This window comes from Brachyhypopomus gauderio, chromosome 17 (assembly GCF_052324685.1).
Source record: "Brachyhypopomus gauderio isolate BG-103 chromosome 17, BGAUD_0.2, whole genome shotgun sequence".
NCBI classification, from domain to species: domain Eukaryota; kingdom Metazoa; phylum Chordata; class Actinopteri; order Gymnotiformes; family Hypopomidae; genus Brachyhypopomus; species Brachyhypopomus gauderio.
In genome coordinates, this window is record NC_135227.1 from 4,584,012 (window position 1) to 4,656,100 (window position 72,089).

Here is a 72,089-nt window from a genome sequence, read left to right on the forward strand (position 1 = left end):
TCCCACTCATTCTGACTCATCTCTGTGTTTTCATCACTAAGTCTTTACTTCAGAAAAACATATATGGCAAAAGCCATATATTATCTAATATAACTTGCAATGGTGCTGAAAATATAGTGGTAGTATTATATTATTCTTCCCCCAATAACAAACAAACAAATTTACAAGAACCTCAGATTTTAACAAGACTTTCACCTTCCTCTTGTGTTAGGTATTGTTCTACTATCTCTTATGTTAATGGGTCGGTTTTGACTTGTGACTCAAATTAGCCATTAGATACTCTAAAAACAAATTAACATGCATTTTGTTTATTACTTCTTGGTTACATTGTAGGGCTTCCTTATCCATGAAAATATTGGTTTATTTGGTTTTGAAAGTATTGTTTGTTGTGGCCTCTTGGGCCTTTCTGTTGACAGCATAAATAACAGTATACACAATCCTAACCAGATTTAACATTAATGATCTAACCTGATTTGGCCTTACATGTCTGGAAATGTCTGCTTTTCCTTGTTTTGTGAAAAAGGCTAATATAGAAGCCCCTAACTGAAGATCAAATGGAGGAAGAGCTGCTGTGGGCTGTTGGTATATAGTGTGTTTATAATTTCAGTTTTGTGTTTATAATTTCAGTTGTTTTCAAATTATAAACAACTGAAATTGGTTGAGACTGACCACAACAGAAAGATCATCATTTTAAAAAGAGCATTTTATAATATGCTAAAAAAATTAATACATTTTGTTTAAATAGAAGTTCCTGACAAAGTCAAAAAAAGTCTTGATTCAATAAACAAATTTATGCAGTACTTGTATGCATTTAAAACCTACAAATGGGTCAGTCATGCCCCTAACTAGATAAAGATTAAGTATGTACCAATTTCTCACAGTCAAAATTCAGTACTACTAGGGGCTTTGCTGGCACGTATCACTGAACCTGCTAGTGTGTTGTATTCTATTTTGTGATTTACATATGAAATAAACTGCTAAAGTGAAACAAACAGTTGTCATTCTCTGATTACACATTCATTACCTAGAATGTTTTTTTTTACATGATCTTACAAATACAATCCAGTTTGAGAGTTATCTATAGAGATACTCCAAGCGCTTCCTATATACAATATACAGTAGAGGAAATAATTATTTGATCCCACGCTGATTTTGTAAGTTTGCCATGTGGCGGGCGAGAAGTGCGAACGAAAAAGTCACCCCAAATCTCAGGAAAAAAGGATGGTTTATTGACAATGTGCACCAACTAAAGACATGTGACATGATCCAAATGAAGGATACAATAACCAGCAGTCAACTGGTAAAAAGACAAGACATATATAGATGGACAAATGACCCTCAGAGCTGGCCTGATAATAGGCCCCGCCCACCTGAGGGACGAACACAATGCAACAACAGGACAACTGCCATTGTGGACGGGGGTGATAAGCAGGGGGGCCCCCCATATCGTGACATGCCTACTGACAAAGAAATGAACAGTCTATAATTTTAATGGTAGGTTTATTTTTACAGTGAGAGATAGAATATCAAAAACAGAAAATCCATTAAATCACATTATAGAAAATGCATTCATTGATTTGCATTTCATTGAGTGAAATAAGTATTTGATTCCCTACCAACCATGAAGACTTCCGGCTCCCATAGACCAGTTAGATACTCCTAATTTCAATTAATCACCCGCATTGAAGATAGCCTGTCTCAACTTGTTACCTGTATAACAGAAACCTATTCACAGAATCAATCAAACTTCAACCTCTCCACCATGGACAAGACCAAAGAGTTGTCTAAGGATGTCAGGGACAAAATTGTAGACATGTTCAAGGAAGGAATAGGCTGAGATTGATGAGATTGTCGACCAGCACAAGGCTGGAATGGGCTACAAAAACATGAAGAAAATTGGTGAGAAGGGGATAACAGTTGGTGCTGTTTTTTCAAAATGAAAAAATCACAAAATTAACATCAACTGACCTCCTGGTCTGGGGCTCCATGCAAGATCTCACCTCATGATCATGATAAAGTGAGAAATCAGTCTACAACTACATGGGAGGAGCTTGTTAATGATCTCAAGGCAGCTGGGACCACAGTCACTAAGAAAACCATTGCTAACACACTATTTTAATGGATTAAAATCCTACAATGCCCACAAGGTCCCCCTGCTCAAAAAGGCACATGTTCAGGCCCGTCTGAAATTTGCCAATGAACACCTAAATGATTCAGAGAGTGCTTGGAAAAAAGTGGTAAGATAAGACCAAAATCAAGCTGTTTGATATCAACTCAACTCTGCGTGTTTGGAGGAAGTGAAACACTGACTATGATGCCAAGAACACCATCCCCACCATTATGCACCATTATGCACCATTATGCACCATTATGCACCATTATGCTTATCCCCGTTATGCGTTGGTTGTGTTAAGGGCACAGGACAAAGCCCATTAATATCATGGTGATGTGGTGGAAAATCTAACATTTTCCTTCATGCTATGCTTTATTTCTTCTTCTTCTTCAATAGTTGGCATGGATCTTTTTTAGTTTAATTAACTTGTTGTAGTATTAAGTAAATGTAACTACATGAAGTCATTAGGTTTGGGCCTCTTCTCTAATATTTGGGTTCTGCACGTATCGTTCGATGTTGTCTGAGGTCCTATGGCTGAGAAAGTCGTGGCTGTGATCTTAGTCACAGCCCTTCCAGAGGTCCAGAGCATTTGATTGTTGTTCTTCTAAAAAAATCTTCCAACAAGTGACTGTTAGAATTAATCTTTCTCAAATCTATAAATCACACCATGATTTCGTATGCATACATTACATGACACTACTTTCTTACAGAAACACGGATGTTTTTGGCAACCTTCAGATAACGTGGAATGTCTTCTTCAGTGAGTGAAGTAGCTGTGCTCCACCCACATGATCAGATGTGCAACATATGTTATGCGAGCGGGAAATGGAGCAGCGCTGCTGCGAAGCTGCAAGCACCTTCGGGGGAGAGCGCGTGAGCGTGCCCTGCACCAGTTTGAAGGCTGCAGCGCGAGCTTCGAAGCCCAGGTGTGGGCACGGGCGAGCCGCGAGGCGAGAGCTGCACCGGAACAACGGCTTCGTCTCGGGGACTGTTCTCACCACATCCGCCCCCCACCACCAGCATGTGTCTCTCCACCTCACACCTCTGTGAATACGCCAGCACCACATCCAGCTGCAGCAACCCCCCCACCCCAAAGATATCCTCCCCATAGCAACCAGTAATGTTTTACATTATAATACGTGTGTCTCTACGTAATAATAATAACAATAATTATACATACGTGCACTGTAATGTTTTTATTAATTTTTTGCAGTGTTGGAGCGTTGGATTTTTCATCCATTCATTTTTCAGTGTTAAATAATCTGATTTAACACCGCCCATCTTTTTTTGTGTTCGCATTGTGTTAATGAGCAGGCTATATGTACATGGCATATGCTCTGAGAGTATAAAAGTCATTTTGGTGGTAAATAAGTAACCTGTTGTAACAGTTCCATTAGTCATTCACTAATCATTGTGATACAAACATTACGCATCTTCTAGTTAAAATGGGTGCAACCCTTTAAACCCACCCATGTAGTTTCTAATATGACTTGGCATTGGAAAGTTCACTGGAAACACTTTCTTGACTGAACGGAATACTTTTGCATTTAAAGAAAATGCACATCTCTACTCATTGTTGTCTTCCTTTAAGTCTTAGCTCAAAACCTTTAACTTCTCTTCAGCTTTCATAATCTCTTCAGCTTTTCAGATTTCTTCTTATTATTTAGTTATTAATTTACTGTATGCTGGGCATATTCATTATTTGTTTTGTGCACTATAAAGCTCTAATAAAAATATATATGAAAAGAAGAGTTAAAATCATAACTTTATTGTTTGTCAGAATTAAACAGTTTAAGAATATGTATTGTAGGTTGTAAGAAATACAGCAAGTAATCAAACATTAACAGAAATGGAAAAATACAAAAAATCTTTAAAGATACTTTTTCACTATATACACATTTTTACTTTCAGTTAGAGCAGTACTAATACACTCAGATCGTGTGTATTTAAACTGTATATAACGCAATATTCAAATGTGGTATTTGAATATGTACCCATTTTACAGTGCTTGATATCCTTTCTTCATAGATGCTCTTGCTAAATATAATTTCACTTGGTATTAAATTGAAATGCCTCAGATCTCATTGCTCAGCGACTTTGGTTTTGTAAGCTGTAAGAAAAAATATTCATCAAACACAAATATCTTCAGTTAATTAATTTTATTCTTGCCACAATTTGTTACTTTTGACAATTAAAAATGACAAAAAACTGAATCGTAGAGCATGAATGGCTGTGTGCATAGAGTGTGTTAGACTTCATCTGGTGCAATTTTTACCTGGCATTTCCACAGCAGGACACACACAAGTCCAGCATACAGCAGACTCTTGCTTACAAACAGGAGGTAGCTAAAGCGGACTGTGACAAGCGTCTTCACTGAAATCAGAAGCAGTAAGACATCAGCTGGTCTCACATACTGTATGACTGGTAGAATACAAAAAGCATATTTTCTTCTACTTCTTCATTCTTATTACAATATAACTCTGAAAATAATAAGTCGCTTTAAACAGCATTTTTATGCCATTGTGAAGATGCCTGAAGTTTCAGCTCACCTGGAATATGGCCTAGAGGGAAAAAATGACAACAATTTAGACTAATTCAGCAAAATGTGATGTGAGCAGTTTGGATTAAGAGATTTGAAATGAATTATATGACATTTAGGTCAAGGGTTTATCTAGTCATGGCCTGGCCTTGTGCTTCTGTTCTTAAAACATTTGGCTCTGTGCTTCACAAAGCTGATGACTTAAGTTAAAATGAGCAAAACAGGGTCTCAGCCTAGTAGTGGGCCCCAAGACCCTCAGTCTGCTACCCCTGACCTAGATGTCACAGGACCTGTTGATAAATACTTTACCTTTTTGTTTACTTATGGTAGATGCATAGTTTCTATACACCGTACCGTTATAGAAACCAACAACACAGGTGTAGGTGTTGCTGGTCTCAGCCCACTCAGTTGTGTTCACCCTTAGTCTGCTGGAGATTCTGTAATCGTTTTTTCCTCGTTGGGCAGTGTGGTCTGTTGCAACTCCATTACTCCTGTCTATCCCATTAACCCACCAAGAAATATTAACATGATCGGGATAGAAGTCTGTGGCCAAACACACTAAGGTCACGGCTGGGCTGCAGAGCTCTTTAGGAGAAGGTTGCAGCACTGTGACATGAGGGGGGGTGATGCTTTTGTTGGGTTCTGAAGAGAAAACAACAGTGACAAGACCATTTTAGAATAATAAAAAAATGATGGATTATATTGAATTCAGTGAAAATAAAATAAACATTCTATTTTATATAATAAAATAATAATAATACTAATAATAATAATAATAATTTTGTACAATTTTTATTAATAATAAGACTTCCCCCATTCCCTCATTCTTTTTTTGTTCATTGTAAAATTATATATTTTTTGAACATGGGACAATGTCAGAACTCTGAGAATAGGAAAGCTCTTTCTATTGTACACTTAGACTTAGGAGTTTGGCCCTTCAATATTTTAGATTTCAGCCATCTTACAAATGCAAATGTACCTCAACAAACAACTTTCAATGTAACTCAACATCAAGAAACTTCAGCTGTTTTGTTTCGATATATGTATGTGTGTGTTATCTTTGAGTTATCTTAACCACTACATTATCCCGATCTTCACATTTTCAGCACCACCAAAATTTAAAAATATTACTAACACAATTAATTTAAATGTAAATGTAAATGTAAATGACTTAGTTTCATGTGTCCTCCATTCATAAGTATCCAATGCATAAATAACAATGCATATAATGGTTGCATGGTTCATAGAGGCATTGCACATGGAATATTTTAAAATATTCGTCTGCAAGAGAAACATCTGACACCATGCAAGCTATAAAGTGTATGCCATTTGTGTTTTCACCAATCTGTCAAAGACTGCCATAATAACTCATTACTTACCCACAACTGTGAGTTTGGTCCCTGCTCCGAATTCCAGTTTGGAATAGGATGTACACAATGATTTAACTTACAACAGAAACCCAACACCTTGTGAAAATAAGATATTTTGGGGGCTCTAATCTCATCAAGATTGCCAATGTCTTGTAGACTGGATTGACCGCAATGGCCCAAAAACAGGGCCCCTCAACACAAGTTCCTCGCTTGCCACCACACTTACCCTTTTAGACTATAGACTTTTTTTGGAATTATATTTAATTTACAGTTCTTTGTTATTATTATAATTATATAATATAACATCATGCTTTTTGTAAGCAACAACAATAATTGTGGAATTCATCCAGTTATTAAAACCAGTAACAGAGTAACTGTATTCTAGAAAGCATAACTTACAGCCATAGGCTTTTCTAATTAGATAGTTGAGCACTAGTTTTCTTACACAGACACCACAGATAGCTCACTGACAGTCACATATACTTGTATGTGCTGAAATTTACTTTTTTGAATTTGTTGAGTAAATTCTGAATTTTTTTTATAGAATGAATCAATTACAAAAAAACAATAGACAACCATCTAGAAACAATTCCTGATCCCTGAACCTTCGTTTTGTACACGCACCTCTACGTTACATTGTGATTTCATTTTGGCCACTTAATCAGTGAACTGAATAGCTGATGATGAACTGGCATAAAGCATTATAAAGCTTCATGAGGTACAGAGAACAAACATGTACAAGTATGACACAAACTTAGTGGTGCGATGGTTTGAAGTGACTTACCTAGAACTGTTAGTCTGGTCCCTGGGCCAAATGTCAGCTCAGAGAAGCTAGCACAATGATAAACAACCTGACATAAACTGAAAGAACTTAAAGCCATTGATGTCTATCAACACAACAGTCTTTGGGGCCCCTCATGTAGTTAACACTGGGAAACATACTGCTCCCCCGTTAACAACTTCCTCTCAGAGGCCCCATCAGGCATCCGCATGTTAGACAGCAGTAATTTTCAGGAAAATTTCACACCAATTCTATGTTGAGGACACTTTTTTGCTCATTCTTTTGTACAGATTAATGCTCCCATACAGAAATCACTTCCATAATCAGAGCCTATGACCTAGTCAGACTCACTACTACTCTTTGCGTAACAGGAGCAGAAAGGAGGGTTCATGAATTGTACAATAACTCTTTAAACATTATTTATCTTTATTGCATTCGCAATAAACACATACATTATACTTAAACTTTCTAAACATTGTATATATAACCACACAAGTTATGAGACTTCCTGTATGTGCTATGCATAAAGCAAATGCCAAAGTATTTGCTAACTTTGTTCAGTTATGGAGATGTACAGTAAAGAAGCGAAGCTGTTTAGCACTAAACTGTGTAATACAAAGTGATCTGTTACCAAGGACACTTAATTAAGCGCACATCTACTGGCACAGAACCCAGAATGGTGAAAATATCCATGTCATTGGTGCATCGTGTCACGTGATGAGTGGCAGATCTCACGCAGAATCACTCCTGTCTGAGCTCCTTCACTTGCACATTAAACCCTGTTGTGAAAATGTGAAATACATTCTTGACAATATAAACACAATTCATTAAACTATTTACACGGTTACACTGTTTTCTTTTTAAAGTAGTAGTGAACCCCACACTGTGTGCATTATGATACAAAGGTATGTGGCAGATAAAATGGTGGCTTCATTCTCATATACCTGTCTCTTGATGATGAACAGGATGAACAGGCCATACACAACACTCTTGCCGATGAAAGCACCATAGGCCAACATTGTTAACCTGCTTGTCTTAAGGTATTTCACTAAAATAAAGAAAGGCCAGATGGACAAAACACGTTATCCCATATTTGAGAATGCAAACTCATATATTTTATTAGAGAGATGTGTTCATTAAAGTGTGTATATTGTGAAATAGATACCCACACTCTACAATACCTGTACACGGTTTTAATGACAGATCTTACCTTTGGGGCCTGGAAAGACAGATACAAAAGTGCATATTTTTATTTTTTAGGTCAATTAAGCATTGTTGTGGTCATATTACAACAACAACAACAATAATAATAATGAAAAGCAGAAGATGCATGAGTAGACTCATACCTTGAGGTCCATTTATGGAATCTGAATGTATAGATGTCTCCTTTCCATTATAGAAGGAGACAACGCATTTGTAGTGTAAGCCATCGTGCCATTCCTGGTGAGTGATGCTGAGTCTGCTGCTGATTGTGTAGAAGGGCATTTCTCCAGTCTTGTTAGAGTAGCTGGCAGCATTATCTGTGGCCACTCCATTCATTTGTTTCATTCCATTAATTCTCCAGGACATCTGCACATGGTCAGGGTAAAAGCCAGTAGCCAAACACACCAAAGTGACTCTGGTTTTCTCACACTCTTCATTTTCGCTAGGTTTCAGTATCTTGACAGTTGGCTTTGTGATATTAACAAGAGGATCTGAAAAAATATTCAAAGGAAAACAATTGCATTTACATTTTAACTTCCCCTGTTATTGTACACAATGAAACACATTCATTAAATGGCTTTGACTGATCACACATACACACACACACACACACACACATATATATATACACACACACACACACACACACACACACACGAAAAATATACAAACTAATATGTCTTGCCCTTTAACAGCACATAAGTGTTAGCACATGAGTATTAGCACATACATTTTAGCACATGAGTATTAGCACATTAGTGTGTGCCCTGTGGATTTACCTGGTTGGATGCTACACTAGTTTCGGATATTCTACATTTTGCCCTTATTTACACCTTTTCATTTGAAAGCAACAATTCAAATGTGCCAAATACAACATAACGACATTCTGAGACTTCAAAAATCTTTCAAAGTTCTATACAAATAATGTTACTCTATACCTAAGCACTGTTATATTGATCCCCATCAATACAATTTTAAACAAAACTGGTAAAAATGACACCTATTTTGAATAATTTTGTTTAGAATATAAATATGTAATCATTTAAGATATGCCCCCCTATGTTTCATTTAAGATCATTTGATATTGTGATTAAAAGCTTCCTTCATTTTGGAAGAATAGGAATGCATTCTTTAAACTCTGTTTAGCACTAGTGAAGAGTGTAGCCCATGTGCTAAATATGTCTGTGGAGATGTTCACTCTTACAAGCACTTTAGAGGCCTTTCCCTCCAGGCCATGCATTGATCAGAAGGTACATTGCATGGTGCCTTACAGGACACATGACCTGAATAAAATGAACAATGCTGCAATTTCTTTGACCACTTGTAAAATTAATTACCTGACAAGATTTGTTCTTAGCAGTTATTTGAATTATACAAATATCATCAAATGTTTTGCTTAAAAAACAACTTATTAACAAAATGAAAGAACACAAAGGTTTTCCTCACATTTTGAAATGAGATAGATTGCAAACTTTTATGACTCTAATAAACTTAAATATTGATACTGATCTGATTACATTGTAATTACTTTTTCATGTATGATTCTTCATGTTTATGTTTATTCTTTTTGATGAATGATAAGTCGTATTTACAATCACTGTGCTAGTCACTTGCATGAAGTTTAATTTGGGTTGATCACATGATGTGCCATTGTATTCTTTCCTAACTCATTAATCTGATGTTACAGTTATGTGATGAGGTCAACTGTCTTTTTAACAGGAAATCCACAAGCAACTTTCCAAGAAACAAATTATCTTGCATTTGTTCACACCAATGTACTAATCTACTTAAACCATCCTCTAACTCCTCACAGAGCCCATAAGAAGTATTAAAACTGACATAGACTTCACTTTTTTTAATCTAGAAATTAAATTCTACTACCACCTTTATAATTGCATGAGACAAAAATTATATATTGGACATGAAAAAATATAAATCACTTTTTTATAAAGTATACAAGACTTTCAACGAATATCACTATAAAATCCATACATAGAAATAAACAATGCACTTTGTAGCAGTCCCATTATAAATAACACATTCCACAGTGAACATTCTAAATCAATTAGCATATTTGTTATTCACTCACATCTATTTACAAACAAGACACATCCATAAACCTGCCAGAACAGAGCAGTCCCTAAGATCACTGTGTGTGAACTGGAGTGATAAGTTTTTCCTTACCGAGAACAGTGAGCTTGGTCCCCTGGCCAAAGTATGCAGGCTGATTATTCACACTGTACAGCAGCAACGATAAAACTCCCCACACTTCTTATGACCAAGTACTTTCTGCTACACTAGCGTTGCCACTTCCACCATATACAAGCCATGAACCTAAAGTAAACTTTTTTTCCCTCATCATGTATGGGTTTTTACAAAAACACAGATTCGAGTTTTCCTCGTGCAAGAGACACTTACCTAAAACTGTGAGTCGAGTGCCCGGACCGAATACGGCTGGATTGCCAGAACACAGAGTGCAGGCACTCCACATAATCACCGTCAGCTCAAAAGGCCACTTTTACCCTCACAATTTCTTCTAATATCACACAACTTTTAACTATTCGTCAATGATGTATTTTCACAGTATTGCACAAAGACTAGAATCACTTTGCAAACTACCAAACTACCATTGTCGTGTTTTATAATTGCCAGACTGTTGTTAAATGCACTTTGCATGCATTGCCATAATAATGCTGGACTCTTTTCTATAAGGAATAATTCATTCTCACCTGTCACAGTGAGCTTGGTGCCATGTCCAAAATATGCAGGATTGTAGTTGTTCACACTGATATGGCGCTATAGATAAAACCTGCACTACCCTGACAATCTGCTACACATCACCAATCATACTAAATCAGGGCTTCAAATAAGGAGCAATGAAATGATTCATTTGAATGATAAATCCCTATGAGGAACATGATATTTCTTACCAAGGACTGTTAACCTGGTCCCTCCACCGAAGTAAGCCTCACGGCTCCCAGAGACACAGCACGCAAAGTCACTAATGAAATCACCTCGCTGTCATGTGCCATAGTCCAACAATTCCTGCATTTTACCTGTGATTTTGACTATTACCTGCTCATAATGGTTAAGGTATACTTATCAAACCTTTAATCTTTTACGGACAAGATCTGTTTACATAGCTTTAATTTGTAATGATTAATAATGCTTTGAAGAAAATAACAAGAATAGCTTGAACAGACATAGAACTCATATGTCATGTATTATAATTATTTAGTCAAAATCTGCTCACCTTTTACTGTGAGTTTAGTTCCACTGCCAAAGTATGCACGGTCATTAGTGTCACACTGAGACTACGCTACTGGTAAAACCTCCACTCACATCCACACAAACTCTCAAACTGCTGCACTAGTACACATAATAACCAGATTACACACTGTCAGTACTTTAGTAAAGAATTGTGTATTTTTCAGGCCTGGTAATACTGCAGTGCACAGCTTCAATACAGTCCACTACACAGTACTGACAATCCTAAAAGCCGTGCTCAGGTATACTGTACAAAGACCTTTTGAATATCTTCTTTGCACTGTAGCCTCATTTCTCACTCCAGTCATCACAGAGAGCAGTCCATTTAATTTACAAGCTATGTCTATATTAGACAATTAGACAATACATTACATGTTATTAATGCAAAGGACATGGTAGCAAACCAACTGATGCTATTAAAGTGAGCGACATTTCTTACCAAGGACTGTTAACCTGGTCCCTCCACCGAAGTAAGCCTGACCGGCTCCAGAGACACAGCACGCAAAGTCACTAATGAAATCACCTAGCTGTCATGTGCCATAGTACAACAATTCCTGCATTTTACCTGTGATTTTGACTATTACCTGCTCACCATGTTTATAGCACATGTGTCAAATTAAGAGTTTTGTATGGCCCATTAGACAACCTTTTTTACAATCTCCTAAAATGTGATTATAATTAACAAAGACTTTTAAGACTTGAGGACTGAATGGAAATGAAAGCCTTCTAAATGGCACTTTACTCACCTATTACTGTGAGTTTAGTTCCACTTCCAAAGTATGCTGGATCGTAGTTGTCACAATGACACTAAGCTACAGATAAAACCTCTACTCACATCCACGAAAACAAGAACCCTCGCAAACATGAAAAGGATATAGATTTGCACCTCACCTTTGGGCAAAATAAATGTCTCACAGCGTTTATACCACAATTTTACACAGTATAGGCCACACATGGAATTGATTTTCTTACCTATAACGGTGAGCTTGGTGCCTGCTCCAAAATATGCTTGTGAATATGAGCACAGAGCTTTAAAGCTGCATAGTAATGTCTACTTTCAGGGTTTGAGAACGTCCCCCCCTATATTTCTATGTGAGCTTTAATTTTGCTCAATTCAAACAAATATTTGCACAGATCCAAGCATTTACATAAACAAGCAACATTATCAATACACATTGGTAACCCGGGTTAGTTCAGGGCATTAAAGAACTGAGTTGATATATCTCACCTAGAACAGTCAGTTTTGTGCCTTCACCAAAGTAAGCTGGATAGGTTCCAAAGCACAGCGTGAAGACTCACCGAGAAAACAACTGGAAGTGCGTGGTCTAAACCGTACGGCAAGCCAGGTGTGTGCAATTTAATGATCTGTAAGATCTTGAAGACTCTACTGTAATGTACTCCTATCCATTGGGATTGCTACTACCTGCATACTGCCAACTATACTTTGAGAAGGGTCAGTGACCTTTCAAACAGGACAGGATTAATACTTACCAAGAACAGTCAGTTTAGTTCCGCTGCCGAAGTAAGCTTCATAATTGGCACACTGTTTGGTTCTCATATAAAAAAGTGTATCTATGCTTGAACAGCTGCATCACTTTCACTCTATAACATGGTACTGTCTAATACGGTTACTAAAGATGTTTCCTTTTTTCATCCTGCACTATTCAAATCACAAAATACACATTTTACAGTGATTTAATGTCAAGATTAAACATTTTCTTACCTAAAACTGTGAGCTTTGTTCCAGTGCCAAAATATGCTTGATAACCCTGATTCACAGTGTGAGTGTGTTAACAGATTTCTCATGTCTCTCTAACGCTAATCTTAAGAATCTCACATGACCAAATTTCTTGTGTCTTTGGCTGGACCCACACATATTTTTCTTTGGGTAGGAGAATCTCTTCATTGTTGCTATGGCTGAATGAAAATGCTCTTTAAGCCAAAAATTGTAAACAAGATGTACTTAAAGCAAAGATCCGAGATCAGCAACTCTGGCTGATTCCCAAAATACCGCAGAACTTAGATGACATATTTTCAAGACCAAAACCATTCTTACCTAAAACTGTAAGCTTTGTTCCAGAACCAAAGTATGCAGCAGTCTGAGTCACAGTACGAGTGTATGAGCAGATTTCTAACAACTCTATAATGCTAATCTTGTGATTTTGACTGAATACCTTTATTTAGAAAGGAAAGCCGCTTTACAGTTACCATTTAGACAGAAAATAGTCTAAAACCATTATCTTAATGCACACTCCACATGCATTATTTTTTTTGTCTAACCCCCCAAAAATGCTTCTCCATTTCCATAATTTTCAACAACATTAAAGCTTGTGAGATCATTCTTTCATAAACTTACCTACAACTGTTAGTTTGGTTCCAGCTCCAAAGTATGCAGGATTAGCATTATCACAGTATATGTGTGTGAACAGATTTCTCAGATATTTCTATCTCTATATATCATTAATCTGACATACAAAATGTTTGCAGATTTTTGCACATTCTACTTAGCTCTCCTCTTTTATAAGAAAAACATTCTCGGTGCTGCTACAACTGAGGCCAAATACATTTAAACAGAAATCCACTAATGATGTTCTGAACAACTTGTAATTAAAGAATGAGAAAATACATGCCAACTGAACTCAGTGATCCCAGAATATGCTCTTTATATTAATCCCAAAAACTATAAAAAATATTTTGCCAATATGGCAACACAATTATACAACCGAAGAAGTTTTCTTACCTAAAACTGTCAACTTTGTTCCAGCTCCGAAGTATGCCTGAGCAGCATTGTCACAGTATGAGTGTGTGAACAAATTTCCCAGATTTATCTAATGCTAATGTTATAAACCCGGCTAATCCCATGAACCTGGCATGTTCATTTCAAACATATGACTTGACCTGTCAGATGTGTCTCTTTGGTAAAGAACATACACTTTGGATTTAGAAATTCAAAAGCATAAACCTCAACCATGCAGAGGTCACTGGCTAGTTAACAATCAAATCTGGTCAACTTACCTAAAACGGTCAGTTTTGTTCCTCCGCCAAAATATGCTTGAGAGCCAGTGTCACATTGCTAATCAGCACTTCAAAATAATCACCATGTCCTTTTCATAATCCATCATGTGTCATCTAAACAGAAAGCTGTGCTTGTCCATAAACTGCCTATTGTAATAATCCTGGGATCCACACCATGTGTTTACATGAAGTTGACCACTGTCTCCACAACCGCCATGTAACAAGGGGTGAGATGCACCATTTAGTAAACTGAGGAAAAATATATGAATTCATACATATGAAGACAGGATAAAGGAAAAAAATATTTTCAACGAGTCTGCTATGCACAACAGTTGAAATCCCATGAAATCAGTTCAGTGTCTATGTTCTCTGCCGTGCTGTCACTAACAGTGAATGGCAGGAGGTTTTTGTACGGTGGCTATATGGAAATATATCATCGTGCCCCCCCTGTCCCCACAGTGCTAAAACATTAGACAAAAACGAAAACTCTCATTTTACCTCTCACCCATCCTCCCCCACCCTCATTTTATCTTTACTTTACATCGTACATTACACCACAGTTGTATAATTATAACAGGTGCTTTAGGTGGTAATGTAATCTCAACAGAAAGTTGCTATTTCTGTGAATAACAACACATATGGCAGGTGCATGTTTGACATGACATGACATAAGAGCCGTATGATACAGCAACCCCTCCCACATCCTCATACAGCAACGATCAAAGTGAAGAGTGGTTACAGAGTCCTCAGGATCCACCCTTACTACATCAGGAAATGGAGATACAAACGTTGTGCATTAAATATATTCATTTGCTAACAGATGAGAGAACAGCTGATTTTCTCATGATGCAGTTAATATGGCTCCCCAAAGGCCTCTGCTGAACCACAATACGTAGCATTACAAACATGAGCAGGAAATATTTCTATGCTAGAATTATGACTAACCGCAAAAGAAAGGAGAGGCTGACATTTCAGCTGACAAAAAAAAAAAAAAACACTAATACAATTGACATAAATGTAAAACACCAATAGCCTACTGCTTAATTTAAACTTCTGACTTAGGGTCTGTCCCAAAACTTAGCGAGCTGTCTACATAGTCAGCGCTTTACGTCATAGTGTGCGCGCTCCCAACACGTAGGCCGTCCAAATTCTTAAATTCCTTAAAAATGCCACCTGCTGAGATACTTTAATCTCAATCATAAAGTTATGTTAAACATTGAGAAATGTTAATTGGTTGTCGAATGGTTCCTCAGCTGGTGAGACAATCGCATTCGACAATGCAAGCACAACTTTTTCAATTGATCAGTCAAAATTTATTTATATAGCGCTTTTTACAACAGTTGTTGTCACAAAGCAAGTTTACAAGTGTCTGAGTCCAAGCCCCCAGTGAGCAAGCCAAGGGCGACAGTGGCAAGGAAAAACTCCGTAAGAGCATGAGGAAGGAACCTTGAGAGGAACCTGTCACGTTACGGCCCCTGACCCCTCCCTTTTGGGCGTGTGTTTATGTTGTCTACGTCTAGTCGTCTGCATGGATCTTCTGTGGATCTTCGTGGGTGCGATGACGTCCGAATGTGTTCATCCATCTCACCTGTGGCTCATCTCGTCATCACTCGGGGCTTACGTGGTTTGTCTATTTAATGTGCGTTCGCGCAGTGTCCTGTGCTCGTCTTTGTTTAAGTGTGACACGTCTATATGTATACATGTTCTTCATGCGCTATCTGCGCTAGTGTGTGTAAATAAAAGTGACGTTCGACAAGTAAAGGATTCTGTGTCTCGTCCTTCGACGCGCCCCAAGCGGGCATGCACAACCGAGCGGGCATGCAATGCAAAGCCCCAGCAACCCTCGACGAGATGCAGGAAGACCCGTTGTGCGCGTTCATGCTGTGTCAGGCTCGGGAGACCAAAGTGACTGCGATGGCGGACTACTTCCGCAACGCCGCGGTACAGCTGTGGAAGGAGTGACACCGCTCTCCCACCAGAGACCTCTCGCCTCTGCGGGTAGGATCCCTAGAGCTCTGCTTCACTGAGAAGACCCCCGAGAATGAGTTCGAGGGGGAGGAGTCAGAGGAAGACTCAGAAGAGGAGGAAAGCTCCCCTCCGTCCGTGTACTCGGCCCCCACCAAGGACTACTACCGAACACTATGCCACTGCAGCCCAATGAATTGGAACAGGCAACACAACAGTTTTATTCCACACTCAGCAATACCTTAGACAGTGTAGCTCCAATTAAAACAAAATTAATTAGGGAGAAAAAGCTATCACCATGGTATGACGAACACACTCGTCTTCTAAAACAGGCAGCTCGAGCAGCGGAGCGAAAATGGAAATCCACCTCACTAGAAGTGTTTAGAATCACATGGAAAGACGCCATAGTCAAATATAAACATGCCCTAATAAAAGCTAGAGCCGCATACTATTCGACACTAATAGAAAACAACAAGAATAACCCTAGATTTCTCTTCGCGACGGTATCTAAACTAACAAGAAATATCAACGACACTAGTTCTAACACAGCACTTACACACACTAGCGATGAATTTTTAAACTTTTTCAGTAATAAAATAGATAATATCCGACTACAGAGTCATAATACATTGCAGCCTAACCTCCAATCCAACCCCAGTAGTTCAGCTATTAGTAACTATGCATCCAAAAATATTACTGAGCTAAATATCTTCAATCCTATATCGCAAAAAGAGCTCACAACATTGATTAATTCGTCTAAGCCTACATCATGTATATTTGACCCAGTTCCAACCCGTCTATTTAAAGACCTACTCCCAGCCACTGCAGGGCCCTTACTTAATATGATTAACTCCTCCCTTAACCTAGGTTACATGCCCAAACAATTAAAATGCGCCGTAATTAGACCCTTGATTAAAAAAACAGAATCTCGATCCGCAGATTTTAGCCAACTATAGACCCATTTCTAATCTCCCATTTATCTCTAAAATTTTAGAAAAAGCAGTTTCCAATCAGTTAAACCACTATCTTCAATCAAATAGTATCCATGAAAAGTTCCAATCAGGATTTAGACCAAACCACAGCACTGAAACAGCTTTACTCAGGGTAGTGAATGATCTACTAATATCGGCCGATAATGGGCTCGTCTCGTTCCTTATACTGTTGGATCTTAGTGCAGCTTTTGATACTGTAGACCACAACATTTTGCTGGATAGACTAGAAAACACAGTAGGTATTAAAGGAGTCGCACTCTCCTGGTTTAGATCATATTTAACTGACCGCTTCCAATGTGTAAGTGTTAATAATAAAACCTCTAAATCTGTGCAGGTTAAATATGGTGTCCCACAAGGGACAGTCCTAGGACCACTTCTATTCACACTGTACATGTTACCCTTAGGCGAAATTATGCATAAGCATGACATCAGTTTCCATTCCTACGCAGACGACACTCAGCTATATTTATCGGCAAAACCCGATGATTTAGGCGCAAACAGTAAGATTGAGAAATGTGTAGAAGAGATAAAACATTGGATGGCATGTAACTTTCTAGCACTAAATGCCGATAAAACAGAATTGATAATAGTTGGGTCTAGGGCTGCGAGAGACAAGATACATAATGCAGCATTGAATCTACATTCTTTTACTATAACCCCCAGCGCAGAGGTAAAGAACTTGGGCGTCACAATAGACCCAGATCTCTCGTTCGATACACATATTAATAATATAACTAGGGTAGCGTTCTTTCACTTGCGCAACATTGCCAAAATTAGAAACATATTAAATATTAGTGATGCAGAAAAACTAATCCATGCATTCATATCCTCTCGTTTAGATTATTGCAACAGTCTCCTAGCTGGATGTTCTGGTAAATCGATAAACAAACTCCAGCTGGTTCAGAACGCAGCAGCACGAGTTTTAACAAAAACTAAAAAGTTTGATCACATTAGTCCCGTACTATCGTCATTACACTGGCTGCCAATTAGATTCCGTATTGACTATAAAATACTTTTATTAACATATAAAACGCTGCATGGCTTAGCTCCAGACTATCTTAGTGAACTTATTGAACAATATAACCCAGCGCGTTCACTTCGCTCGCAGGACGCAGGGTTATTAACTGTTCCTAGGATCAAAAAGATCACAGCAGGTGGAAGAGCCTTTTCTTTTAAAGCTCCACAATTGTGGAATAATCTTCCTGCCTCTATTCGGGACTCAGACACAGTCTCAATGTTTAAAACTCGATTAAAGACTCATCTGTTTAGTTTGGCCTTTGATTAATCTGTTACATATTTACTACATCTCGTATCTTTTCTCCGAGGTTCACCTGGAGAGTAACATTGCAGTCGGAGCCTACAATACCAGCATCGCTGCTCCGACACGGAATGAAAGCCTGGCGTTCATCAACAGACATTTACAGTGACAATATCATAACCCAGAACTTTCATTTTTACCTTTACTTAGTCTGATTGTGTGATTTGTGTGTGACTTGTGTATTTGTCTGTATTTTGTGTAATCTGTGTGTTAACGGGCCGCCCAATGGAGGATGGGTTCCCTTTTGAGTCTTGGTTCTCCCGAGGTTTCTTCCTATTCCCCACTATCTTAGGGAGTTTTTCCTCGCCACTGTCGCCCTTGGCTTGCTCATTAGGGTTCTGGACCCGTAGTATTGTTAACCTTTTAAATCCTGTAAGGCGCTTTGTGACAACATGTGTTGTGAAAAGCGCTATACAAATAAACTTTGATTGATTGATTGATTGACTACGGCAAGAGCGAGAAAGAAGAGGAAAGCCCTCCTCAGTCCGAGTACTCGGTCCCCACCAAGTATTATAGTGAGGGAGAGGAAGAAGAACGCCCTCCTCCGTCTAAGTATTCGGACGGCAAGCCGTACACGGAGGACGAAAACGGTGGGCCGTACACGGAGGACCAGAACAGTGAGCCATGCACGTAGGAGGAGGACTTGAGCCCGCCCCCCTCGGAGTTCTCCGGGGAAACCACAAGGGGGAAGAGAGGGCGGAAGGAGGAGGTCTCTCCCTATCCCTCTGAGGGGAGCGTTACGGACTGGTCCCGTGGCGAAACCCCGGTGGAGCCAATGATTTGGCGTTCAGGCAGTGAAGAGGAAATGGAGGAAGAGAGCACCGTTCAATGTGCACCGTCTTATGAGGATAGATGTTAGAATGCTGCCTTCTTAAACAGCTCACTACGTAATCAGCGCCTTTCTTCGACAGCTCACTAGATTTTGCTCCACTCTTAGTCTCTGTTGCTTTAGTTTGTTATCAATATCAGACATCAGTAACACCGGCTTCATTGTGATTATGTCTTCAAAAACACACATAACAGTATAATTTCTATAGTTATGAAGGTGCATTTTAAAGTTTGCTTTCAGTTTTGAATAGATTTGGGGTTGTTGGTCCAAGTGCCTGTCAGATATGTGGATGACTATGGAAGATAATGAACGCAACTCTGCACCTTTTAAATGAATATTCTTGCATTATTTTGTCTATTTTGTCTATCCAAAACAATATAGTATAGCAATATAGTAATGTCTTTTCCATAATTGCTGTTCAATGAAAATGTATTATGGTTCATATTTCACTCTGTCCTCTGCTATACTGTACTATACTGTATGATGCAGTTAAATTCCTCACTTCCACCTGCAGAGGTCAGCAAATGATTTATAATCCAGTGCACAGAGGTGTAATTACATCATATCAATCGGCCCTTTCAGCAAGCCACCTATCACCATTCTGCCCCAAGATTTCACACGGCTGTGCTAAACTACATTTCAGATTCTATATTAACTATACAGTGGTGCAAATATAACGTGAAAACATTTTGGGGGGAAGGTGGAGGTGAATCCACCAATTTGAGGTTGTTGTTCAGATGTACAGCTTAGTCGAGGCACTGTGCACTGCTGGAGGCACAAATGTACACAGCCGTGTGCTCACGCTCCAGGCTTTTAATCTGGAGTGTTGAAGACAGAAGGTCTGGACGGCTCATGGAGTATTTATGAGCACTGAACGGGGTGACGACTTGAGCCGAACCTGAGACAGCAGACATAGCCACGAGGTCCAGCTCACCGAGCGTCCTCTGCCTGTACCAGTACATGTAGTAATAGGTCTTGTCATCATGCTTGCACTCCATATTTACTACATCACCACGGTACTTCAGGAACAAAAGAGGGTCCTGACTAACAGTGATTCCAACTGAAGACTCTGCAAGAGGGAAAATGAAACCACTCATCACTGACTTTTTTTTTTTTACTGAGAATCTGCTGTTACATGTACATGACTGATGCAGTAAGTCTTACAGGAAAAACAGCATTAGGTTTTCTAAGTTTTTAACTAGTTCTTACTCAGAATGTGTATTAGTGCCAATGCCACCCATGTCAGCTCCATGCTGTGCTGAGGTAAAATGACAGCCTGTCTACCTGCCTTCTCTTTTCTAGTTTTCACATAGCAGGAAGTCACAACAGGAAGTCACATCACTGAGCATTTATATAGTTGTGACGGGTGAGGGAAGTGCAAAAAAGGAGGAAGTGATCACGCCAGTCTCAGGGAATCCAAATGGAGGGTACAATAGGCAGCAGTCAACTGGTACAAAGACAACACATATATAGACAGACAAACGACCCTCAGGTGTTGAATGCCCTAATGGGCCACACCCACCTGAGGGATGAACACAACGTCACAATGACTGGACAGACATGGAACATGGCCGCTGTTAACGAGGGTGGCCAGCAGGGGGCCTCTGTACCGTGACAATAGTATCACTGGATTTCCATTCATAAAGCTTGTTCATTCATTGGAATGTAAAGGGGCACCTGCTTATATTTATGAAAGTGTGTATTTTACAGAACTATAACAATTGTATTTATACTGTGTGTTTTTCAAACAAAGAACACAATAATCCAATAGATATATAATATATTATTATTATTGTTATTATTATTATTATTATTAATAATAAGATTATTGTAGATTTAAGGTAGATTGTTGTCTACCAATGTTTAGCCAACAGAATGTGACAGAAGTGCAAAGCCCCGCCCACTCTGTGCTGTCTACACCTGCACATCCTGTACTGCTCACCATCATTGTGCTCCCAGCACAGAATCACTGATGGATTCAGATTGGCAAATAACAATTCAGGGTCCTGAGCAATACTGACTTTGATGCTAAAAATGCTAAAACTTTGAGCTTGTAACAATATCATTGTTAAATGAGGTTCAGGGTTCACTACGGACCTATTAGAGTGTAACGCACGCACAGCGGGCAGAGCAGGCTAGTGAGTTCCCCGCCCAGATGTTAGTGAGTTCTATAATGTTTTGTACTTGTTCCAAATAAAGAGTAAGCAAAGGAATTGCATTAACAGTCCGCTTATTAAATACGTACCAGAGAGAGAGCGGAAAGAAACAGAGCTAATAAAATTCTTAACTGTTAGTATTATTGCAATTGTTTGGGTTAGTTCATGTAGGTTTAGCTTATCAAATCAAATCAAATATATTTGTATAGCGTTCTGTTCAACATGGCACTGAGCACTGAGGAAGATCCGATTCTCAGAGATGGTGGGAAAGTCTTTTTGGTGGCCATCATCGAACTTTCCACAGACAAATGACGTGGCCCCAAATCAGCCTGTCCCTCAGGGCCCTCACGCCCACCCACGCTGAATATCTAAAAAAGAAGAAAAATGAATTAAGTAAAATGAATTAAGTTAAATTCCTCTCCAAAACCTTTCACAACCCAAAACATAACTGTCAGGGTGCCCCCTCCCTGCTAACGGCTACAGACACTCAGCCAGCACTCTGGGGAGGTTCTTCTAATACAGTGGTTGGTGAATATAAATCAGTGGTATGTGCATTCATGTTCAGGCCCAGACAGCAGGCACCTCCTACTGCTTCCTGTAACGTTGAAGCCAACGCTTGCTTCAGCGTGACTCTCTGGCTGCACAGTAATACGTGACGCTGTCCTGCAGCTGCAGGTCTGAAAGGTGCAGGCTGAACGTGTTGTCATCTATGTCTAGAACGGCACTAAGGCTCCCTTTGGGCTCGTCAAACTCCTGTATAAGGAACTCCACAGGGGCGCCATAGTGGACGTGCCTGTACAGCATAGTGTAGCTGGCCACGCTAAACCCAGAGGCCATGCTGCAGTGAAGGGCAACCTTCTTCGCTGGAAAAGCAACCATGGAGGCTGGAGACTGGAGCACTTGTTGAGCTGAAGCTGTGAAGGAAACAGGGGTTAACCCAGGCTGGCAAATCAAGAGCCAATCTGGGTCTTAAAATGAAACCTGTTCTGTTCCCCCCATCTGAAGTACTCACATGTCTCCAAAAGCAGCCAGAGTAGCAGACCTGCTGAGAACATCTCCTCCCGATTTTCTTCCTCCAGCAAGTCCTTTTGAACCTGGGCTGAAACAAGTGCGGTCACCGGGTGTTATAGGCAGAGTGGCAGCGCGGTGTCTGGTGGTGCCGCCCAGCTCATTTAGTGCACATGTCCTGTGGTGCAGACGTGCTCTGTCCTGTCAGGCAACAAAACGTCTGTGGTGTATTCGGCCGTGAAGTCCACTACATGATCAGGGCATGTTCCAGCATCAGACTAGTGTACTGAGAGCACAAATGTGACTGAATCAGGTTGCCTTTCAATAGGTTACATAAATTGTTTATAGTTTCATACAGATATGCCTTTATCACAAAGCCTTTTCCTGGTATGAGTTGCAACACGTTGTACTGTGTAATGTCTGCACTGAACAGCCAAAACTGAATGGAAATTCCTTTCACTGCATGAAAGTGCAAAACAAATGTGATCAAAACAGTAAGATAATACAAATAATACATATCATAATATTATAAACAGCTGAAAATATGAGAAAAAGTGACCACACACAACTTGCTGACTCTGTGTGTACCTGTATGAGCCCAGGTAACTGCACAAGCAGCAGATTTGAATTTTAAATTAATTGTTCAGGTGTTTTCTCAGCAGTTCAGAAACCTGAAACACACCTCCCCCTGCTGGCCTGAAATACAGACTGGCCTAAAACAAAGACGTTAGAGAAATGCAAATGAAAATAATGATATACTGATTAACTGTGTTTGACTCATAGCTGAACAGAACACCCCTTAAAGTCCTTAATGTGTTGAAATGGAGCATTAGAAGCATTAGTCCATGGTATTGTGGTATATTGTGTCATCAGATAACAAACCAGAAATGTATTATAAAAACCCACATTGCCCCATTATTTTTATTTCTCTGTGCTTCCTGTTTTGGTGATGCAGCCGTGTGAATATGCAGCACTGTGTATTTTGGCAGCACAGTAATAAACAGAAGAGTCTGACTGAAGGACTCCAGAGATGGTCAGATCTCCTTCCAGTGTGGATTGTCTGTTCAACTTGAACCGTTGTTTAAATCCATCCTCATAGTTTGGCTTACTACATGCATAGCCAAAGCTGACCAGGGAAAAAGAGGTACTGCCAGTCTTTTGCTGATACCACAACACGAACGGCAAACTAGTGTCATCATGCCTGCATTTGATTGTTATTTGGTGTGTTTCATTGGCAAGGAGTGATGAGATCTGTTAAATGTTAGCACAGTCTGTCCCTGCTGAAGGAAAATGATTTTCAGAATTTCAAAATAAACAAAAATCCATAGAAATAATTTTTAAAATAACACATTAGCCTTTCAAGGACATCATATCTAGCAACCAAATAAAACACAAACACGCACACACAGGTCTTAAAGAGCACACATCCTCCTAATACATACACAACCTGAGAGACAATAACACTCTGAGAGACACTTGCAATCTGACAGACACATGAGGTTGTACACATACCCTCTGTCTTTATACCATGGGTTGCTTTGGGGTAGGGTGTTCCATACACAATAAATAACAATAAATAAGCTCCTCTATTTGTCACAATATAGTTTAAGGGGGTACATGCAACAACAGTCTTTATTTTTTTTAAATACCCTATTGAAAAATTAAATGGTTAGGGTTAGGGTTGTGGTTTATTTGACACATGTGCATCAGATATTGCTACTTGTGAAGACAAATATTAACTCTAGTTACTTTGGAGGGGTGGCATGTTGTTGTGGTGGTTAGCTGGTTAGTGCTGTTGCCTCACAGTGAGGCGGTCTGGTTTGATTCTTGGTTTGGTCTGCTCTGTGTGGAGTTTACAAGTTCTTCCTGTGCCTGTGTGGGTTTTCTCCAGTGTCCTCCCACAGTCCAAAGACGTGTGTTAGGTTGAATTGCCCATAGTTGTGAGTGTGTGCATTTGTGTTGGTCATGTGTGGGACTGGTCACCTGTCCATGGTGTACCTTGCCTTTGCCAATTATGCTGGGATCCCCCCCCAGCCCCCCTCTGAAGGTACTTCAGAGTCTTGAATCAAAATCAGATAATGTTTAACTGAAACATTAGATCCCGTGTTTCAGGGTTTTTAGTGAGCTAGTCATTTTAACCACAGCACTGTGCTTACTGGCAGCACAGTAATAGACAGCTGAGTCTGACGGTCTCGGTTCAGAGATGGTTAGAGTTCCAGATAAAATGCTGTGCCGGGTCAGAATGAACCGGTCCTCGAATCCAGTTTCAAAAATCGGTTTACCTGTGCTGTATCCAAAACCGATCAGGGTCGGATTTGCAGTAGCCCTTTCCTGGCGATACCATAACATCAAAATTAATAAGCTGTCATTATGGCTACAATTGATATTTGCCGTAGCATTTTGGTGGACTATCAGCTGTAGATCCTGTTCAAATGTTACACATTCCACCGTCTCTGTAGAACAAAAGGGTGATACTATTAAACAAACAAACATACAACCAAACAAAACAGCATATTGATTAAACACTAGGACAATATGCATAAAAATTGTGGTTATGTTTAATTATGTCATCATTAAAGAATCATACTTGAATATATGATGAAGAGAATGACTAGCACAGCAGTAAATTCATACATGTTTCTTAATAATCTGGAAGACTGAAAGAAAGAAAAGTCCCACATAATTTAGTCTATGAACAGACAGAGGAAGAGGGTGTGATATTAAGAGTGAGAGTGCAAGATAAAGAGAGTGAGAAAGAGGGAGAGAGATACAGATACAGAGAGAGAAAGGGAGAGAGAGAGCATATGTGTGTGTGACAGAGAGAGAGAGAAAAAGATAGAGTGTGTGTGTGTGTGTGTGTGAGAGAGAGAGAGAGAGAGAGAGAGAGAGAGAGAGAGAGAAAGAGAAAAGGTAATAGAATTCAAAACATCTCCCTCTGCTGGTACACAACATAAATAAGTGTATATTATTCTGTACTGGTGAGATTATTAGAAAGAGCAGGACATGAAATTATAAGCTTCCAGATTATCTGTAACATTAGTTTCTTAATCACTGTGATGGTGAGGGTGGAGTTGGAAGTTGATGCATCTTAACCGTAACAGTAAAGCTCTCTGTGTGTAACAAAGCTGGAAGGGTCCCATCGTTGAGGCGATTTAAGTATTGATAGTTTGCCTTTTTTAGATACTTTTAAAAATACTAATGAGATACTAGAGTTTATTCCATATATACACCCCATACTTATTATATCCACATTTGGTTCATTAGACCAACGGTTCCCAACCTTTTTTGTGCCACAGACCGGTTACATGTCAGACAATATTTTCATGGGCCGGCCAGCTGGGGGTAAATACGATGAAATAAAATGATACGACTGGCATAAAAACAAATATAAACCGCATAAAAATAAAACTCACCAGATGCTCCGACTGATGTAATTGGGAGACAATCCCAAAATATTTTATATTTTTCAAAATAAAACATCACTCAGACTCTAATCGTTGATAATATATATATATATATATATATATATATACACACACACACACACACACACACTACCGTTCAAAAGTTTGGGGTCACTTAGAAATGTTCTTATTTTTGAAAGAAAAGCAGTTTTTTTTTCAATTTAGCTAACATTAAATGCATCAATACACTATACATTATTAATGTGGTAAATGACTATTCTAGCTGTAAACGTCTGGTTTTTAATGCAATATCTACATAGATGTATGGAGACTAAGGATGTATATCTTCACCACTAAGGTAGATTCGATACACATCTCGATACACTGTCACCGAAACTATATAACTGCGATACTCTGAAACCCCTTGTCGATACGATGCGATACAAATCACTCCTGTTCACGATATGATGCGATTCAAAATGATTTGATAACGATATGACTTATTATATGAGGACTCGGTTTGATAAGTGATCATTTGATACAGTTAGTTGAGGTTTGAGGATGTATTGGCCTAACCCATCAGTTTTCTTAACTCAATAGCACAATTCTACTTTACTCTCTAACAATTTAAGGGATGTATGCATCTGGGGTGGGTTTCCCGAAACGTTCATATCGCTTCGTAACCTCGTATGAAACGTATGAGGTTAAGAAGTACTTAACGCTAAGAACGTTTCGGGAAACTCACCTCTGGTTGGTTTCAATGGAGCAAAACCAATACATAATATAAAAAAATGCATAATTCAGTATATTCAGACAGAGCATTAATTTATTCAAGTGAATTATTCAGTTATTTTCTCCATCTATATTTATACAAAACGTTTAAAACATAAGATGAACAGTTTTTTAAAGTACTGTATTAACATAGTGAAAATTATGATCTGCAACACTACTGTCCGCTAGACTTATGAGGGGGTAGCGGCCACAGAGATGTCCATATCGTGGCGTCTTTTCATGTGTGTCGCCAGGTTCGTTGTGCTACTAACGTATTTGATAGCCCCACTGCATTGTTTGCAGATTGCGTGCGTCTTGTCAAGTTGAGCACCTCGCTTAAAAAACCCGAAATATTGCCACACGTTTGATTTGTGTGTCTTTTTTGGTGCACTAAATATTTTTGTCGTTGCTAATGTTCTCGTTTCCCTCCATCTTTGTTGTGTACGTCTGCGTGTTTGCGTCAGTACCTGAGGACACGATGGTGCATTTATTTTGCCTCGAAAAAAAAATAAATCAATAAAAATAAAAAGTATGTTGCCTCTGTAAATACGTTAGAATAAGGAATAGATACTGGAAAACAAAACACCCGATTTAACTATGGTATTTGCCGATGCAAAAAGGCTAGAGTCGATGCACCGTAAATTCGCTCACAAATTAAACCCGATGCACGTGAATCTACCGGTGCAGTCGAATCGCAGACATGTGTGCCGAATCACCGATGTGAATCGGTGAATCTCCCCATCCCTAATGGAGACCCATTTCCAACAACCATCACTCCAGTGTTCTAATGGTACATTGTGTTTGCTTACTGTGTAAGGAGGCCATTGGATATTTAGAAAACCCTTGAAAACCCTTGTGCAAGTAGGTTAGCACAGCTGAAAACAGTTTTGCTGATTAGAGAAGCTATAAAACAGACCTTCCTTTAAGCTAGTTGAGAATCTGGAGCATTACAATTGTTGGTTCGATTAAACTCACAAAATTGCCAGAAAAAGACAACTTTCAATTGAAACTCGACAGTCTATTCTTGTTCTGAGAAATGAAGGCTATTCCATGCGAGACATTGCCAAGAAACTGAAGATTTCCTACAATGGTGTGTACTACTCCCTTCAGAGGAGAGCACAGACAGGCTCTAACCAGAGTAGAAAGAGAAGTAGAAGGCCCCGCTGCACAACTGAGCAACAAGACAAGTACATTAGAGCCCCAAGTTTGAGAAATCGACGCCTCACAGGTCCTCAACTGGCAGCTTCATTAAATAGTACCCGCAAAACACCAGTGTCAACGTCTACAGTGAAGAGGCGACTCCGGGATACTGGCCTTCAGGGCAGAGTGGCAAAGAAAAAGCCATATCTGAAACTGGCTAATAAAAGAAAAAGATTAATATGGGCAAAAGAACACAGACATTGGACAGAGGAAGATTGGTAAAAAAGTGTTATGGACAGACGAATCAAAGTTTGAGGTGTTTGGATCACACAGATGGACATTTGTGAGACACAAAACAACTGAAAAGATGCTGGATGAGTGCCTGACACCATCTGTCAAACATGGTGGAGGTAATGTGATGGTCTGGGGTTGCTTTGGTACTGGTAAAGTGGGAGATTTGTACAAGGTAAAAGGCATTTTGAATAAGGAAGGCTATCACTCCATTTTGCAACACCATGCCATACCCTGTGAACAGCGCTTGATTGGAGCCAATTTCATCCTGCAACAGGACAATGACCCAAAGCACACCTCCAAATTATGCACAAACTATTTAGAGAAAAAGCAGGCAGCTGGTGTTTTATCGGTAATGGAGTGGCCAGCGCAGTCACCAGATCTCAACCCCATTGAGCTGTTGTGGGAGCAGCTTGACCGTATGGTACAAAAAAAGTGCCCATCAACCCAATCAAACTTGTGGGGGCGGCTTCTGGAAGCATGGGGTGAAATTTCTCCAGATTACCTCAGCAAATTAACAGCTAGAATGCCAAAGGTCTGCAATGCTGTAATTGCTGCTAAGGGAGCATTCTTTGACGAAAGCAAAGTTTAAAGTAGAAAATTATAAAAAAAAAACAAACAAAAAAAACATTACTTCTACCTTATTTCTTTTGCAACTCATTTGATAAATAAAAGTATGAGATTTCAGGGAAAATACAAAATTGTCTAGGTGACCCCAAACTTTTGAACGGTAGTATATATATATATATAAATATATAATATATATAATATATATAATTATAATTATAAAATATATAATATATATAATTTTTTTTTTTCTTTTTTTCTGTGCGGCCTGGTAACGGTCCGCGGCCCAGTGGTTAGTGACTGCTGCATTAGACTATTTCTAGAACAGGAAGAACTGTGTTAGGATCTCCCTTTGCTGGCTGATATTTTAAAGTTGCTGAACCAGCTGAAGTTTCTTTATACTCGTTCACATCTGTGAATGCTGGAGAAGGATGTGCAGTGGTACAACTACAGAACGCCTGATGGTGGCTTATGGCTTTCATACCATCAGATAACAATATTTAACTGTAACATTAGAACATTAGATTCTGTGTTTCAGGGTTTTTAGTGAGCCAGTCATTTTAACCACAGCACTGTGCTTACTGGCAGCACAGTAATAGACAGCTGAGTCTGATGGTCTCAGTTGAGAGATGGTTAGAGTTCCAGATAAAGTGCTGTGCCTAGTCAGTTTGAACCGGCCCTTGAATTCAGTCTCATAAGTGGGTTCACTTGTTGGGCCAAAGCTATAAGTGATCAGGACTAGATCAGCACTAACTCTATCCTGGCGATACCAGAGCATCGTAAGTAAGGTGGTGTCATCATGATTACAATTAATTTTTTCTTCAGCATTTTGGTGGACTATCAGCTGCAGATCCTGTTGAAACTTTATGCAATTCACCGTCTCTGTTGGACAAAAGAGTAATAAAAACCGCACATTGAATAAACACTGGGACAATATGCATAAAAATGTTAGTTATGATTAATTATGTCATCATTAAAGAATCATACTTGAATATATGATGAAGAGAATAACCAGCACAGCAGTAAATTCATACATGTTTCTTAATAATCATGGAAGACTGAAAGGAAGACCCACTTCGTTTAGTCTATGAACAGAGAGAGGAAGAGGGTGTGATACCAAGAGTGAGAGTACGATATATATAGAGTATATATAGAGAGAGAAATAGATAGTTGGACAGAGACAGACAGACAGACAGACAGACAGACACACATACATACATACATACATATATATATATATATATATATATATATATAGAGAGAGAGAGAGAGAGAGAGACAATCAAAGGGAGAAAGAGAGAATGTGTGTGTGTGTGAGAGAGAGAGAGAGAATGAGAAACAGACAGGTAGAGAGAGAGGGTGTCATGGTGACAGCTCCAGACCCTTCCCTGTGGGCGTGTCATGACGTCGTCTGCGTGCTGTTATGTCCATGTTTGTACTTCCGTGGGTGTGGGTTGTTTGTGAGCGTGTTCGTTTGTCACACCTGTGCCTTGTCTCGAGGTCACGTGGGTCTGTGTAACTCACCTATTTAATGTGCGTTCGCGCAGTGTCGTGTGCTCGTCTTTGTCTAAAGTTCATGCCTGTGCAAACATCGCGTCAGCGTGCTTGCTCCGCTAGTGCTGGACTTTACGTGTTTGTGTTCATTAAATGTTAAGTGTGCATCGCAAGACGCTAGTTGTCTCGTCCTTCCTCTTACACACCAGCGTAACAGAGGGAGAGAGTGTGTGTGCGAGAGAGTGTGTAAAACAGACATGAGTATACATGAGTTCCACCTCCCTCTGCTGTTGCTCAACATAAATAAGTTGATATTATTCTGTACAGATCAGCCTATTAGAAATAGCAGTACATGAAGAAATTATAAGCTTCAAGATGATCTGTAACAGTAGAACCAATGTTTAAATCAGTAGCGAACCGTGACCATTAAACCTGGGCCCGCCCTAGATAAGTTTCCAAACAAAATAAGGTTCACAGCTCCATGGTAACTAGCTAGCTAGTGGGCGGAAATTATCATACAGTTAAGCCCGCTCACTAAGAGGGAAGATATGATTGGTCAGTTTTACTGTCATTTGAAACTGCTATTGCGCTGAATTATAACTGCCAGGCCCTCTGTAAACGAACAGCGGGCATCACAGTCCTGATAGGGGAAGACACAGGCTCACAGGCTTCCACTTAACCCCTCACCTTCCAACACAGATTGAATAGATATGGGTGAATAATGTATTTGCTTATATTTTTGTAATTGTTTAAATGTCAATTGTAAAACTGTAAGTAGATAAAATAAAATTGGATAATTATATATATATAATGTTTTAAGAATATTTTAGGCCCTCTGAGAGGGCGTAGAGGGCCCTGACGGTTCCCCACTGGTTTAAATAGTTTATAACCACCATCACTGTGGTTTTTATTTTATTTATTTTATTTTATTCGTTCATTAATCTATAAAGGATTGTTTAGCATTTTTGACATTCTGACAGTCCGACACTGCTAGTGAGCTGTTTTTTGCGCCTCAACCTTGTGAGTGAATGGTTTTTGTGCACTGTTCGGAGGCTGATATTGTTCCCAGCTGTGAAACACCTGCGAGAACTTCTTGGGTGTCAATTTTGCATTTTAATTAGGATATTTGAGACTTGTGTCCAGTGCTTTTGATATTGTTTCAATTATGGCTCATGCTTCTATGTCATCTATTTGCTGTGAGTGTATCAAACTGTCACAGAAGGTTGCGGAACTTCAGGAAAGAATCCATACCTTACACTCTATAAGGGAGGATGAAGAATATCTGGATTCTTGCCACGCAAACTGCTGATAAAACCGTCCTGGCGACTGGCAAAGAAAGAGATGTCTCTCTGCATTGTAGCTGGGATGGATGTACTGGGGGCAAAGCCTAAGCTCATCTTGGCCTCAACTCCCAATCCAGTTCACAACAGCAGTGATAAGGGCTGGACTCTTGTTCGGGGGAAGGAACGCAGCAGAAACCAGTACAGCAGCAGTGGCAAGCAACCATCTCCAGAACAGAGTATTCTTTTAGATAACAGATATGAAGTTTTCGCCTCAACTGGAGTAGCAGAAATCGAGCAGTCTCACCACAACATACTGCCTCCCTCTCCAGGACATCAAGGACATCAAGCACACCCCAGAAAACAAACTCCAGTCTGGCTGCTAAACATCAACATGCAAATAACTCTGGCCACACGTGGACCAAGCACCAGCTTGCAAACCATGCCAGTAGATGGCTAACTAATAAGCATGCTAACCATGTTAGCCATCGGGGTGCTAACAATCTTAGCTGCCGAGGCATCAACAGTGAAAGGATACGAGGAAAACCTCCACAGCCAAAAACTCTGCTGATTGGGGACTCAGTCATCAGAGATGTATGGAGCACCAGTATCAAGGCCTTTTGCTTTCCTTGTGTTACTACGAGGGAAGTGATACCCATGATTACACACATATTGCATGATCATCCAGCTATGGAAAGACTGATTGTGCATGTCGGCTCTAGCATTGTTTACAAACAACAGTTTGAGAATCTGAAACAGGATTTTAACCACCTGTTTGACATTCTGGAGTTTTCCCACTCTGAAGTGTTCATTTCTGGACCGATACCAACTGCACGTCGAGGCAGTGGTCACTTTACCAGACTGCTGGCTCCAGAGGTGGGGACTCGAGTCACATGACTTGGACTCGAGTCAGACTCGAGTCATTAATATTAAGACTTTTGACTTGACTTGAAAAAATATTCAGAGACTTAAGCCCTATCCGGACGGGATTAGTTTTTCAGGGGGACGTCTGTGAAAAATATTTCACCCTTGTACTCAGTGATAAAACTCTTGCATCCGGACAGCAATTGAAAAAACAGGAGGACCCGTGAGTTTTTGGCTTTCTCGGTCACATGACATCGCCTTGTCACGTGATAGCATGTTTAATAATGTCACACTGCCAACTCTGATGATTCCTTTTTAACTTTTAACTTTACTACTGTTCAGTTCAGCATTTAAGATCTCCGTTTAAGTTAAGCTATTTTGTTAAACCAATACAGAAAACACATTATAAAAAATCGCTAATGAATGTAAATAGCTAAATAAATCCGTTAAATAAAATAAAATAAATCCATTAAAAAATCCAGTAAATCCATTTTCGCTCGCCGCTGTCTTTACGTGGATCTCCGTGAAAACGCGCGCCCAACGTGTAACTACGGTGCGTGGCAGTGGACATATAGCTGTTTTATTAAACGCGAGGTGATGTCTGCATGTATAAACTCAGACATGTGGATCCGGACGGGACTAAAATTACCAGACGACCACGGAGTACAGCGAAAAACAGTAGGTAATTCCGCCTGTAATTTTCTCTGAGGACGTCTGAGAAAAACACGGACATGCTCGTTCCGGACGGGATTAAAATCACAGAGGACCCCCCGTAAAAGAGAAAATTACCCCAGGACCCCCTGAGAAACTAATCCCGTCCGGATAGGGCTATTTGACTTGACTTGGACTTTTACACCAATAACTTGGGACTTGAATTGTACTTGAACCTGTTTACTTGCAAAGACTTGATTTTTTTTACCCCAAATCAAAATTTTAAAACGCATATTAATATTTATAAAGTGCGCCCCATTCATTTCATTTCCGTCCTTCTGACGCAGACCGGCGTTACACCAGATTCTGTGACCGTCGAGTTTTGTGACCACAGGGGGCGCTATTTCACAGTTTCTGTTCAGAGGCACAAACATTTTACGAATGCTACGTAAACTACGCTGATGCACTTTCTTTACTTGTTTTGTTGGTGTCCACGAGCCAAAATATGACAGATGTTTATATTTACATTTATCGTCTCTTAATTACATAAATGTACTTAAACAAGATTTACCATCCCCTCACCATTGCAGCCAACAAAGAAATCATGAATGGGATGTACAGGTGAGCCTTTTTAACTGGGGTCACCAATTCTGACGGCAGCCATCAGAATATGTGACCCCACTGAATCTCCAAGTAACAATAGTAGCCTACACCATGACCCCACAATAACAGAAAACAATGAAAAATAACCCTAACCTTTTATTAGTCTATATTTAAACATTTTATCCAAATGTTTAGAATAACCATTCGTAATGACAGCATCTTGCTTACGATGAAGCTTGCTATTTTCGTGTAAAATGATGTAACGAAACATTCTTGTTTAAGTACATTTATGTAATTAAGAGAAGATAAAATGTAAATGATCTGTCATCTTTTGGCTGGCGGACACCAACAAAACGAGTAAAGAAACGCATCAGCGTAGCATTCGTAAAGCGTTGGTGCCTGTAAAAAAAAAAAAGACTCGAAAGGACTTGAAATTCCAAGTTTCAGACTTGGGACTTGACTTGACGGTTGCTTGTCTTGACTCGAGACTTGACTTGAGTTGACTGTCTTTGCTTGAGACTTGACTCAGTACTTGAGGATAAAGACTTGGACTTACTTGAGACTTGCAAAACACTGACTTGGTCCCACCTCTGGCTGGCTCTAAACAACTGGCTCACTACAGCCTGTGCAAGATATCGGAAGGTAAACTTCATTGACAATTTCAACGTCTTTTGGAGGCATCCTGAGCTTCCCCCTAACAAGGCTGGGACTCAAATGCTTGTGGATAATCTAATGTATGGAATCACTCACATGTGGAACTTGCACCCAACTGCCAGCAGTAACGTCAGTGACAGGAGCTCACCATCTCCTGTCAGAGAATCTGTCCACAGGCTCAGAGGTAAACTCCAGGAGATTGATGAGGTTCTGCAACACTACAGTCTGCAGTCTTGTAGGAATTCATCTACTTCTCCTGCACACTCAGTGAATTCTCAGGTCTGACACACTGGAACACTGACACTGCTCCTAGTCAGTGTTACATTCCAGTTGTGATGAGTTTGCAATATTTTTTAGGGACAAGATTACTAGTATAAAGCAGAACATAGCAACAAGCACTAATAGACTATCAATCCTTATATCAGTTACTCAGCCTAACTGTAGTATGTCTTATTTCTAAGAAGTTGACATGGTAACACTACTTGATGTGATTTCATCACTAAAATCCTCTACATGTGAACTGGACCCTTTACCAGCATGCCTTTTCAAGCAGGTTCTGAGCTCATTAGTTAATGAAGTTCTAACGATTGTTTAATCAGTCTCTGTAACTGGGAGAATTCCCTAATAATCTTAAAACTGCAATGGTAAAATCACTATTAAAGAACAGAAATCTTGATCCCACAATTCTCAATAATTATCGACCTATATCTAACCTTTCCTTTCTTAGCAAAATCATTGAAAAATTTGTCAATCCACAGCACTGAAACAGCACTAGTTAAGGTAGTAAAGGACCTGAGATTAAATAAGGATGCAGGCAAACTCTCAGTCCTTTTTCTTCTAGATTTAAGCGCTGCTTTTGACACCGTTGATCATGAAATACTTGACTACAGAGCTGGGTAGGCCTTAGTGGCTTAGTTAGTGGCTGGGTAGGCTTGTGGTGTCCCCCAAGGATCAATTCTTGGGCCTTTACTGTTCAACTTATATATGCTTCCGTTACCACATATCATTAACAAACATGGTATTAGTTATCATCAATATGCAGACACTCAACTTTACATTTCTCTAGAACAGGGGTACTCAACTGGCGGACTGCGGTCTGGATCCGGACCCGAACGCAGTCCTGTCCGGACCCAATCTCATTCCTGATTAACTGGATATGGACCAAAAAAAACCGGAGCATTTATTTCAGGGCTATTGAAAAAACACTCCGTCACGAGTGTTACGTTCGCCACCCCGCTCAACAACTTACGTTCGCCACCCCCGACGCACCGGACCTCAGGTCACAGGTATCTGCCAAAATTGGACTGCGGACAAATTTAGTTGAGTACCCCTGCTCTAGAACATAAAGCCCTAAAATCAGTTAGCTCACCGTTTGACTGCAAAGGTGATATACAAACATGGATGTCTGACAATTTTCTGCAATTAAATAAAGAGAAGGCAGAGGTTCTTGTTCTTGGCAGTGATTCACAAAGAAATGATGTCCAGACTTATTTAAATCAAAATAATCTGAATGCCAAACAATGTGTTAAGAACCTGGACATCACCTTTGGTAATGAGCTCAAATCACACATCATGACTACATGCAAGACAGCTTATTTTCACCTTCAAAACATCGCTAAAGTCTGAGTTATGTGCTCTCCTGCTTACAGTGAAAAACTTGTCCATGCATTTATCACATCTAGATTATTGTAACGCTGTTCTACCTGCTCTTCCAAAGAGTCCTGACATAAGTGTTTAATACATCTGTATTCTGTTTGACATAAGTATTTAATACATCTGTATTCTGTTTAGCTAAGCGCTCGTCTTCTAACATCAGTTTTTACCGTCACTTACTTGGACACCTCCCTCCTCCCTGGTCCCGCCTAGTTTCCCTGTTCCCATGGTTTCTCCCTCTGTCTGCCACGCCCCTACCCTCATTGTCCCCACCTGCGTCTCATTTCACCATCTCGTTTTCTGTGTATATAATCCCCTTGGTGTTACTCTCCTGTGTCTTCCATTGTTTCCCTGTTAGCCTTCGATTTCTGATATCTTAACTTGTTTTAGTTACATTTCTAGTTATCATTGGTAGTGTATGTATTGTGTAGGTTGTCTTCCCTGTCGTTTATGGTTGTCTGTTGTTTATTCCCTGGTTATCTGTTTAGTTTGTCTTTCATGGTTTGGTGTTTGTGCCCGCTGCCCCTTTAGTTGTTGATCCCTTGGTGTTACGTTTCTCCCAGTAATGTTTACGTGGCTTTATGGATTAGCATATTCTCATGTGTATTATAATTTCTTAGTCATCTTGTTTACCCGTTTGTCTGTATCCTCCCCTCTGTGTTTAGCTTAGTCCTGTTCTGCCTTTTGTTTAGTGATTTAGTGTTTTTGTTACCGTCTTTATAATAAATATTCTAATTCCTGCATTTGCGTCACTCCTGCTGATCTAAATCGTTACAGACACCTAGATTAGATCAACTTAACAGTGGTTCGTGCAAACAGAACAGTCAGATTTAGTATAATCACCAAAGGAAACTAGTTACTAGCATTAGCAAGATGAAAATTGGTTTATTATGAACTTCCATTCGCATTCGTGATTGTTCACAAATGAACGGCATGTGAGTGAATAAGAATAGCAATTTAGGAGGCAACAGTGATTTTGAATGGCTGATCTGATATAACTCCTCCTGCGTAGTGCAATTACATCAGACCAATGAAAACACGACGGTGTGAGTAGTTGGATCTAGATCCAGCTTCATCCCCTGGACTTTTGCTTCTGCAGCGAGGGGTATCTCCCTGCACTCCACTCACTGCACTGGTTACCTGTCAGTTTTAGAATAGATTTTAAGGTTCTAGTGATGCTTTTTAAATGTCTTCATGGTCTTGATCCTATTTACCTCAGTGAAATGATGATTAGATATGTTCCAGTCAGGTCTCTCAGGTCTTCAAACAGTAATCTACTGGTGATTCCTAAAGGCCAATTAAAGATTGTCGAGGGGGCTTTTAGCCATTATGGCCCAAAGCTCTGGAACTCTCTTCCTGAAGAGCTCGGAGGCATTTCATCCCTGCACAGCTTCAAGAAGAGTCTCAAAACCTTCCTGTTTAGATCAGGTTAGTTAAGATTAAGTTAAGATTTTAGTTAAGATTTACTTTATTACATTGTGTTGTCTATTATTTTATAATTTGTCACTTTATTACATTATTTTATTATGTTTGTTTCATTTTTATCTTTAATTTCTTTTAACATTTTCTTTTTGTGTTCTTATCTTTGCTTCCTTTTAATGTTTCGTTTTAAATTTATTTAAAGCACTTTGAGTTGCATGTATGTATGAAAGGTGCTATACAAATAAAGATTATTATTATTATTATTATTATTATTATTATTATTATTATCTGAAATAACATTATGTAGAATGTTGCAACTTCCTATCAGATAAGAAGCAGAAATGCAGTAAAGACTGAAGCAGACAGTGTGTTTGGGGTTTTGGTGATGCAGTCGTGTGAATAAGCAGCACTGTGTATTTTGGCAGCACAGTAATAAACAGCAGAGTCTGACTGAAGGACCCCAGAGATGGTCAGATCTCCTTCCATTGTGGACTGTCTGTTCAGTATGAACCGATTATATTTAAATCCATCCTCATAGTTTGGATCACTTTTACCTACACTGTATCCGATCAGGACCATAGTTGGACTGTCACTCTTCTGCTGATACCATAACATCACAGGCAAGTCATTACCATTATGGCTACACTGGATGGTTATATTATCTGTTTCCTTGGCTAGCAGGGATGAGATCTGTGTAAAGATCACACAGCCTCCTCTTCCTGTTGAAGAAAAATAATTGCTGTGTGAAAAATCACTTAAAATTACATATTAGTGTATATGTAATACAGTGGTACCTAAAATACTAAACTATATTGAAATATTACAATGTTTGTATTGTTAGAACAGTATAACCAAATAAGCAATTATTTATTAATAAAGTCATACCTAAAAACAAAATAAAAATCACACACAGTTCATAGGTGTCACACATCCTTCTGATGCACATGTAGAGATTCAGCCTGAACACGAGCAGCACGGAGAATGAGAGTGAAGGAGAGTTCAGACACGACCAACAGAGGAACAGGTGCACTCACGTCACTGTAAGAATGTATGTGTGTGTGTGTGTGTTTGTGTGTGTGTGCATGAAGTCAGACACAATAAGGAATTTCAAAATAAAAGCACACAAAGAGGAAACCAGGAAATTAATTAAACAAGAGTGGTTGCCGTGGGGACCGTGACACATGGGATCCAAGTGAGTTCTTGTCAACATTCCTCTGGGTCTTAAACAGAGCAGATCAGGCATGTTTACTGGTGGCTGCCTTTTGTGCAGAAATGCAGTTTCTCTGGACCCTCAAATCCTCACATCTCACTCACTTCTCCAGGTACTTTCTGTGGTGTTAGTAGTTATTGATAAATATTATCGTAATGGCTTCTTACGCTAATTAGGCATAAAGAACTGCAGCTGTCCATATTAGTAAGGTCCAGTAAGATTATAAAATGTGATAAGACATGCTTTATGCTGAATTGTATAAAAGAAAAAAAGTTAATGGCAACTACTCAGCTGTATGAATGCAGAACACCTGAATGTGGCTTGTAGTTTTCACACCATCAGATAACAATCTTTAGCTGTAACATTAGAACATTAGATCCTGTGTTTCAGGGTTTTTAGTGAGCCAGTCATTTTAACCCCAGCACTGTGCTTACTGGCAGCACAGTAATAGACAGCTGAGTCTGACGGTCTCGGTTCAGAGATGGTTAGAGTTCCAGATAAAGTGCTGTGCCTGGTCAGGATGAACCGGCCCTTGAATCCAGTCTCATACATTGGTTCACTTGTTGGGCCAAAACTATAGGTGATCAGGACTAGATCAGTACTAACTCTATCCTGGCGATACCAGAGCATGCGTTCCAAGTTTTTGTCATTATGGCTACACAGGATCTTTGCTTCAGTAGTCTCATTGACCGTCAGGTGTAGATCTTGTTGAAACTTCACACAATTTGCTATCCCTGAAAAAACATCAGTGAAACTATGAGAAAACTAAATAACAAAAAACATGTGAGCACATTCAATGAACAGCAGGACAATACACAACTTCATGCCAATTTTCATTAGAAAATCATACTTGAAAATATTATTAAAGACAAGCCCAGCTGATGAGTCAGTCTATGCATCTTTATGAATAGCTGTTGACAAAAAAGCAGATTGAATAAAGGTCACATCTCATCTGTTGTTCTGTCAGATAGAGGGAGGCGGAGTGATGGAGAAAGAGAGTAGAGAGACACAGGGAGAGTGACGGAGAGAGAGAGAGAGAGAGAGAGAGAGAGAGAGAGAGAGAGAGAGAGAGAGAGAGAGAGACATCTTCCCCAACTGTCCCATAACAGAGTGACTTACACACTCATCAGTATGACAGTATCACAAATAGACAGAAGAAACCTTCAAATAAAATTAAATAACACCATTATTCTCTCTCTTTCTTTCTCATTTCACTCACCTCTGCAACTACTTCCTGTAGTGTTAGTAGTTATTCATCAATATTACCTTAATGTATTCTTATGCTAATTGTTCACAATGCCCTGCAGTTGTCCATGCTAATTAGGTATATTCTAAGGTATAATTGTCACGGATGCCTCTCACTCCTCCCTCGGGTTCATCTGTGTCTGTGTGTGTGTGTTTGTGAGTGTGGTTGTGTGTATTCATGTGTGTCATTTATCTCACCTGTCTCTTGTCTCGTTTGCGTTATGTGTTGCACTTGTGTCTTGTTAATGTTAGTGTATTTAATGTGTGTTGATGTGCTCGTCGTTTGTATTTGCCCGCATGCAGAAGTAGATGAGAGGCTGGCTAGCTTCTTTAGGGACGTCTCTGACCAGGTGGCCAGAGGTGGGGAGGCCAGTCCAACGCAGATGGGGAGCACCAACCCCCCCTCATGTGAGTGCTCTTTGGGGAGCTCCTCTGGATCCTCTACTGATCCTCCCTCCTACCAGAAGGAAGTGGAGGCATCAGTTAAGGGTGGTTACTGGCTAGAGGAGACCCCCATTCCTTGAATAGGGATAACGAGATGGTCCTGGAAGCTTATGAACCAGAGGACACCAACATAATCAGCTTTGTCTTCTCCTCTGATAGTGAGATGGAGGTGGAGGAGGAGGAGCTTGACTTGGTTCCTGAGGTTCCTCACCTCACCCATCTCCGCCCAAGCATGGTGTGCTCCACCAGGTGGCGCCTAGTAGCGAGGCGCAATCCTTAGCAGTGCCAAAGGCCGGTGCACGACCCCCCAGTGGTCAGTGCCCATTCTTGTTACTGTGCCTGTGTTTGTCCCTGTGACTGTGTCTGTTCCTGTCTTTGTACCATGTCTCTCTCCCACTGTCCTCCCAGGGAGAGTGCTCTAGGGCCTCTGGAGCTATTCTGCTGGAGTCGGTCCGGCTGCAACAGTTTCTGGTTCTGGCTGGGGTCAGTCTGCAGGTGCTGGTGGCCCTGGTGGGTGGGTGGGTGGGTGGTTGGGTGTGGGGTGGGTTTGTCACACAACGCCCCTGACACCTCTCTCAGGTTTGTGTTTGTGTGTGTGTGTGTGTGTGTGTGTGTGTGTGTGTGTGTGTGTGTGTGTGTTGCTCATTCATCTCACCTGTCTCTTGTCTCGTTTGCATTATGTGTTGCGCTTGGGTCTTGTTAATGTGAATATATTTATTGTGTGTCGATGTTGTGCTCATCGTTCAACAATGTTTAGTTTGAGTCATTTACATAATTTTTTTCTGTTGTTTTTCCATGTTGTGTTTGCTAGCGCTAATCACGGTACAGCTTATAATAAAATGTTGATTAAACTGCCCTCTAAACTTGGTATCCTACCTCACCATTGCACATTACAATGACAAAACATACTAAATGTTGAATTGTATAAAATAAAAGAAACATTTAAACCAATAACTCGGCTATATAAATGCAGAGCACCTGAATGTGGCTTGTAGTTTTCACACTGTCAGATAACAATCTTTAACTGTAACATTAGAACATTAGATCCTGTGTTTCAGGGTTTTTAGTGAGCCAGTCATTTTAACCACAGCACTGTGCTTACTGGCAGCACAGTAATAGACAGCTGAGTCTGACAGTCTCGGTTTAGAGATGGTTAGAGTTCCAGATAAAGTGCTGTGCCTGGTCAGTTTGAACCGCTCAGTGAATCCAGTCTCATAAGTTGGTTCACTTGTGGTGCCGTAGCTAAAGGTGATCAGGACTAGATCAGTACTAGCTCTGTCCTGACGATACCAGTACATTTGATATAAGTTGGTGTCATTATGGATACATGGGATCTTTGCTTCAGTAGTCTCATTGACAATCAGGTGTAGATCCTGTTGAAACTTCACACAATTTGCTATCCCTGAAAAAACATCAGAGTAATGCTATTACAAAAATTTAAAAAGAAAAAGATTTGAGCACATTCAATGAACAGTAGGACAATACATAATTACATGCATATTTGCTTTAGAAAATCATACTTGAAAATATGATTAAGAACAAGCCCAGCTCATAAGCCAGTCTATGCATCTCTGTGAATATCTGGTTACAAAAAGCAGATTGAGATAATGGCACAACTCATTTATAGCTCCGTCAGAGAGAGGGAGGTTGAGAGATTGAGAAAGAATGAGAGAGAGGAGAGAGACAGGGAGAGAGAAAGACAGACAGACTGAAAAGTACAAAATATAGCTGATAGCTGAGTCACATCTCCCCCTACTGTCCCATAACACACTGCAGTCTGATGCTCTTTGCCTTGGACAGAGATGTCAAAAATAATAAAAATCTTTCAAAGTAGCTAACAAGTCTACCAATAGCTACCACTAAAATCTCTGTAATCATCAATAATGGCATTCATATTCACCAATACCACCTTAATCATTAGAGGGTAGTACAAATCTGCAGATAACTAACCAGAAATGCACCAGTTTGCCCTACAGGTTGTGTTGTGTTGCTATGATTGTGTGCTTGTGTTGCTATGACTGTTTGTTTGGCTGTTTAGGGTTTTGGTGATGCAGCTGTGTGAATATGCAGCACTGTGTATTTTGGCAGCACAGTAATAAACAGCAGAGTCTGACTGAAGGACCCCAGAGATGGTCAGATCTCCTTTCAGTGTGGACTGGCTTTTCAGTGTGAACCGTTGTTTAAATCCATCCTCATAGTTTGGCTGAATAGTGCCATACGTGTATCCGATCAGGACCAAAGCTGGACTGCCACTCTTTTGCTGATACCATAACATTACAGGTAAGTTACTACCACTATGGCTACAATGGATGGTTATATTGTCTGTTTGCTTGGCCAGAAGAGATGGGATCTGTGTAAAGATCACACAGCCTCCTTGTCCTGTTGAAGAAAAATAATTATTGTGTGAAAAATTAAAATTTAATTTCTATATTAAAGAAGAATGAAAATGAATAATATCTTATCACTTTTTCAACATTCATACCTAAAAACAAAACAAATATCACACCCAGTCCACAAACAGCACTGATGCACATCTTGAGTGAGAACACCTCCTTCACTCATGCCCACTACCTTTATAGTGTTTGCAGAGCATGGAGGTTAAACACGTAGATCAGATCTTATGCTAATATGACTGACGCTTAGGTAATCAATAATCACCTTTGAATACAGTAAAACAGTTCAGCCGTCTCACCTATCATCATTCCATTTCTTATCGTATTTTCCTCTGCTCAAAACCTCCATATTGTTTCTGATGTATGACAATACACCAGAGTGATCTCCACTACACCAGAGTGAACTCCACTACACCAGAGTGAAGTCCACTACGCAGGAGTGAATTGCACTACACCAGAATGAACTCCACTACGCCAGAGTGAACTATACTACACCTGAGTGAACTCTACTACCACACCGGACTGAACCTATGTGCACATCAATTCTTTTAAAGTGTCTATTAGTCAAGATCCTGGTGACATCCTCATGAGCCCTGCTGTAACATATGAGCTCGGTCTAAGTGAAGGTCCCTTCACTGTGTTCAAGTATATCGCAAACAGCAGCAAGGTTTATGGGCAGGCTGCTAATAGCTTCACAGAGACGTACGAGCATGAAATACATGAGTGAATTCAGGAGGCAGGTCATGTTGGACCATCAACTGTGCAGTTGTGCAGACGTGCATGATCTTTTATTTTCATTACACTCACTTTGCCAGGTTCTCTATATAACTGATGTGCGGAGGAGGCAGGCACGATGGACGTAGAAATGGTGCAACATACAACTTTAACGAACACTTAACGTGAAGCTCAGTGCGACAGCGCAAGCACTTCCAACAGACACTTACTCAGGCATGAACTTTAGACAAAGACGAGCACGAGACATTGCGCAAACGCACATAAAATAAGTGCTGAACACATTCCCCAGTGATCACGAGACAAGGCACAGGTGAGACTAACGAACACGCTCACTAACAACCCACACCCGCGGAACTACAAACATGGACATAACTGCACGCAGACAACATAACAACATACCCACAAGGAGGGGTCCGGAGCTGTAAGAATACGAGCTCAATGTTTTAGTAAAAAAATCATACTTGATACTATGATGACGAAAATTCCAAGCTCCTATGCACCACACATCATTTTGATCACTTGCTGACAATAACAATGCGATGGTATCACCTTTGAGCACACACACACACACACACACACACACACACACACACGCAAAAACAGAGAGAGAGAGAGGGAGGAAGAGAGAGTGAGGGAGGGAGAGAGAGAGGAAGAGAACAGAATGAGAGAGAGAGAGAGGAGAGCAAGGAAAAAGAAAAAAAGTAGATGTGGTTGAAGGTTTGAACACACATCAGAATTTTAATGTTCTTAGTGTATTTCACAGTCACCAGTGCCACCTCAAAAAACAAAAGGTAGTTCAAATACTCATCAGATCACAAATGAGTAATGCATAATATACACCCTCGTTGCCTCAGACAGTGTGTTTGTGTTCTGTGTGTTTGGATGTTTGGGGTTTTGGTTATGCAGCCATGTGAATATGCAGCACTGTGCATTTTGGCAGCACAGTAATAGACAGCAGAGTCTGACTGAAGGACCCTAGAGATGATCAGATCTCCTTCCAGTGTGGACTGGCTTTTCAGTGTGAACCGATTATATTTAAATGCATCCTCATAGTTTGGCTGATTAGTGCCATAAGTGTAGCCAATCAAGACCATAGTTGGACTGTCACTCTTCTGCTGATACCATAACATCATAGGCAATTCATTATCATTATGGCTACACTGGATGGTTATATTGTCTGTTTCCTTGGCCAGAAGGGATGAGATCTGTGTAAAGATCACACAGCCTCCTTTTCCTGTTGAAGAAAACAGTCAAGTTTAAAATTATTATTAGAATTGTATTGTTAGAAAACAGTATAAATAATTTATAATTGTATTTATAAAGTCAAACCTAAAAACAAAATAAAGATCACACATAGTCCATAAGCGCCACACATCCTTCTGATGCACATGTAGAGATTCAGCCTGAATACGAACAGCACGGAGAATGAGAGTGAAGGAGAGTTCAGACACGACCAACAGAGGAACAGGTGCACTCACGCCACCATAAGAATGTATGTATGTGTGTGTGAGGGAGTGGGGGTTTGTGCTTGCAGGGGCAGAGAGAAAATCTACCCTCCCTCCCCCCCCAACCCAGCACTGGCCCTGGTGTTTTGCATTGGTCAGATGCTTTAATCCAAAGTGAATTCACCAGTATGACACCATCAAGAATAGACAGAAGAGACTTTCAACTTATAATGGATGCTTTGAAAATGACAGACAGAGCGACTCTCATTTCCTCACATCTCACTCACTTCTGCAGCTACTTCCTGTAGTGCTTCTGTACTAGTAGTTATTGATAAATATTACGTTAATGGCTTCTTACGCTATGCAGCTATCAATACTATTGAGGTAAAGGCATGAGATGGTTAGTTCAGAGATGGTTATAGAAAATTTGCTGGTGCTGTCTTCTCTGTCCCGAATCTTTCTGTCTCACTATCAAGTCAGATCAGAAACTTGGGTGTTATTTTCGACTCTGCCATGTCTTTTGAACCTCATCTAAACATCTATGCAAGACAGCTTTTTTCCATCTAAGGGGCATTGCGAAGATTCGTCCTTTCCTCTCTACTATAGCTCCTGAAAAAGTTATTCACTCATTTGTAACATCCAGAATCGATTATTGCAATGCTATTTTGTATGGTCTCCTAGCTCGAGTACTGAATCGCTTGCAAGCTGTGCAAAATTCAGCTGCGAGAGTCTTGACGCACTCGAAATCTTGGGCTCATATTACACCTATATTGAAACACCTACACTGGCTTCCTATGCAGTATCGAATACAGTATAAGTTGTTGATACTGGTATATAAATCCATGCATGTGTGACGTTCGGGCTGTCCCGAAGGATGAGACACGGAATCCTCTTGGACTGACGTCACTTGCTTTATTTTTAAGTGTTGCGCAATAGCGCACGAGCAACATATACAGCGCACACACACACAACGTGCAAACTTAGACAACGACGAGCACAGGACACTGCGCGAGCGCACATTAAATAGACAAACCACATTAGCCACACGTGATCACGAGACGATTCACAGGTGAGACTTATTAATCACACGACATAACCCCAACCACGAATATCCACTGACGCAGACAAAGCACGTGGACAACGTTGACACACGACCAAAAGGGAGGGGCCGGGGTCCTCAACGTGACAGACGCCCCCTCCAAGGGCACTACCCATCCCGGGGTGCCAACAGGACCGAGTGCCCCGAACCCACGACGATGGGCGGATCCGACGCGCTCAGTCCTGCGTCTGGGAGGTGATTGCCCTTGGCGAAGCGTCCGCTACAAATCGCCTAGCACACCCTCCCTGGGAAGACGGGGGAAAAGACGTTAGACACACTAAACGGGACAGTTACAAACACACAAACGGGTACACTCACACACAAAGGCACAAACGGGAAAAGGGGATTAGGTAGACACACGGGCAGACTTACGAACACTGGGACGGACAAACACACACATGACTTAGGCGCCAGGCTGCGCGCCAGGAGGAGAGCGAGGAGGGGAGTGAGATCGGGAGGTGGACGGTGCTCCTCCTGCCCTTGCTGCATACCCTCCACCGGGTGCAGCGCGGCTGGCGGACGCGCCCGGCGCAGCGTGGCTAGCAGACCCTCTGGAGTCGATCCTGGGCGCTTCCACCTCCATCTCCTCCGCCTCGCTGCCACGGCTCCAACTCATGGACTGCCCCAGGCTGCCACCCCGGGAGCAGTCCATCCTCTCTCCTCCGGAGCGGTCGGAGGACGGAGTCCACCTCCACTTCACAGTCCCAGCCGAACACTCAGAGGGAGGCGGACTGCCCTCCTCCTCTGAATAGAGGTCGCTGTCCGTGCACTCCGTGACGCCCGAGTGCACGGACAGAGGACGTTCTTCCGCCTCGTACCCCTCCTCCTCCTCACCGTCTTCAGCGGGGTAGGTGGAGTGCTCCGACGGCGGGTACTCCTCTTCGTCGTCCCCCTCCTCCTCCTCGACGGTGGGAGAGGGACCTACGGGCGGAGGGAGGTAGTCCTCTTCCTCTGACTCCTCCTCCTCCTCTTCACCGTAGTCGCTCACCGACGGGGGGTAGGCCTCCTCCCCTTCCCCACCGTAGTCAACGGTGGAGGCATCACACAGAGACGGAGGGTAGGCCTCTTCTGCGTCCTCTTGCTCATCCTCCTCGCCTGAGGAGTCCCCCTCCCCAAACTCACTCTCGGGGGTTCTTTCCACCCCGCAGAGCGCGAAGGAGCCCACCCGCAGGGGTGAGGGCTCCCTGGATGTAGAGGGGTTGTACTTCCTCCAAAGCCGCACTGCCTCCTGGTGGAGCCTCTCCGCTGCCTCGGGGTCGTGGTGCTCCTGAGCCTGGCGCAGCAGGGACGCACATATCGGGTCTTTCATGAGCTGCGCCTGAGTCGGCGGGTCCTCCTCCTTTCCAAGCTCGCCCTCTGGTGGCGTGCCTGCCCCGTAGAATTCAGGGACGCTCACGCGTATGGGCGAGCTCTCCCCGGAAGGAGAGGGGTGTTTCTCCTCCCACACCCGCGCAGCTGTCCGGCGGTATTCCTCCGCCAACTCGGGTATGGAGGTCTCCTGAGCCGCGCACAGCAGGTACGAGCACTCGGGGTCCTGCATGAGCTGTGCCCGAGTCGGCGGGGCTTTGCGGCGCGGGGGAGAGGAAGAAGAGTGGTGGTGCCGCTTGCTGGGGCGATCTGCCTTCTTAGGCCGCGTGGCGTAGCCTGGCATCTTGGTGTCTCTTCGCGACTCGTCGTTCTGTGACGTTCAGGCTGTCCCGAAGCATGAGACATGGAATCCTCTTGGACTGACGTCACTTGCTTTATTTTTAAGTGTTGCGCAATAGCGCACGAGCAACATATACAGCGCACACACACACAACGTGCAAACTTAGACAACGATGAGCACAGGACACTGCGCGAGCGCACATTAAATAGACAAACCAGTCCCTTCAGTGTGTGTCTTTGTCCCTTCATGTCCAATAAAAGCAGTTGTCTGAGTGTCTGTGCATGAATGTGCGTGTGCTTGTATGCCCAGTGGTGGATGGTGCTCTGCCACTAGGGTCTGTCCTCTCCCCCCTTCCTGCACCCCATTCAGTCCCTCAGGGGGCTGTGGATCCTGGTAGAGAGTACGCTGCGCGCAATTGGCTGCCGCTTCTTGCCGGTGTGTGAATGGTAGTGTAAGAGTTGTACCTGCGTTAATATTGTAAAGCGACCTTGAGTACCTTGAAAGGCGCTATATAACTTGAACGTTCATTCATTCATTCATTCACATGTACAGAGGAGGGAGGAGAGGTATATTGGTAGGAGGGTCTTGAGGATGGAACTTCCAGGCAAGAGGAGGAGAGGTAGACCTAAGAGGAGGTTTATGGATGCAGTGGTAGAGGATATGAGAGTGGCTGGTGTGTCAGTGGAGGACACTCAGGACAGGGCCAGATGGAGGAGTTTGATCCGCTGTGGCGACCCCTAAACAGGAATTGCCGAAAGAAGAAGAAGAAGAAGTCTCATTGACAATCAGGTGTAGATTCTGTTGAAACTTCACACAATTTGCTATCCCTGAAAAAACATCAGAGTGATGCTATTACAAAAACTAAAAAAGAAAAACGTGAGCACATTCAATGAAAAATAGGACAATGCACAATAACATTGTCACGTTGTGGGGGGGCCCCCTGCCGGTCGCCCCCGTTTACAGCGGCAGAGGTCCTGTTTTTGGTCACGTGATGTTCGTCCCTCAGGTGGGCGGGACCCGTGATCCGTCTCACCTGAGGGTCATTTGTTCGTCTATATATGTCTTGTCTTTGTACCAGTTGACTGCTGGTTATTATTTCCTTCATTTGGAACAATGCACAGGTTTTTGGTTTGCACACTTTCTATTAAACCATCCTCTTTCCCTGAGACTTGGCGTGATCGCTTCCTTTTTAAGTTGCTCACCCTGCCCGTCACAGAATAACCAGCCACCTTTCGGAAGCCGCCAGTCTCCCTTACTTTCTCCTTCGTTCGTGGTCATGTCTCGTGGTAAGTGTTTGTATACGTGCTGTGTGTTTGTCGTGTATTGTCTGAGAGTGTGTTGAGTCTGTCCCCACTCGTCCCGCCGTGTTTAAATGTTGTTTGTGTAAGACCCGTACTTAACACGGCGGTGACTAGAGCTGGGGACCGGTAGACTCCGCTCTCGCCCAGCGAAACTACCGGTGCCTCATAAATAACGACGCGGACGTGAGCGAGTGTGTGAGTGTGCCGTGGTGTGTGAGTTTCGCTGGTGGTGTTCGTGTGTGTATGTAGACGGGTCCACCAATGCATGCTGCGCGCTGGAACGCGTGAAGCCTGGTTTATACATCCTGTGTTTCTGCCTTAGTAGGATAAATTTTAAATCTATAAATATTATGTTAAAAACTTTTTACTCTATGCAGCTATCAATACTATTGAGGTAAAGACATGCTTTATGTTGAATTGTATTGTGACAGGCAGGGTCAGCGAAATAAAATGGAAGCGATCACGCCAAGTCTCAGGAAAAAAGGATGGTTTAATAGAAAAGAAAAGTGCGCAAACCAAAAACCCATGACAGATCCAAATTAAGGAAACAATGACCAGCGGTCAACTGGTGCAAAGACAAGACATATATAGACAAACAAACGACCCTCAGGTGAGACGGATCGCGGGCCCCGCCCACCTGAGGGACGTACACAACAACCACAATAACAACGACAACTGCCGCTGTGGACGGAGGCGACCGGTAGGGGGCCGCTGTACCGTGACATGTATAAAATAAAAGAAAAACATTAATGACAACTACTCAGTTGTTTGAATGTAGAGAACCTGAATGTGGTAGTTTTCACACCATCAGATAACAGTCTTTAACTATAACATTAGAACATTAGATCCTGTGTTTCAGGGTTTTTAGTGAGCCAGTCATTTTAACCACAGCACTGTGCTTACTGGCAGCACAGTAATAGACAGCTGAGTCTGATGGTCTCAGTTGAGAGATGGTTAGAGTTCCAGATAAAGTGCTGTGCCGGATCAGTTTGAACCGCTCAGTGAATCCAGGCTCTTGAAATGGTTTTCCTGTGGTGCCATAGCTATAGGTGATCAGGACTAGATCAGCACTAACTCTATCTTGGCGATACCAGAGCATGCGATCTAAGTCGGTGTCATTATGGCTACACAGGATCTTTGCTTCAGTAGTCTCATTGAAAATGAGCTGTTCATCCTGTTGAAACTTCACACAATTTGCTATCCCTGGAAAAACATCAGAGCGATACTATTACAAAAACAAACAAAAAAAAGGAAATGTAAGCACATTCAATAAAAAATGGACAATAAACAATTACATGCATATTTTTGTTAGTAAATCATACTTGAAAATATGATTAAGAAGAAGCCCAGCTCATAAGCAAGTCTATGCATCTTTGTGAATATCTGTCGACAAAAAAGAGAGCAAGAGAGAAAGGGAGTGACAGAGAGATAAAGAGAGAGAGAGAGAGAGAGAGAGAGAGAGAGAGAGAGAGAGAGAGAGAGAGGCAAAGACAGACTGCAAAGTATAAAACTAACAGCTCTGATAGCTGAGTCACATCTCCCCCTGCTGTCCCATAACACACTGCTGTCTGATACTCTTTGCTTTGGAGAGAGACACCTTAAATAATAAAAGTCTCCCCAGTAGCTACCACTTCACTAAAATCTTTGTAATCATCAGTGGCAGTCATAATCATCAATACCACCTTAAACAGTAGAGAGTAATACAAATCCTTCCATAATGAACCAGAAATGCACCAGTTTGCCCTACAGGCCGTGTTGAGTTGCTATGACTGTCTGTTTGGCGTTTTGGTGATGAAGTCGTGTGAATATGCAGCACTGTGTATTTTGGCAGCACAGTAATAGACACCAGAGTCTGACTGGAGGAGGTCAGAGATTGTCAGATCTCCTTCCAGTGCAGACTGTCTGTTCAGAGTGAACTGCTTTGCAAATTGTAAATTGTATTGTATGTGTAGCTATAAAGAAGGATCATTAAGAAACCCCTGTCCTAGAGACATGCCCCTGGTGCCGTATGCGGCAGAATCAGATCAGGGTGAACTCTCTCTTACCAGAGGAACAAATGTGGATGTGTGATACGGAGCATGTTTTGAGTGGATGGACAACTAAAAGCAAAATGTCTATAAACATGATAAATCTTTTATCATAGTCTTGTCATAGGGAATCATTACTGAAAATATGAAAAAACTAAACTCCAAGCTTGAATGCAGCTCTTCTGAATTTTGTGTTGGTAGGTTGTAGGTTCAGCCAAATAAAATTTTTATTCATGAGTACAAATGTACACAAACAAACACGTATCTATGGCACTGGACGGATGCTTTAATCCGAAAGAACAGACACACACAGGAAAATTGGAATATAAACCGTGAGATGAGGTAACTGAGTTACATCTGCCCCATTGGCCCATAACATTTCCATTTCCATTTACAGCATGGTGTTGTCTATCCTATATCTGCTCATTTTATCTCATGTGAGCACTGATAGAATAACCTTGGGTAACATGCTAAAGAAAACAAAAACGTTTTGTATTAGTGCACATGTATATGTGGTCAAGATCTTCATGGTCGTCGTGTGATGGTGCGCCAGACACCCAGATGGAGTGACGTGGTTGTTTGAGGTTTTGGTGAGGCAGGTGTGTGATTATGCAGTACTGTGCTTACTGGCAGCACAGTAATAAACAGCAGAGTCTGACTGGAGGAGGTTATAGATGGTCAGATCTCCTTTCAGTGTGGACTGTCTGTTCAGCGTGAACCGTTGTTTAAATCCATCCTCATAGTTTGGCGGACTTGTGCCATATGTGTATCCGATCAGGTCCATAGCTGGACTGCCACTCTTTTGCTGATACCAAAGCATAAGCAGTAAGTTACTCTCGCCATGGCTACACTGGATTGTTACATGTTGTGTTTTGTTCGTTAGGATAGATGAAGGTTGTTCAACCTTTGCACAATCTGACCTCCCTAAAAATGCAAATTGGCAAAAAATACATTGTCAGTGTAGACAAAAACACTATAATTCAATAAAGATTAAAAGACAGAAGTCAGCATTAAATTGTCATACCTGTAAACAAAAGAAATAAGATCCACAGAGATTCATACATTCTCCCACACATGTTCTCCATCAGACTGAGAGTCACAGTGATACTCTACAGTAAGAGCAGACTCTCCATCACTCTTATTCAAGTATATCTCCTCCTACTGGTTGTGGATGATTCAGTAGTTTTGGAGAGAGGGGGTAGGTCACGACAGCTGCACTTCCATCTTTAGAAACATGTTGACCTTGTGTTTTATCAGGAGTGTATTGTTCTATTTAGTGAGATCATTTTTGTGTTGGTTCCACTGTTCTGAGGGCTAGGGCACTGACGACAATACTCTGCCTTTTTGTGGCACTGACAGGTGTGAGTACATGGTGCCTTTGAGGTTGTTTATGTCCCATAACACTCTGGCACTTATTCACTGTGGAAACTAGCTGCACACAGATAGACAGCAGCACTGTCTTCTTTGACATCCACTGTCAGGGACCACTGTTTCTTCTCTGTGCCCCAGACCTTAAAGCCAGTTTTAAAACCTTCTTCATAACTGTCACTGCGAGCTACGTATCTGGCTACAAGCACTGGCTCTTTGCCTTCGACTTGTCTATACCAGTACGTGTAATCGTAGTCTGTGTTGTTCTGGTAACAGTGCATATCCACTGAGGTGTTCTTCGTACTGGAGATGTATTTAGGCCACTGAGTGATCAACACTCCCTCACTGGAGCCTACAGCAGACAAAATGATTAATTAAAGTAACAGCTGGTACACATTTGTACACAGTTTGCATGTTTATGGAAATGTGAATTAAACTGCTGAAATGATCATCGGTACCTCTCAGTACACAGATCCAGAGGGTGTACATGAACAGTCCAGTCATGTTTATCTTGGTTGGTCTTGAATCAGACCTGGTAAGAAACTTTTACAATTATCTTCAGTCCATTTTTAGGCACCTTTCACAACAAGGTACACCAAACTTTGTAGCACACCAACCTGACGTATTTCAGTTAAAACACCTCCCTTGATAAGGTCCCTTGGGTGTGTCTTATAATATTTTTTTAGAATTGCTGAAGAGCCATTGGTTAGAACATTATCTTGTTCAACCAATAGTACTTTCAGGGATGTGGGGATTGGAGGCGGAGCTTGGAGTATCAAGGTCTCCTCCAATAGACATTAGATGAGGGAACATTAGCACATGAGAGTGTGGAAGCATTGGTCATGGTCTGGACCAATAAGGTTTGCGCTGCTTCCAAGGCAGAGCTGCTTTCACATATTTTGCACCTGAGTGGTTACAGGTTGTAACTGCTCTGTTACCACTGGTTACCACTGCTCTGTAACCACTTCTGTAACTGTGTCCTGCATGTTCAGTGTGTAGCGTCTTGTGAAATTAGCATTAGGTGAGACGGTGGTGTAGCTATAGCCGATCAAGGCCTGACCAGTGTTGCTTCTGCTTTCCCGGTATCGCAACAAGACATCTGAATTGCTGTCATTATGATGACAGTGGATCTTTTCCTCTTCTGCAAGTTTTGCAATCAGATGTTGTGTTTACTCAAACAGGGCGAACCTATTTAGACCAAAATAGGAGACAAATAACCATGAAATAATGAACGCAAACTAACAAACACGTATAACCACTGTATAAGGACACACTTATAACTACTGTATAAGATTGCTGGTGTTGCTAACCCTGCTGGTGGTGCTAAGACTGGTGGTGGTCCTAAGTCTGCTGGTGCTGCTAAGCCTGCTGGTGGTCCTAAGTCTGCTGGTGGTGCTAAGACTGGTGGTGGTGCTAAGATTGCTGGTGCTGCTAAGCCTGCTGGTGGTCCTAAGCCTGCTGGTGGTGCTAAGCCTGCTGGTGGTGCTAAGATTGCAGGTGCTGCTAAGTCTGCTGGTGCTGCTAAGTCTGCTGGTGGTGCTAAGAGTGGTGGTGGTGCTAAGATTGCTGGTGCTGCTAACCCTGCTGGTGGTGCTAAGCCTGCTGGTGCTGCTAACCCTGCTGGTGGTGCTAAGACTGCTGGTGGTGCTAACCCTGCTGGTGGTGCTAAGCCTGCTGGTGCTGCTCTGTGCAGCCACAGCACCTGACGTTGCTCAAAGCGATCACGGATAGTGTGTGATGACTTTGATAAATGTTTTTGAAGAAGACGACAGGAGGCCACGACACTGTGCATCCCTCACAGCACAGTAATAGACTGCGGTGTCAGCCGAGGTAAGCCCAGAGATCTGCAGGACCCCGTGGCTTTTAGCATCTCCAGAAATATGGAAGCGCTTCTCAAACTCCTTCTCGCTGTTGAACTTGGTTGTGTAGAGGTATCCGGTAAGTTTCATTGATGTGCTGTGCTGAGTTTGTTGGTACCAGAAAAGATAAAAAAAATCTTTGTAAGTGTGCGAACAATTTAAGTTCACATTCGTCCCGGATATCATAGTCGCTGCAGCGGTCTGAAAAATGGCTCCACAGAATGAAACATCTTTGGAGAAGAGAAAAATATTAACATATGATGTATATGATGTATGACAGTGTGCTACACAGTATCCTATGTATCAACATTTTAACTGTGTTAATATTGATCTAAATATGACATGTAAAACAGTTCACATTTCAACATCTTACTAGTACTATGTTGTATCTACACTGCAATTACCTGTGAGCCTAAATAGTATAATAGGGACAAACAGCCAGTGAAGCGTCATTGTGCTTCATGAACGTAGAACAGGAAGAAACTGAAGGTGAATCGTATTGTCATGTGTAACATAACAGCCAGTGGTGTGTTACGCGTAGCTCCAACACAGCTAACGGATACATGACCTGCCCACTTTCTTCCTTTTTGAGTCTTTGTTTCCTCCTTTAAAGTCTCGTGAAATGTCTGCTCTTGTCAGGTAGAGTAAAAGATGGGTTTTGTGATATGGTCACAGCTGATAACAAGCACTGTGCCTATGTGCTGCACAGAAAACAACTCCTTCATCTTCAGATGAGACGTTGGCGATATACAGTGATACATTAGACCTTCCGTCTCCACTCATTGTAACCTTTTTCTTCTCAGTGGTTGCAGTGCTATAAAACATATTTCCAAGATATTCCAACTCTGTTCCTGAGATGTTCTTCCTGTACCAATGTACACGATCGTAGATGGATATGTTATGAGAACACTGGATCTCAGCAATGTCTCCAGGAATCTGTAGTATATTTGACGGTATCTGGACAACATTTTTACCAAGAAGAGGAGCTATAGAAAAAGAAGAAATGACACATTTAAAGATAATCGCTCCTTGAAATTAACATAATTTCCTTGTTACACAAATATAAATAATTATCACCTGTTAATAATAACAGGGGGATAGTTTTTAGGATGAAGCCGCTCGTTAGGGGCATAATTATATTGTTGTCTATTATTTGGATGATGCAGTTCTGTGCTACTGCACTGTGAAAGTGTGACTAAGACTATTTAATGAGTTTTATTTCTCATCACTGCCCCCTATTGGAATAGTCAGAATACTGCGATAAAGGTCACTGTATATGGCAAACATGTCTGTCTGGCTTTTTGATGTAGCAACAATGGATTGAGATTATTATTGATAATTTAATCCTGCCTGTCTCTATAGTGTATATATAATTTTATACATAGCAATATTATAATGATTAAAATAATTTAAAATACATTAATGCATGTGCCTCTATAGCTGAACTGGTAATCAAACAGGTCTCGTTTCTGCTGTTGTTACCTCTGTCTGAGAGAGCAAACCTCATCGAACTGCACACTAGCCTTGCATCAGATGCATCACTTCAATACCTTAGAAGTAGTAATTGTTTTGTTTTAAATCATTGTTCTTCAATAAATAATTATGAAGAAAGTGTGACTATGGTCAACTGGGAATCCACAATCTGTAAGTCACAGGTTTTTAAATACAGCTAAAAATATTTTACCTTATTATTCCTTCTCTCAGACAAGGAATAATATAACAACTAAATTCACAATTTCCATCTGATGATTTAATGTATCATTTTCTGTGAGTTTTATTAGTGACCTCTATGGGAAAATGTCCTGTACTGCAGACTATCAGAAGTCTAGAAGTAGTAGTCACTGTCATTTTTACAGGTGCTGTGTAGATTTTTGTTTGAGGATGATATGAGGTGCATAACTGTGTCTACTAGCAGCACAGAAATATACTGCACTGTCTAGAACAGTTATGCTGGATATGATCAGAAATACATCACGTAAACTGTGTCCAGTAATGGAAAATCGGCCTTTAAAATGATCTTCAGTGGTGTTTCTCTCATACTGTAGCATCCCAATGAGCTGAAGGGATCCACTTTTCTGCTGATACCAGTACATGTAGGGATAGCTGTTATCACCATGGCTACAGCCAAGCTGTGCCTGGCCCTGGTCAGGTGTCCGTAGCACATGTGGTGGAGACTGGTGGATGATGAGTGAAGAGAGCAGGCCAGCTACGAGAGAGGTGGAGATCAGTTACACCACCATGGTTAAAACATCACCATCTGAGACTTCATTAAACCTGCTTACCTCTTATACTGAAGAAAACGACTACGCTTATGATGGTAGCTTTAGTCATGTTTAGCCGTCACTGCACGTTGTCAGGTCGTAATCACTGATTTGTGTTTATGTTACGATCAATTATAACAGTGCTGTCCCTGCCTGAATATCAAGCTTATGGACTGGCTTTCCACACTGGTGGGGGGGGGGGGGGGGGGGGGGGTCATGTGACATGGGAGGGTTTAAAGTATGTGGTGAAGCATATTGTACAGCACTGTGCTACACTCACTGCACAGAAGTACACAGCGCTATACTCTGTCGTTACAGAATGTGCTACTAGGAAGCCTTCCTTCTCTGCATCTCCTGAGATGGTGAAACCTTCTTTGGTCTGCTGAGGTAACTTGAAGGAGAGAAAGCCAAGCAGCTCCAGAACTTGTCCTTCAGACTGGCGATACCAGTAGATCTTGTCATATTTTTTGTCATGGTGGCTGCAGGTAAAGTTGAACGATTCTGTAGGCACCACAAACAGGTCGACGGGAATCTGTTCAACAGATAAAGGCACAGCACTCCCTAAATGGACAAAATATGGAAAAAAATAGAATCAGTTCTGAATAAATTGAAAAGTCTATGAAGAAAAAGGTCATGTCATGTTTAACTCACCTAAGAACCAGTGTAACAGGATATATGTGACTGGGTGTCTGGGCATTTTGAGGCTGAATCCTCTCTAGCACAGTAGCTGGAACATTATACAGTATATAGTATAATCGATTATGCCTTGAGTTGGTTAAGAACTGTAGTGATATCATTTCAAATCAGTTTATATTCATGTGCATCATTACTGCCCCCTTGAGGAGAGGTATTCTCATGACAAGAGGAACATTGATAAAGACACATTGACACTGATAAAACGCCATATCATAGATAAAGGGATGAGGTTTCCCATGTACTGGTCCAGGCACAGGAAATGACATCATAAGAGAGTCAGTAACAGTAGAGTTAAAGCATTTTAATGTTGGAGCAAATGTTTTTGGTCTTCTTGTAATACTGTCAGCGGGGGAGATGGGAGTTTTTGTCAGACACCGAGATGGTTGTCTATCATTGTGTTCTTGCAGCACAGATATATTCTGCCGTGTCCTCACAGGTAAGATTCAACACAGTCAATGTGCTGCCCATGGCTGCATCTCCTTCCATTTTAATTTTGCTTTGGTAATCAGACTCAATGTTATCAATAGTAGTAAAAATAAATCCCATCAGTTCAAAAGTCTGATTAGATACTTTATACCAAAGGATGCGATCATATCTTGAGTCATTGTGTGTGCATATTATTTTCACTGATTCCTCATTTTTCTTTGTTGCATGTGATGGAGACTGATTGACATTCACAGCTGTAGAGAAATCTGTAAAGGAGAGTCATGAAGATACATGTATTCACTGTACATTATTTGACATTTGACAATGAAAACAGATGATTAAGTTAACACCAGGCAGATGTTTTAAAGGATATCTGCATACCTGTTAGCCAGAGGAGACACAGAGCAAACGTTCTGACACTAAACATGTTGAAGGTCATTGTATTAGCAAGAGATACAGAGAGATCAAGTCCTCCTGAAAATATGAGAACTTCCAGGAGAGCAGGAGGAACTCCCCTCGTCAGAGACGGTGACACCCTCACGGGCTCATAGGAGAATTCATATCACTGTTGGTCATGATGGGCAGAGCACAGGAAGACACACGCTTACTTTCTCAAATATGAACTTTCCCTTAATTTTGTTAAAGATGCACTATGTAAGATGCATTTGTTAAAAATCATAATACATTCTCATTACTGAGTTAAGAGGAAAAGTATGACAGTGTCCTGCTGACAGTATCCTGCTGATAGCGTCCTGCTAATAGTCTCCTTCTGACAGTGTCCTGCTGATAGTGTCCTGCTGACAGTGTCCTGCTGATAGTGTCCTGCTATTGCATGTCATGATATGTTCATTCAAAAGTCAGAACTTTGGGGCGGATTTGGGCAAACATTTTCTTATAGGATGATGTATTGGTCCAACACATAAGTCACTACAGTATGACATGTGAACCAAGTGTTCATGAAGTTTTCATCTTTGGCCTCACTGATTTCTGAAGCATTTAAATATCCTGTTTGGTTGCTTAATTGTTCATTTTGAAGCACCCCCACCCTCCCCCAATTAACATAAAGAACTTCATAGATTCTGCGACTAAATGGAGCTACCAGATCTTACAGTGTCTCTTAATTAATAGTGACCTCTATGGGCACAGTGCTTGTACTGCATTCTATTACGCACTTCAGCTTGATTGCAGTCAAGTTTACAGGTGCTGTGTAGATTTTTGTTTGAGGATGATAGGAGGTGCATGACTGTGTCTACTAGCAGCACAGAAATATACTGCACTGTCTAGAAGAGTTATGCTGGATATGACCAAATGTGCCTGCCCTTTAGAGTGTCCAGTAATAGAAAACCGCGCTTTAAAATGATCTTCAGTGGTGTTTCTCTCATAGTTTAGCATCCCAATGAGCTGAAGGGATCCACGTTTCTGCTGATACCAGTACATGTAGGGATAGCTGTTATCACCATGGCTACAGCCAAGCTGTGCCTGGCCCTGGTCAGGTGTCCGTAGCACATGTGGTGGAGACTGGTGGATGATGAGTGAAGAGAACAGTCCAGCTACGAGAGAGGTGGAGATCAGTTACACCACCATGGTTAAAACATCACCATCTGAGACTTCATTAAACCTGCTTACCTCTTATACTGAAGAAAACGACTACGCTTATGATGGTAGCTTTAGTCATGTTTTCTAATGATCTTTGGTACGTTGTCAGGTCATAATCACTTTTTTTTTTTTTATTCACAGTGTATTTATGTTAACATGAATTATGGCAGTGCTGTCCCCGCTTGACTATCAAGCTTATGGTCTGCCCCGCCCATGCCACATGACCCTCCCATGTCACATGATCCTGTGCCATGGGAGGGTTTAAAGTATGTGATGATGTGATGTGCAGAATGTGCTACTAGCCTTCCTTCTCTGCATCTCCTGAAATGGCGAAGCCTTCTTTGGTCTCCTGAGGTAACTTGAAGGAGAGGAAGCCAAGCAGCTCCAGAACTGACTGGCGATCCCAGCTCCAGAACGGCGATACCACTAGATCTTGTTATGTTTTGTTGCGATGGCTGCAGATATCATTGCATAACATAAAGTGATTCTGAAGGCACCACAAACATGCAGGAATTATAACATATACATAGACACTCCACATCTTCACTGTGTGCCATCTTCATCTAAAACTGAGGTCAACTGAGCATGCTCAACTTTTTCATAAATACAGCTATAATAATTGTGCCATGTTAGTATAACAGTCTGGATGCATCTGACCCGTTATATTTAACCAACTCATTTATTTAGACTTTTTCATTGATATTTACATGTCAGCGAGTTCTATGTACTATTTTCAGAAGGGTGTTTTCACAATAGTATGAATCATCAGGCCAGGACCTACACCTCTCTCTGGGTCAGTTTGCATCTGAGAGCAAGATGGCTGGGATGAGAATCAGCACCTCTAAAACAGAGACCACAAGAGTGTAGTACCCTCTCTGGGTCAGGAGTGAGTCCTTGCCTCAAGTGGAGGAGTTCAAGTAGCTCTGGCTCTTGTTCACGAGTGAGGGAAGGATGGAACGATAGAATGACGGGCAGATTGGTGCTGCAGCTGCAGTGTTGCGGAAGCTGTACCGGACCGTTGTGGTGAAGAGAGAGCTTAGCCAAAATCTGCGTTCCGACTATCACCTATAGTCATGAGCTCTGGGTAGTGACCGAAAGAATGAGATCACGAATACAAGCGGCTGAAATGAGTTTTCTCAGCAGGTTGTCCAGGCTCTCCCTTAGAGATAAGGTGAGGAGTTCGGTCACCCGGGAGAGACTCAGAGTAGAGTGACTGCTCCTCCACGTAGAGAGGAGCCAGCTCAGGTGGTTCGGGCATCTGGTCCGGATACCAAATGGGTGCCGTGCATGTCCAACTCAAAGGAGACACCGGGGAAGACCCAGGACACGCTGGAGAGATTATATCTCTTGGCTGTCCTAGGAACGCCTCGGTATCTCCTCAGAAGAGCTAGAAGAGGTGGCTGGGGAGAGAGAAACCTGGGCCTCTTTATTTAGGCTATTGCCCCCATGACCTGAACCCTGATAAGCAGATGAAAATGGATGGATGAATGGACCATGCAGAGTGATGTAATCATTTTCAGTACATACCATGCAGAGTAATGTCAAGGCAGTGCCTCTGGCTGCTTGCCAGGCTGTCGTTATAAATAAGGCTACATTTTTATTACTTTAATGACTTTTTAAAAATAATAAATAAATAAATATACATTAAAGGTTGTTTTCATGAATGTGAACTTGTTTTGAGGGCTACACAGAGCAACAGCAAAGAAGCAAGGGCTCAAGAAATGCCTTTTGGTTTTAGAGTGGCTGGTGAGAACATCAGCTGGTACTTTTAATGAAAGAGAAATACGAGACAGCAAGAAAGCACATAGGCCAGTGTCCTCTAACTATACCTTATAGCCAATCACACAGTTTGGCTCCCCCATGTGGTCGATTTTATTATAGCACAGTGCAGTATAGTTTGATTGCAGCTACACCCCCACCACCTCCTATTTGTGAGGTCATGTATGGTCATGTGGTCCATTCAGAAGGTAAAAAAAAAATTCATATGCAAAGTCAGACTCTGACCCAGACTAATCTGCAACTGTCAAAGACATCTTAAACTTAAACTTAAACTAAATCCTGCCCAGGCATTGGTCAGCTTCAACTTCCCTCTTTCTGGTTTCTTTCGGATAATTATGGATAATTTGTGTTTGTATTCATTTTGTTTTGTAGCGTGTTTGTGATTTAGATTGTCACACTGATCGACGTTTCCCTCTGGAAGAATAAAGGGTGTGTGAGAGCTCATAAACACAGGCTAAAAAATTGTACACATGAGAGTATCAAAGAGACACACATAATGTTTCAAATTGTGGCAATGATCAATCAGATCTCAGGAGGGACTTCTACTTCAGATTGAGATTATCCTGGACGTGAGTTTGTCTAATATTCTGTGACTGGGTTTCTCCTAAGTTTCATGAACATGTACCTTGATACATTATATGACATGACTCAGTGCTACTACATTGTAAATAAGAGACTGTAACACTATGTGCATGGGTTCAAAAACGTATATAGTTCTTGGAAAAAAAACAATAGTATGAACTGGTTTACCCATGTGATAAATAATGTTGATTAATTAATCTTACTGTAAGCTTAAAAAATGTTATTACTGAAACAAAATCCAGAAAAAGGTTTGTAGCATATGGTATATGATCCAGACCTGTGCTGATCTCGCCTTTTGTAAAGTTTAGGAAATTACCTTGCACACTTAGACTGTACTGATATAAGTTTGTAATATCACAGAAGCATCTACAGTCAGGTGGTGTGACCGCTGTTGTGGTTCAGCAGGTGTACCAGGCTGTGCAGTAGTGACATGATTAGAGATGAGTTTTTGTTCTTCAGAGAAGGGGCTGTGTGACACTGTGCATAATAAGCTGCACAGAAGTACATAACACTGTGCTCAACTCGTCTTGCTTGGAAAAGTAGAGAAACTGATGACTCCCCATCACCAGTCATACTATAAAGATCTTCAAATTCTTTTTCAAATTGTTTAGTAGTGCCATAACGTGCATATCCAATGAGTTTCATGCTGGTGTCTCCATGTGTTCTCTGATACCACAATATGGTGTCATAGTTAGAGATCTTATGGCTGCAGGTGAGATTTACACTCTTCTCAGGCAAACACAGCACATCAGCAGGGGTTTGATGGACCTCTTTGCAAATTGTAGAGCCTAGTTTGAAAAAAACCCAAATGTTATGATACAGTGTTAACTTTTTTTAGTGATATTATCTTAATATATCTATTCAGATTAACACTATTTTACCTGAAAAATAGCAAATACAGAGGACAAATGTAAAAGAAAAACTGATCATATTGAAGGTTTTAAATGTATAAAAGAAAACCATATGATGGTTCGCCAGCCAAGTCAGTACAATCTGTTTTCAAATCTAGCATATTATTTCTGGCAAGGAGACAGGAAATGACATAGTTACACTTCAAAATCACATGACCACACCCATACTTTTTTGTGAACTTATAGAATTGTCATCAGATTGTTGTGATTGCTGTTGTGGTTCAGCAGGTGTACCAGGTTGTGCAGGTGAGTGAGATGATTAGAGATGAGTTTTTGTTCTTCAGAGAAGGGGTTGTGTGACACTGTGCATAATAAGCTGCACAGAAGTACATAACACTGTGCTCAACTCGTCTTGCTTGGAAAAGTAGAGAAACTGATGATCGCCCATCACCAGTCATACTATAAAGATCTTCAAACTCTTTTTCAAATTGTTTAGTAGTGCCATAACTTGCATATCCAATGAGTTTCAGGCTGGTGTCTCCATGTGCTCTCTGATACCACAATATGGTGTAATAGTTAGAGATTTTATGGCTGCAGGTGATATTTACACTCTTCTCAAGCAAACACAGCACATCAGCAGGGGTTTGATGGACCTCTTTGCAAATTGTAAAGCCTAGTTTGAAAAAAACAAAGTGTTAAGATACAGTGTTAACTGTTTTATTTGAATAATCTTAATATACCTAATCATATCAACACTGAATTACCTGAAAAATAGCACATATAGATGATAAATGTAAAATACACACTGATCATATTGATGGAATTACTAGAATCATTAGAATCAGATCTCAAATCCAGCAATTTCCAGCAATGAGACAGGATATGACATAATTCTACATTAAAATCACATGACCACACCCACTCTTAGGGAGGAAATGAAAGGATTAAATTTCAACACTGTCTGAAGTCTTTTATTAATGTGACAGAAGTTAAGAGCATTAAGGGCATGTAGATAAGGAAAAAAATAATACTTCAATGATCCTCAATAAATACCAATAATGCAATTGACAAAATATTTCAAACAGTAATGACTTTGTAATTAATTCTATTGTTAAGCTACAACATCATCATCAAATAAGAAGCCACCACTGTCAGAAAACAAACAAAATATAATGCTCTGCTAAAAATTTCAAGATAGATGTTTACTGATCAAGTTCAAAGAAGAGCTGTGTCTCAATTACTGAATCAATCTGTGCTCATTCCTCACACAGGAGAACACAAAAAGAGAAAAGAAAATTCAAATTTCAAATGAAAAATTTACAGTGTAATATAATTTGTTTGTTTGTTTGTTTGTCTGTCATAATTAAGCTAATTTGCCTGATAGGCAAGAGACATAATCAGTACATGTTATGGGCTTTAAATGTATTTGTTGCGTAGGTTTATGAAACCACAGCACCACCTGGAGGCCACAAAATTCAACAGAATAATAAGCAACTATCGACGGTCATGGGATTTTAAATGAATTATATGGCTAACCTAAGACATCTCAAAGTAGCGTAGGACCCAGGTGGGGACACAAAGTCTTAGAAAGAAATTAGGAAGGGAGAGAAGAAGGATTCTGGCAGAGGCTAATGGTAACAACAATTACTAAACCGGACTCTGGAAGAGATAGAAGTTGGGAGACAACAGATTGAACTGGCAACCCCAAGGCAGCATATGAACTCTGAGCGTCTTACTTTGATGAAGGCGTGTTGTGAAGCGGACCAACTGGTGCTCGTTCTTGATTCATTTACTCCCACGGTGGCTAAGGTCTCGCGGATCCAGCTTCTCTGAGACTGCTCGAATGGCGGAGACTTAGCAGTGACGTCATAGTCGCGGCTGGAGGGGTGCAGTCAAACTTGCTGTGCTGTTCACTTGAGGAGGTGTACTTGGAGTTAAACTAAAATCAATGTCTGTCGACCAAAGAGAATTAACTTTAACTTAACTAAGAAAGACAACGACACATAAACTACATTAAATACTTTTCTCGAGAAAATAAAATAAAGAGGATCAAATATAATATAATACAGAAGAATCTTCTTAGTAGTTGGACTCAGTTCGAGCTTAGTTGCGGTCTTTTGGCATCACTCCAGTTGACTCTGCGGTGTTTGGCTTGAGTCCAGCAAACTCTGTTGGTCGCGGTGTTTTCACGTTTTTCCAAAAAGTTCTTTTTCGAGACGCTTGTGAGTCTCGGCGATTCTGTTGTTTCTCCTCGAGCAAGGGTTAGCAAACTAACATTTAGGGGCATCGTCATAGGGCACTTTCTTGGTCACTATGTCATTGACCATTGGACTTTGATTACTGAATATCCATTACCTCTGCCCGGACAGGAGGTTCTCTGAGGGGGGAGAAGGGGAGAGAGAGAGGGGGAGTTGTGACAACGGGTGAAGAAAGGCAGACTAGCACAATTTCAAGACAACGGGAATTCCCTATTCCTAAATAAATTTACTTGCATACTCTGCCTAAAAAGTTTTATTTTGGTTCTATCAAACATTGAGCCATTCTTAATTTCCACTTTTGGACAAAAAATGCCATATAATGCACAGACAAGCATGACCACATAAGCACACATGAAAATGATTACATTTGATGAGTAACACACAAACTAATACATCGATATGCATATGCCTAATATAGCACATTACATGTTGATACTTGATTATATATAAATCTAAATTAATACTACTCTGGAATACAAGTGTATTGATAGATCTAAAATAATGCAGCACATGAATATGGGAATACACATGTCTCTAGGACTCTAACACAGAATTAATGAGCATGCATGTCTAAACAGCAGAACACACAGGAATATATATGCATGCATGCATTCACAATACAGTTAAAAACTACAAGAACATGGATATCTAACTACTGAAACACACAGTAATACATGGATATGCATCAATGTGGGGTGATTATATGGTAACAGGTATTCTGATGTATGTATGTATGTATGTCAATGTTTATTTCAAATATGGAAAACTAAAAACAAAACAAATGATAAAACAGATAACAAAACAATTTTACATATTTGAAAAGGAATGGGAAGAAGTATAAAACTTATTTAATCCCACCCTTCTCCAAAGCTTATTACAAAAAATAAAAAAAATATTATTCCCCCCCCCTCTCAATTAATTACATTTCATAAATACTGAAACTACCATTTCATTTAACTCTATGAATATATTTTGTATCATATAACTTTAAACATAAATATACAGTGTATATGCATACACTCATAAGTACAAGCGCATACAGACATATACACAACCCCCCTAAATTCCCATTTATTACAATGTATATACATAAATAATAATCAGGCACACTCAGCCTCCCTATATCTTTTAAAAATAATATTTTTGTACTTTTCTTTAAATTTTTTCATGTTTGGACATTCCTTTAGTTCCATACTCAGAATGTTCCATAATTTTACTCCAACCACCGAAATACAGAACCCTTTACGTGTTGTATGAACATTTCTTCTTTTAAAAATTAACTGTCCCCTTAATTGATAACCCTCTTCCCTTTCAATAAATAGTTTCTGAATATTTGCTGGTAATAATTTGTTTTTTTGCTTTAAATGCTATTTCTACTGTTTGCAAATCTACAAGATCTGTAAATTTGAGTAATTTTGACGACAGGAATAGTGAATTGGTATGATCCCTATAGCCAGCCCCATGTATTATCCTTATTGCTTTCTTTTGTAAAATAATTAATGGTTGTATAACAGTTTTATAATTATTGCCCCATATACTTGCACAATTATTTAAGTATGGGAAAACTAAGGAACAGTATAAAATATGAAGTGATTTGTAATTCAAAACTTGTTTTGCTTTATATAATATTGCAATTCCCCTTGATACTTTAGCTTGTACATGTCTAATATGAGATTTCCAGCTTATTTTATCATCAATTATTACACCAAGAAAATTTATTTCAGTTACCCTTTCAATTTGACATCCATCTAAATGAACTTGTAGTTCTAGTTTATCTCCACTGTGCCCAAAAATAATGAACTTTGTTTTACTGACATTTAGTGATAGTTTGTTATTGTCAAACCAATTTTTTTTTTCTTTAACTCTGTATTTATTCTATGCTCCAACAATTTCAAATTATTCCCTGAAAAAAACAGGTTTGTATCATCAGCAAAGACACATTTCAAGGACTCTGATACTTTACATAAATCATTAATATACAAAATAAATAACTTGGGTCCCAAAACTGACCCCTGCGGTACACCACAAGTAATGTCCAAACATGAAGAGCAGTGCACACCCATTTTTACAAACTGCTTCCTGTCACTGAGATAATTTTTCACCCATCTCAACACAATTCCCCTGATCCCATAACGCTCAAGCTTTTTATTTAAAATGTTGTGATTTATGGTATCAAATGCTTTCTTTAGGTCTAGGAATACCCCAACTGTATACTGTTTTTGTTCTATTGAGTTAGTAATTTCTTCAATTGAGTCCATTAATGCCAGTGTTGTTGATCGGTTAACTCTAAATCCATACTGACTCTCTGTGATTAATTTGTGTTTATCAATGAATTGGTCTAAACGGTTATTAAAGAGTTTTTCTAAAATTTTGGAGAACTGAGGTAGTAATGAGACTGGTCTATAGTTTGTGAAAAGGTGTTTGTTGCCAGTTTTAAACAAAGGTACCACTTTTGCTATTTTCATTTTATTTGGAAATTTACCGGTTTGAAATGATAAATTAGAAATGTATGTTAAGGGTTTAGAAATTCCCTCGATAACCTTTTTTAGTACGAACATATCAATGTCATCACAATCTGTAGATATTCTATTTGTGCATTTAAAAACTGTATCAATTACCTCATTCTCAGAAACTGCTGTGAGGAACATTGAGTTCAGATTTCTGTCAATGTAAGGTTCTGTTTGTTCTATAGCAGTTATTGAATCAGAAATTTGTCCTGCAATCTCTGGTCCAATGTTTACAAAAAAACTGTTTAAACTATCAACTACTTCATTCATATCATAATTATCTTTATTATTAATTGAAAAATACTTTGGGTAATTTACTTGTTTGTGCCCATGTTTTATTACAGTGTTTAATATATTCCATATTCTTTTAACGTTATTTTTATTATTTTGTATTATTTTATTATAATATTCTTTTTTAGCTATTCTTAAGATACAAGTTAATTTATTTTTATATTTTTTATATTTATTTTCTGACTCTTTAGTTCTCATTCTTAAAAAACCTCTATATAATGTATTTTTCTTTTTGCATGCATTTTGTAAACCTCTAGTAATCCAGGGATGACCAATGTAATTGGATTTTTTGGTAAATGTCACGTAGGGCAACGCCCCCTCTCGTAGCTGTCACTCTGGGTTCCCTCATGTCTGTGTTCCCTGCCTGTCCTGTCCAGCCCTGCTCCTGTGCCTCGCCCTGGCCCTATCCGGTCTCCCTGTGTCCTGCCGTGTCCCAGGTCCCTCGTCCTATTTTGTCTGGTCCTGTCCCTCCGGTCTGTCCTGTGTCCGCTGTCCCTGTCCTGTCTGCCCTTGCGTGCCCCGGAGTGGCACGCTTTGAGGGGGGGTTATGTCACGTAGGGCAACGCCCCCTCTCGTAGCTGTCACTCTGGGTTCCCTCATGTCTGTGTTCCCTGCCTGTTTGTCCCGCCCTGCTCGTTTATTTTGATATTCCTCGTTTGTTACCACGCCCCTGTGTCATTGTCATCACCTGTCCCTAGTTTGGTTCTTTGTATATAAGTCCCGTCATTCCCCAGTCGTGTCATCCGTGATTTTGTCTTTCCATTTGTTCATGCTGTCGCTTCGTGCTTTTCTGTTAGCTGTATTATCTTGCCCGTGAGTTGTCTTTGTTCCCCCGTCTGTTCAGTATGCCTGTGTTCCTCTGTTATTCGGACTGCCCTCCTGTGATCGACCCTGCCTGGCTTTCTGACGACGAGTATGGTATTCCCTTTAATAAATCTCGCTCCTCTCAGCGATTGTGTCCGTCTCCTCGCTCCGTTGCTTCTGCAACGTTACAGTAAATTTCTTTATAGGACAGTTTTTATCATATAACTTTTTAAATATTCTTAAAAATTCCTCATATGCCACGTTTACATTATTTGATTTATACATATTATCCCAATTTTGTGCTAGTAGATCACTTTTAAATGTATTTAGCATATTTTCTGTTCTCACCCTTCTATATTCTGTTCTGTTAAGTTGATTAATTTTATATACTTGTTCGTATATTATAAATACAGGCAAATGGTCACTGATGTCACTGATTATCAATCCACTTGTTATGTTGCTTGTGATGTCATTTGTAAATATATTATCGATAAGAGTGGCAGAGTGTGAAGTTATTCTAGTTGGTCTGGTGATTTTTGGATACAGATTTATACTACATATAGTGTTAATGAAATCTTCTGTCATTTTATGGTTACTAGGATTGAGCAGGTCGATGTTGAAATCTCCACAAATAAAATATGTTCTATTACTCTTTTGAATAAATATTTCCTCCATCCATTCCTTAAACAGTTCAATACTAGATCCAGGTGTTCGATATATACAGCTAATTATTAGGTTTTTCTTGTTTTCTGTATACATTTCAATTGATATACATTCCAGTAAGTCATCAACAACAGTTGACATTGTGTCCAACATTCTAAAGCTTAAATTTTTATCCACAAATATTACAACCCCCCCACCTCCTTTGTTGTGTCGATCCCTATGTACAAAATCATATCCTTCAAGCTCAAAATCCACTCCTCTTTCAGTATTAATCCATGATTCTGATATTGCAATGATATTGAATGGTTGTGTGAATTGATTAAGGTAATCCCTAATACTTGAGAAATTTGCATACAGACTCCTACTGTTAATATGTATAATAGATAATTTCCCGTTTTTGTTCATTTGATTATACTGTTCGTCAGTATAATAGCAACATTTGTTATTGATGGAATTAAAAAAGTAATTATCTGGATCAATATCATGTTCATTGTTCAGTGAATTGTGATCAGTGTATTGAAAAGTTTGCAGATCCAAGTTATCCAGTTCAGTGATCCTCTGAGTTATATTTTCTCCAGCACCTGTCATGTTATTGTATTATGTTGCAGATTCAGTTACCTTACAATCCAGTTCCATTAATATTTATCCAGTTCCTCAATTCTCTTCACCATCAACACTTTAGCCTCTTCTGGTGTTCCATTCAGCTTGATAAAGATTTTACAGTTTGAAGTCCAAGTATGTTGAATTCTTTTCTGCTTCTTGAGATAACGTGCTTTCTTAGCCATGTCAGCGTTGTACTTTGTCAGGTGCTCATTGATGAAGATGTTTGTCCCCTTTAATTTTCTCCCTTGTTTTAGTAGTGTAATCTTATCCTTTCTGTTAACAAATCTCATGATGTCTGCAGGTTTGTCACTGGTATTTTTTCTGGGCAAAGTATGGCAAGCTTCAATCTTGTCACAGTCCAGATCTATTCCTTTTGATTGCAAGAACTTACTTGGTGTTCTGTGGAATTACCATCCATTATAGGATCACCGTCACTGTCAGCAGTCACTGCCCTAGCGTATGACCAGGGTTTAATATTAATTCCAGAGATGATGACGTCATTCATCCGAGTGTATTGCTCCAGGTCAGCGACCCTGTTCTCCAAGAAGGTAATTTTCTTGTCTTTCTCCATACTCTGATGACGAAGCACTTTCACCTCCTCTACCAACTCAATTTTATGGTTCTGATAAAATCACTTAATACTGAGTACATGAAATATCATAAGTTGTGTCTTTATATCAACCACAGATCACATAATGTTCAAATTCAGAGGCACATGGTTCAGCTTAGGCATGAGTCCTTTGCCCTGGTTCCTTAAGGGCTGGAAAACTGAATACTGTTTTTATGAATAATTACCCTTCCCTTGGTTGGAAGGTTGTCAAGTTTGGTGTCATTAGATTGAGTTCACTGAGTTGGTTCCAGTAGGCTGGGTTTGGAGTTACAAAGATCTCTCAAATATTTGTATCTTCAGTTCTGGATTTTAACACAGGACTTCCAAGGTGTTATAAATTGGGTTTAAACCTTGGGGAATCAGATAAGTCTGACATTTAGAGTTTTATGAGTGTAGGTCCTTCCTGAGTTGTGAGCCCTGTGTCCTTCAAAGCAGAGGTGTCAATTCCAGGTTCAGAAAGTAAAAGTCCTCACCAGGATTTTGCTCAGGCTTCCTGGATTGTGTTGATTCCACTAATTTTACCTGGTTGCACTAATTAGAAAATCAAGCAAGCTTGAGCAAAACCCTGGTGAGGACTTTTACTTTCTGAACCTGGAATTGACACCTCTGCTTCAAAGGAAGGTTGATTCTGACCAGGGGTGAGTTTCCCGAAACGTTCGTAGCGCTAAGTGCTTCTTAACCTCATACGTTTAATACGAGGTTACGAAGTACTTAGCGCTACGAACGTTTCGGGAAACCCACCCCAGAACTCTTAGATGCCCTTTCTCCCAAGCTCAGGAGATCAGATAGGGTCAAAATTCTAAGATTTGGGAGATGAAAACCATTGTGAATGTGGATTCCTTAGAGCCTAGTGATAGTTGAATAGCCAATGTTTACTTTTACATACTATCAAAGAGATTTGGATGAGTCAGTTTCTCACACTCTGGGGACGGGGTCCTTTCTGTGATAGATAGTAAAGGAATACTTGGCTGTCTCCACTACAGTTGTGTCAGAAGTCGTTTGGTGTGACTGTTGGTCTGGTTATTTACAGCAATGAGACATGAAATGACATAATTATACTTAAAAATCACATGAACACACCCATTCCTTTTTTGAGAAATAATGGAATTGTCATCAGATTGTTGTGACTGCTGTTGTGGTTCAGCAGGTGTACCAGGCTGTGCAGGTGAGTGAGATGATTAGAGATGAGTTTTTGTTCTTCAGAGAAGGTGTTGTGTGACACTGTGCATAATAAGCTGCACAGAAGTACATAACACTGTGCTCAACTCGTCTTGCGTGGAAAAGTAGAGAAACTGATGATCGCCCATCACCAGTCATACTATAAAGATCTTCAAATTCTTTTTCAAGTTTACTATTGCCATAATAAACATATCCAATGAGTTTCAGGCTGGTGTCTCCATGTGCTCTCTGATACCACAATATGGTGTCATAGTTAGAGATCTTATGGCTGCAGGTGAGATTCACACTCTTCTCAGGCAAACACAGCACATCAACAGGGGTTTGATGGACCTCTTTGCAAATCACAGAACCTGAGTAAATAAAAGGTGTTATAAGTGTACAATCTCATATCTTATATTTTTCTTGAGTAAATTTAATGTATCAAACTAAATACATTTTAATCACCTAAAAGACAGTATATACAAGTGATGAATATACAGGGAGATGTAATCATGCTGACTGAATTACTCAAGTAAAAGAAAAGCATCATGGATAAGTGATCCAAAACAATCTGGTCTGTCTAGTGCTCTGCCAGCTCCTGCCAGCAGTGACACGTCCTATGACATCATTACACTGCAGCACACTGTGATCCCACCCATTAATGCTAAATGTGTGATGTCATTTCATACAGCAAATGGCAGAACACTAAGGGAAGGACATTTTCACACTCAAAAGTTAGCTCTGTAGTATTTCTGTGAGGACTGGAACATGGTACTGGGCAGATGGGAAAAAAATAGACTTTTAATGAAAAATCCATGGCAACCAAATCCAAAACGTAATCCACAATCAGAGTCAAGGGTAATCCAGGCCAGCATGTAAA

At 40.5% G+C, this 72,089-nt stretch overlaps 2 protein-coding genes and 2 long non-coding RNA genes across 4 annotated transcripts; all 4 read right to left on the bottom strand.

Moving 5' to 3' along the window:
• Positions 1-3,865: 3,865 nt before the first annotated feature.
• Positions 3,866-4,931, bottom strand: LOC143481030 (uncharacterized). Its single transcript, XR_013121940.1, has 2 exons — positions 4,389-4,931; positions 3,866-4,223 (listed from the first exon to the last, which is right to left on the bottom strand). It is a non-coding gene; the product is annotated as an uncharacterized LOC143481030 (long non-coding RNA).
• A 2,274-nt stretch (positions 4,932-7,205) lies between these two features.
• On the bottom strand, positions 7,206-22,856 carry LOC143481142 (M1-specific T cell receptor beta chain). The gene is made up of 8 exons (XM_076979080.1): positions 22,561-22,856; positions 22,180-22,462; positions 20,677-20,690; positions 20,291-20,461; positions 10,191-10,274; positions 8,150-8,497; positions 7,748-8,022; positions 7,206-7,582 (listed from the first exon to the last, which is right to left on the bottom strand). Exons 1-7 carry the CDS (start codon positions 22,601-22,603, stop codon positions 7,997-7,999), a joined length of 969 nt encoding a protein of 322 aa, XP_076835195.1. The 5' UTR covers positions 22,604-22,856; the 3' UTR covers positions 7,206-7,582; positions 7,748-7,996.
• Positions 22,857-52,309: 29,453 nt separating this feature from the next.
• Positions 52,310-52,769, bottom strand: LOC143481143 (T cell receptor beta variable 19). Its single transcript, XM_076979081.1, has 2 exons — positions 52,724-52,769; positions 52,310-52,617 (listed from the first exon to the last, which is right to left on the bottom strand). The coding sequence occupies exons 1-2, from the start codon at positions 52,767-52,769 to the stop codon at positions 52,310-52,312; spliced, it is 354 nt and encodes a 117-aa protein (XP_076835196.1).
• A 10,079-nt stretch (positions 52,770-62,848) lies between these two features.
• Positions 62,849-70,193, bottom strand: LOC143481031 (uncharacterized). Its single transcript, XR_013121941.1, has 4 exons — positions 69,457-70,193; positions 64,383-64,692; positions 64,052-64,267; positions 62,849-62,988 (listed from the first exon to the last, which is right to left on the bottom strand). It is a non-coding gene; the product is annotated as an uncharacterized LOC143481031 (long non-coding RNA).
• Positions 70,194-72,089: the final 1,896 nt, after the last annotated feature.

What these genes read in the sequence shown, in the direction of transcription:
- LOC143481143 (XM_076979081.1), bottom strand. Translation starts at nt 52,769, where the DNA reads ATGACTGGACTGTTCATGTACACCCTCTGGATCTGTGTACTGAGAG. An exon ending in CTGGATCTGTGTACTGAGAG is followed by an intron (nt 52,618 to 52,723) that starts GTACCGATGATC and finishes TGTCTGCTGTAG; the next exon opens with GCTCCAGTGAGGGAGTGTTG.
- LOC143481142 (XM_076979080.1), bottom strand. Translation starts at nt 22,603, where the DNA reads ATGTTCTCAGCAGGTCTGCTACTCTGGCTGCTTTTGGAGACAT. An exon ending in CTGGCTGCTTTTGGAGACAT is followed by an intron (nt 22,463 to 22,560) that starts GTGAGTACTTCA and finishes TTTCCTTCACAG; the next exon opens with CTTCAGCTCAACAAGTGCTC. An exon ending in GGCTATGTCTGCTGTCTCAG is followed by an intron (nt 10,275 to 20,290) that starts GTTCGGCTCAAG and finishes GGTCATAAGAAG; the next exon opens with TGTGGGGAGTTTTATCGTTG.